Below are 68678 nucleotides of genomic sequence, written 5' to 3'. Positions count from 1 at the left end.
GAATTGTAAGCTGCACTTGCATGAGGATATCGAGGCTATTTAAAGACATTTATTAAGGCTGGTTAGAGTCTGAATGGTAACAATGACCCCGAAATGTTATAAAAAAAAAGATGTAATAAAACCCGAAATGTAATAACAGGTCGGTAATGTTACAAGATGCTGAGCCCAAAACACACCCCTGATGTTCTTGGGTATCTTCTTTCAATATAAATTATATATAGCCTAGTTACCAGAGGACTACTATTTAAAGACATTTATAAAAGGCTTGATCTTCATCATATGACTGCAGATTGGTTGCAGGATTAACAACATTACAGCTGGTGCTCTTTACCCCCTTTTCTCTCTCTGTTTTTCCCGCAGAGACCCGGGGGGGTGACATGGATATGTTCTTTTTAGTTACGCACACACAAGCTTTCTGTTGCACGCACCCGTTTGCACTCGCACTTAGCAGGCCTACTTAAACTACCATATTCCCCATGGCGGCCATGTTGCCGTGACGTCACGCTGGGTGTGACGTCACACCAAATGTTGCTGTCGTGTCATACTGTAGGTACACAGACAATGAATACTAAACAAATGGAGACACAAACAGGCCATATTATAAGTGTAATAACAGATTTTATGACCCCTTTGCTACCGCTAACATTAGCATTCAGCCACTTCCCAGTTAACATTTACATTTGAGAATAACAGAAATGAAAGGCCTCGAAAAGCTGTGTGATACGTTGTAAGCTGGAAATAGATCGATAGATTCAACCTGTCAGATGAGTTTGTGCTTTCTCAGGAGTGCTTCATGCAAATATCAGACTGTTGAGTTCATTGAACAAACAGGATATCAAAGAAATCTGTGTTTCTCTTTTTTTGGGTGAGTGAAAAATAATTGTATTATGTAAAATGTCAGCAGTAATTTTCTCTGTATCAGACTTATTACATCGCATTTGTTCTTGTTCAGTGTTTGTCTGTTATTGTTGTGGTCGTGATGGTGCACCCACGGGAGTCAGGTTTGTTGGATTTAAGCTGCTTATCCCTGCTCAGAGGAATTCTTGATACCAGCAAAAGAAAACAAACTTCTTTCATCCCTCGTGTTCGCTTTAGTTAATAAATAAATATAACAAATAAAGTCAGCTACCACAAGACAGAATCTATCACTCTGTGAAACAATATTATGTAACAAACTCATCGACTAACACTTTAGCCTCGAGCACAGACTGGATTGGTTACTAAGCCTTTGTCTCTTAAAGACAAACAACTTTTCTTGAGATAATGATGTACTTAACTCGACATTGACATGACATGACAGCATACAGAAAGAAATACACGAGCACATGCTCTTGGCTTTGGTCCATTTTAGAGCGAGATGTAGATACTCGTTACTTTTTCACTTGAAATTGTCTAAATAAAAAATATTTGACAAGCAGCTGCAAGGTTGAAGCGCTTGCTCTTGAAAAATAAAAGTGGATGCGGACGTGCAAAACCCTGCAGTTAGTGAGGCTGGCTGCAGGGTACACATACACACCCAGTCAAAAGAGACCAGTATTTACAGCAGAAATTAACATGTTAACAGCCTGGTTAAAAAAGAAAAAAAAAACTCCTGATATTTTCCAGAGGGGCTGTGTGTGTGAACGCAAACAGCTAAATTTTACCCGGAGTTTCTCCCGCCAGACCCCTAGTTTTTTTTTTTCCCGCAGCAAGTGCGAGTGAGCTGATGTGAGAACGCCGCAGGATATTCTCCGGAGAATTCACCTCAAGCCAACGGGAGGGGGAGTGACGCTTCTATACTGTGACTGCTGCACGGTGTAAAGAGTGTCTGCACGCGACCACTACTAGCTCATTTGTGGATGTTGTCATTCTGTTGGATTACACATAGCATTGATATAAAGGCAAATATTCTCATTATAGCGTCTTATAGCGGACTTTGTTGTTTTGTCCGCTACTTCCGTGTTGTTTTTTTTCATCACGTATTACCTCAGGAGACCCCCCTCCCGTCTGACAGGGATAGTCTCCAGCTGTGAGGAGCATACAGTATGTCAACAGCCAGGTCGGGAGAATCTAAAAATTATCCAGATATTTTTCCGAGCCCTAGGATGAGCGTTCACAATAAGGCCCATAGCTGACCTGATTTACAGGTGGTTCAACAGAAAGGTTTCTCAAGAGGCCTAAAACCCACCTCAGCTCCAGCGCTTTTCCTGTCCATAGGTTAAGTGAAAGTTAGGGTAAGACAGCATGACGGCGGTCTATCTTATCTACTTCTTAATCACACCAGTAGGTACTTTTCTTTATTATGATATCTTAAAGGTCTTGCCGCGTTATGGCCCAGCCTAATAACACACACCGCCTAATGTAGGTGGAGATATTAAATTTGTTAGTTTAAATTGCAAAGGCCTGAACAATCCGATAAAACGAAGTAAGGTCCTACATTATCTACATCATCTTAACGCTCATGTAATTTATCTGCAAGAAAACCCATTAAAAAAAATACAGACAGTCTTAGATTAAAACGGAGTTGGGTTGGTCAGATATTTCTCTCCTCTTTCTCCAGTAAAGCAAGAGGTGTGGCGATGCGTTGACATAAAACTATTCCTTTTGTTCATATTAAAACAATATCTGATCCCCCCCCCCCCCCCCCCCCCCCCCAAAAAAAAGACAGCATGACGGCAGCCATCAATGGGACTCCAAAGCCCTCTGCAGTAACAGATGGGTGACGTCACTCAGGCTTTGTATGTATATATATGTATGTATATATATATATATATATATATACTGTATATATTTACAGTCTATATGATCTTGGAGCAGTAATATTTTTAAAAAATGTGTTCTGATCATATATTTCACCCTTTTTCATATCTCAGAAAACTCCTGCTTATTTTCTTGTACAAAATGTGCAGCACTGCTGATGTTAGAAAGAGAAAAACATCCAACCATGAATCTGTGTTTTACGGTTTCTGGCTATAAGGCTGCGCTGCTTGTGCCTAGAAACCGTCTTTGATAACACACTTTCCAAAGCTCTGTTTATCCACAATAAGCAAACTGTGCATGATGCTTCCAGCAGTTCCATACTCGGATTGTTTGCTTCACCTCCAGCGCATGAAGCAAAGACCTGTTTCACTTAGAGAAACAATTTACATTATGAGTTCACAATCTGCTGCTTAATTAGCCCGCGATAAAGCAACTGAGTAAACACGTGTAAACATTTTAATTATCTTTAGGTTACTAATGTTCGGGCCATTTTAATTACAACTGCTTTATCAGCTGCACTAGAAGCTATCAGCGTAATTAATACAGTATAGCTGCTGCAGTGTCAGTACTCCATAAATAACAAGGAAAGAAAAAAAATGCTTACAAAATGATCCTTTTGTCCTGCTCATCCTTAACCAATCACAAGCCACAAAGATGTCCCGTCTTATCAGTCAGACGTGATTGTATTATTATCATTTTGCAGACCATCACTCAAACACACATGAAAGCAGAGCACATGGTTGGTTGTTGTGTAATTGCAAAGACGGCATTCATTTGTCAATGCAAATGTAAGGTGTAAGGTCCGCCTGTTTAAAAATTGCACGCATACATTATCTAAAATGATTGTGTTTGTGGGGCTAATTTACATGAAGTGAAAAGTGCAGCTGTAGCCTTGAGAGTGCACATAATGACACGTCTCATAATAATCATGTTTAAACTGATAGTATTATCTAATACAGACTAATGCTGATTCATTATCAAAACTGTGTGTTGTGCATGTAAACACACAGAATAAAACGCCACCGCCGCATTCATCAGATATTATTGTTGAAAAATCAGCTAACCAAGCATGAAAGTAGAAATGTCAGCAGGCTGGACTCAGTCACTCGTCTGAATTTATATATTCACTTATTCACTTAGACAGAAGTCAAAGCTCTCCACAGAGGATTTATTGCCTTATTTTTCCCTCTAGAGATGTTGTGTAACAGTTCATCTTCCTAAAGCACCCATTAGGCTAATTGACGCCTCCTGATTGAAAGAGAAAACTCTCGCCGGCAGCAGCAGCAGCTTCTATTTTGAGCTCTGTGTGGCTTCTTTTTTTTTTTTCTTCTTCTTCTTCTGTGTTTCAAACATTCTGGCGAGGAAGTTTTTCTCCGAGCTGCATTCTGCGTGTCTTTGAAGTGACGAAGCATCAGGAGTGAGGTGCGTTATCAGACGCTGTTGTTCTCTGAGGCAGATGCTGCTGATACTGCTGCTGTGTGTTGACACACTACTACACTTTGAGGAGTGTCATTGTGTTACTATCAGACTTTACAAGTATACATGAGAACCACACGCACAGAAAACACACCTAACACTCTTCTTTTTCAGAGTGTGTCATGTTTAAACTAACAGGTACCTTGGGGAATACAACACATATGACATGTTGTCTCCATAAGAATATGCTTCTGTATATTAACCAGCATTAAGCGCACTTATACTGAGGTGTTTCCTCCTCTCTACATCCTTGCTTGTGTTGTACTCACTCTGATGTACGTCGCTCTGGACAAAAGCGTCTGCTTAACTGTAGAATTAACTATTTGAATTAAGTTGTGATTTATTATTTATTCCTTGGACAGTATCAATTATGTATTTGATCAGAGATGCAGGGAGGCTGTGAGACTGATTTCAGTCCAGGAGCCTGAGTTTGTTCTCTTTCATAATGTTTTATCTTAATCTTATCTTTTCTTAAGATGACTTGGTGCCTCGATTAATGGTTGAGCTCCTTTTGTGGGTTGTTTTTCAACTAAAATATAAAAAAGGGTTACCGGGGCTCGGTTGTTTACAACTGCAGAGCGACTTTTTTTTTTTTTTTTTTTTACATTTTTTTATTAAAACATTTTCGAGCAAACAAGCTTTCTCTAATCATTCTTGCACAGTGCCAACCCTCACTACATCAAACTCCCCGAGCTGCCTCTGCACAGCTGTGACGGACTCGGGTCAGACTCTAATTGGCTGATTTGGGGGAATCTGGTCACACTACAAAGAAAAGTCATCTCGGATTTATTGCAGTTCACTTAAAAATATTTGGCAAAAACGTAAACATTTCTTTGGGAGGGGAGTTGGGCCTTTTATGCCTTAATATAGAGATTGGACAGTGGATAGTGTCAGAGATTGGACAGTGGATAGTGAGTGGGAAAGGACGGATTCAAACCGATGCCGCGAGTACAATTACAATGTTTGGACACGATGAGTTCATCAGAAAATGAAAGAAAAGGCTGAAATAAAAAAAAGGGAATTTTCTTTTCAGTTACACGTTTTTTTCTGTTTCATTAATGTGCAGTACACAAAACACTGTGAAACCAATATGAAACCATATGTGTCATTGGTAAGAGAAATGACCCTTTCAAGGCAAAAATAAAAGCCACAGTGTCCTCATTGTTGTGCTGATGTAGACTCACAGTTGGTTTAATATAAAAGCTCTAAAAAAAAATGGAATAGTAAGTGAACACAAGTACAAAAAACAGCCCGCTATCACCAAAAGAAGAGTTCAGCAGTAAAAGGACTTTTGTCTCAGGAGGATTTAAAAAAACCAAAAAAAAAAACCTTTTTGAGGTGTAGCTTTCCCTTTGCCTCAACATGGCTGTAGGTGATAGAAGTTGCTGAAAACAGGAAGGTGGATCTCATCAGTGCAGTGCCTCTATACTGTATGTGTCCAATATTTCATTTTAAAATAGAAGGGTTAGTTAATAAAGCACTGAGCGGTTTATAGGCAGAGAAAGGATTTAGAAACAAACACAAAGTTTTAATTATGTAACAATCTTAGAACAACTTAAGGTGCACACAAACTCCAAACAAGGGCATGAAACATTTTTGTTCTCCACTAACTTTAAATTATTTCCAAGTTTATTTTACCCTCAAACACCTCTGTATGAATCTTCTTTAAAATTAACTAAGTTGCGGGACGCTGGTGGCGCAGTGGTTAGAGCGAGCGCCCTGGCCGTGGTCTTCCAAGCTGGCGGCCCGGGCTCAGAATCCAGCCTGTGGCTCCTTTCCCGCAGGTCATTCCCCACTCTCTCTCTCTCCCTGATTTCCCACTCTGTCCACTGTCCTATCTCTCAATTAAAGGCACAAAAAGCCCAAAATAAATCTTAAAAATAAAAAAAAATAAAAAAAATTAACCAAGTTGCAAGTGGAAAAATGAAGCCAATGCTGCATTGCAAAGAAGCAGAGTGTCCACTTGAGGCTGGCTGCAAAAGCCTCGGAAGTCACATACACACCCATTCAAAAAAGCCTATTTACAGCAGAAATAAACATGTTAACTGCCTGGTTAAAAAAAAAAAAAAAAAAAAAAAAAGCCTGAACAGTTCATTTATCTTTCGGCACACACTGTACAGGGGCAGATTTAAAAAAAAATATCTAGTCTGTTTTGATTTTATAAAGCACAAGAGCTCTTCATTATAAGGGGCGTGGCTAATCTATGGGACAGACGTGTGTTGTGTAGCTGTTTGTCAGGAGGCTTATGGCCTATCTTGAGACAGCATTTCCAATATGACGACCGCCCCCGATGTGCTTCAAAAGTCTGCTTTGACGCCTCAAAGACTACGCCCATGTTTTTTTTTTAACAGTCTATATTAACGTGTGCTTCTTGTACAACTTGTCTTAATGTCTTCTTTCTTAATTAGCTTTTTGAGCTTTTCATTTACATGTACCTCGGCCTGCCCTTAGTGTTCCTCCTTCTTCCCTCAGCTGTGTTTTCTGTCAAGAGAATGTAAAGTGTATTGGTAAAAACATTTTATATTATAATCCATATACATTTCAAAAGAAATGAATATATTTATATTCCTGGTGGATGCTGAAAGTTCAGCAGTTTATAAAAGACCATAAACCATCTGAAAGCTGACAGGGTCCTTTGTTATTTTTCTCTTGTTGTAAATATGCTTGAATATCTCGCCACTTGATTGATGTATTCACTTAGTATGGTAAGTTATTCTCCGGCTTCTGGAGTTCTGTACGGCTCTATTATGAAAAATGACTGAAAGCAAAAAATCCAGAAGCTCAAGTTGAAGCTTCAAATCTGCCGTGCAAATCAAAATATGAGAAATCTGTGTGTGTTCATGTGTGGTCCATTAAATCTCAGCTACTTAGCTTCCCATCGTACTTAGTGATCACTTAAGAGAATGTGTGATGAACTGTGAAGACTGACAGATGAAAACTAAATGCTCTTCTCTCTATGGACCCTGACGTAAGGGACAAGAAGGTGTCAGATAGAGAAGTCAGTTTTTATTTACAATATTAACAGGATATCAAAGTCAAGTTTTCATTATCAGAAATGGTATTCTTTTGTTTAGCTTCTTTTGGATCTTAATCTTTTAATCTAATAAACAGGGGCCAACATTTTCTATCAGACATAAAACCAACTCACAGCGGACTGTTGGAAAATAATATAACATGTGAGCCTGTTTTTAAAAGAGGCCTGCTGGATCATCATGGTAGTGACTATATGAACTTTTTGTGTTTAATCTTGAGTTAAACTTGTATGTACAACACCTTTTTTCACAAGTCTTTTCTTGTGTGTGTAACTTACTTATCAGGTAGATTCTTCTGTCTTTTCCTTTGTGGTTTTGTGAAAATGTATTTTCTGTCAATTGATTTGTTCATGAAACAAAACAAAAAAAAAAACAAAGCAGCTTGTTCAAATGATAAAAGTTTACAAAAAGCAATGCAAAAGCACTCAAAGTGAATTTGTTTTCTGAAAAATAATTTATTTCCAGAGTAAAATAAACCATATGTTGCCATACAAAAAGTGTAAGAAAAAAGAGGGGACAATGTCCAAACTGTAACTACAGAGAGCTCAGCAGAGTAACAGGTAGTGTGTGCTTCGCTGCATGAACCGTTCTTCATACAATGTGTAGAAATAAATCCAGTGTGTTGTCGATGGTGTTCACTTTGTTTGACTCTGCACACACACACACACACACACACACACACACACACACACAGAGCTTCCTGTACCACTTCTTGTTACTTGTATCCCAAAAATAACCGGCCTAGTTTGAAGACACCGAATCGGTTTCCTTCTTATAAAACGTACTACTTTCATGTCTATGAATTAAATCCCAAATCTTATGTGACATCAAACACACACATCTCAATAATTAGATTATATATATATATATATCATTTATATTGTACTTTCAAATACAATTTAACAAAACATCCTGGGCCTAATAAAACAAATATATTATTACTCCTTTTTTTTCTTTTACTTGAATTCCAAACACATACAAATATTATTGATTTGTTCTTCCACTATGTGCAAAAGCCAAATGAAAATACAATGAATGAACATTTGTCTTTGAAAAAAAAAAAAAAAATCCCTTATTAAGACATATTAGGCTGAATAAACTCTGTTGATGAAAAACAAAAAAGTACAAATGAAAGAAACGGTTAGAATGAGAAAACAAACCTGCAGTCTGACGCTGAACTAGTAAAGAACACGGACGTGGTATCAGACACAAATTGCACATTTTCACCTATGAGACAAGACTTCACAGTCTAGTCTAAACAGTATCAAAACAGTGCCTGTTATCCAGCAAGAGACTGACAAACTGATGCATCCTGACATTAAAACAAAAAAAAACAAACATCTGCTTTAAAGTGATTTCATTGATGGACATTTTTTCATCTAATAGGCCACTTTTACAACCCGGTCCGGGAAGAAAAAAACCTTCCTGCATTTGAAAAAGGAACTACAGTATTAGTTTGTAAACACTTGGCAACTTTAAAAAAAAAAAAAAAAAAATATGAGTAAAAGAGGGAACCACCCAAACGTTGTTTAATGACCTCACTTCTGAATGAGTGACAGGCAGAATACACAGCACTCTGAAAGGAAACTCATTTTGTCACACAATTCACTGGAATCATGACGGACCTAAAAACAATATGGCAGCTACGGTTGACGTAACATCACGTCCGATGGCTAATAATCAGCTAGGACTTGAGTGAAGCAGTGCTGTAGATGTCGACTACACCCCCCCTCCCTCCCTCCCTCCCCCTCCTGGAGTTCAACAGCCGACACCTCACTGGTACGTAAACGACTTAATGGACCCTTTTCAAAGTTTACCTGAACAAAGTGTTAAATAGATAGATTGCCTTCATATATATATATATAGATAGATTTATATATTTATCTATCTATCTATAGCTAGATATATAAATCTTCCTTTCAAGAGAAGAACAATGACATCATCAAATATTCCCTTGAGAGAGAATAATGTCCACTTTGTCCGTCTTCTGTGTAAAGAACTACAAAACTGACTCCATATTTTCACAGAACTCGTGGTCCTCCAGGTTGTATATAAACTTTGTCCTGTCCACTTGTTTGGGGCCGTCCGTGAGCGACGGGTAAAACTCCGTGCGTGTCATGTGACCCTCGTGGCTCTTGATGTACTTCTTGTAGTTCCTGTGTAAGCAGTACCACGTGGTGGTGTAGAGGAGGAAGGCCACGCCCTTGAGGATGATGGCGAGGCTCACGTACAGGTGCCTGTAGGCCACGTTGTCGTAGAGCAGACAGGCGCCCTTGTCGCCGCAGTCCGAGCTCCAGAAGAGACAGGTGGAGTCGATGCCGGCGCCGAAGATCAGAGGGGGCGGGATGAAGCCTGCGAGACAGCGACACGCGGAAACAAGAGTCAACAACTCTGTTTGCACAAAATAAACTAAACAAAAAAACAGAAGAAAACCTCGACTTGGTGTGAATTCTACGTCAACACTAAATTATCAATGTATTTTTTTTTTACCTGATGTGATGGAGCATTTTGTTTTGTTTAGTTTTGAATGTTCTCTTTGGTTGTGATCTTAATGTATGTTTCTTTTTGTATCTATGGTTTTGATATAATACTTTATTGTATTGTATTTATATGAATGTAAAAGAAATCAGTCTGTCTTTGCTTTAATAACTTAGCTTTTAATAACTATTTCCACAAGTGGAAGTGTACATACCTTGTATTATTCTGTTATTGTATTTTTTTTCTCCCTTTATTTAACTGATGTACATATGTTTGATTTTTTAACTTCTTGTTATTTTTGATAATTACATTCCTGTTTCCTTTCTTCTTTATCTTTATCTTAAGTCATGTTTGTGTTTTTGTATTTCTTTCTATGTGCTTCTGTGATTTCTTGTTAGGTTACTTTGTGCTGCGTTTTTCCTTGTCTCTGTTGCGCTCGTGTCTTTTAACTCACACGTCATAACTCAGTCACCGCCTCGTCAAACGTAGGTGACGTAACTCCTTTACAAGGTCACACATTCACATTGAAAGAATACATGTTTGTAGGTGCACGTTAAACATGAAACAGGATCGGTGCTGATTTTCTCCTCGAGCAAAACAAATAGTCAAGTAGCTGTTGAACTTGAGCTAAAACTCCAAAAGACTGGACACAAGAGGACAACTGTGTGAGGGGTATTGTCATGTGACTTTTTCAGCTCTCATACTATTCCTCCAACAAACACAAAAAGTACAAGATGTACATGTGTCTGTCCTAACACCAAAACAAAGAAAGTAAGCCGAGAATACTTTAGCATGAAGACACAGTAATCACTTTAAATCTTACACAATAGCACAAAAAGCATCTTCCATTGTTCTTATTATTCTCTTATATCTGGTCTTGATGTTATCTTACATCTGATACTGTCTACATGACTAGCAACAAAGGATCATTAAAAAAATACACACTTCCTTACACACTTCCAAAAACACTAATATTTCATAGACAATATAACGTTATGCCTTTTTTTTTAAAGTACAGTATCCCTTTGTGTTTTTAGATTTCTTGATTTGGACTTTGTTCATTGTGTTGCCTCTTCCATACCTGAATGTACACTTCTTTCTTCACTCTTATAAGTTCTGAATGTTTGAGTATTAACACAGAGCCAGAGTCTCTGAAATTAATATGTTGACTGATAAAAAGTTCTCACCCAGGAGTCGCAGCAACAGAAACAACACTCCAAGTGCGTAGGATTTCAGTTCAGGGCTCACAGTCCTTCAAGAGAATCGGAAAAAAAAAAAAAATTACTTTTATTGTTCGTCACTGCACCGCACACACGCTGATATGTTTCTATATTCACAACATGCCTGATCAGGATGATAACGGAGGGAGTCTGGGCCATGGCTCCGACCAGGCTACAGGCACAGATCACACACAGGAAGATGAGGAACGACTCCTGGCAGCCCGGCGTCGGACATTTCCCTGGCACCGCTGTGGCAGATTCACTCTCAGAGGAAACACAGGCACACCCTGTCAGATTCTGTGGAGGGAAAAAAATATGAAGGGGTTCATTTAAGAGCTATATGAGAAGTACACACATGTTGTAGTCGAGGGCTACACTCTGTTAACATCTGGAGGGAAATCTGGCATCAGTGAAGAGGAGTGATTGATCCTTGCACAACATTTCTGGCTAACCTGCTGCAGTGAGAGAGCAGAAATAGAGAGATATTCTGTGCAGCTGAGCAGAGAGAAACAGTCTCTGCATGTGATTTGAATATAGAAGACTCTAATCTGCAGATCAGTGCATCTGATCTAGGAACAACTGCAGTAAAAACATGATTGGCTGATTTGTTGAAGCAGATGAATGAAGTATGAAATGTATGGATTTCTTTCTGCACGACTTTAAAAACAAAGTCATAAACTTCTTTAAATAGAGGAAAAAAAGCTGTTTCCTGTTGTCCAATCACACTGATAATTAACAACCGAGACTTTAATTGTAATTTTTATGATGTGAAATTGCAGTTAGTGAACAGTTTTAAGGTTACAGACCTGAGACATTTTCGACGCGGTCGGAGAGCTTACTGTTCGGGAGCAGCCGGCGAAGCAGGGGGACAGGTAAGTGACCCCGTTTGAGCCGCACACCGGGCTGATGGAGGAGGTGAAGCAGTTGCAGGTACTGATGCACTGGGCTTCTGGTTTCTCGCCCACCTGCAGAGTCCTGAAACGGAGACAGAGACAGAAACCTCAGTGTCCTTGTGCTGCAGGGAAGTAATGACTGCATCCGCACAAACAAAAAAAACGGGAGAAGAACACCTTGCCCTTTTTCTTACTATGCTTCACTTTGAACATCCCCATGGCAACTGCACTGAGTTAAGGGGTTACCAAACCCCAGAGCAGAGAAGACCTGGTGTAAAGCCAGCCATCACCAAAGCAAACCTTTGGTGATGCTGCTTTCAGCTGTTACGCTCCGAGACTGTGGAACAAACCTTCCTGAGAGTCTGAGAGGAGCCCAGAATATTGATATTTTTAAACCCCATCTTAAAACTCATTTATTCAGTCTGGCTTTTATATAAATTCAAATCTTAACATTATTGTTTTGTCTTTTTTATCCTACTACAATTTAAAATATTCTTCTCCTATGTATTAATTTTAATATCTTATTGCTTTTATGTGTCATATTTTATTTTTTCATTTATTATTTATATATATATTTTTTAATTCTTATTGGTGTGCATTAGTCTCTCAATGATTTTATAAACTTTTCTGCACTCTTGTAAAGCACTTTGAACTGCAATTCAATTTGTCTGAAAGGTGCTGTATAAATAAAGTTTGATTGATTGATTGATTGATTTCTTCGGGACCACCATTCAGATAAATAGTGGACTTTTTGTGTGGGGGGGGGATTGTCAAGTTGAGGTGATTTTGGTGACCCCCGTGGACAAAGTGGTACCTCTGATGTCATTGCTAATTTTTTCTTGTATGGGTGTAAGTGCGGTACTTGAAAAATCTCAAGCTGCTTACTTCTACCAGTCAAACATATCACTCATCTTGAATCTCCGCAGTAAACACAGGCTGTTCTGTCAGTGTTCTTTAACTCACTTCATAAACATCTACCCTGCAGCAGACTATAAAGAAATGATCAGTCCTGATACATCAGTATTAATGTCCGATTCTTTAATACAGACATTAACTCATCACAGGAGCTTTAATAAACTTCACAAGTTGTAAGATGTTTTGAGTTTTAGCAGCTAACTTTCCTGTTCCATAATACCTTTGCTCTAAATCTCCTTGATAGGACATGTGACTGATCCATCTTTTTTCTATTTGTATTCAGTGTGTTCAGCCCTGTGAGCACCACAAGGCCACTTTCTGAATTGAAAATCTTTTTATAGACTCGATTAGAAGACACACAGTTGTTTGAATAAAAAGCGAGTTCGTTGTGCCCTACTGACCGCCGGAGCTGATAAGAATTTTTATTTTCACATTTTAGATCCTCGGCTGTTCACCTCTGATAAAGTCCTGTAACCTTGGCAACAGAGTTACTGCTTGTATGTATTTATTAGAATAACTGGGTCCTTAAGATTGGACCAATAACTCTTTTTTTTTTAATACAATCTATGGTACAAAATCTCAACAAAATAATAACAAGAGGTATTCTATGATCTAATAACATGTGATCTGCTGTGCGTTGTTTGAGTTCAATGTCTAGGTTTCTACACTTAATCAAGATCTGGAAGATGTTTTTTGATGATCAGATATATATTCTGGTTTTACATGATGGTTCATTGGTGAGCTGGCAAAAAAACCAGCTTGTCCGCAAAATTGACTCCGAGCTAAAACTGGAAAATCTTGTGGAGGAAAGGCCATCATAAGACCAGTTATCCAGGAAGTTAAACTCTCTGCAGCAAATAACTTTGAGATAATTTTTTTATTTTATTTTAACCATTACAGAATAATAATGGCAAAAGTAGTTGTTTGTACTTTTTTAATAATCTGTTAAAAGAATAGATATGTCTCCTTTTGACCCCTATCCCCTCTATTCAGTGATTCCCCCCTGTCTTGTTTAATTTAAGTCTTGAGTTATTCAGACATAAATGAGAAATACACACTAAATAAATAAATAAATATATTAAGAAAAATAAATAAATAACATGAAGATGTATCTTGTCTTGGCTGCTTAAAACTTGACCTGTGCAGGAAATCAGAAACAAACAGCTGAAATGTATTCAGTCTCTTACCTGTTGGGGTATGTGACGGTCACCCCGGCAACAGGACCCGTGTCACAGCCCAGGAACAAGAAGGAGACATAGCACGCAGTGGAGATCAGGTTGACCAGCATGGCCATGCGGATGGCTCCGAGTGCCGACAGGTTCAGCTTCTTCACCAGCAGACCGCCCATGAAAATCCCCAGACATGCACATGGAATAGCCGTCATACCTTTCAAAAAAAAAAAAAAAAGAACCCTGTTATATTCACTGGTATAACTTGCATTTGTGTGTATGAGCATGTGTGTGTGTGCATGTTTGAAAACAGACCTAGCAGCTGGTTTGCTGAGGTGGTGGTGAGGTTGAACTGCTGCTCGAGGTATTTCCCCAGAAAAGCTGCAAAACCGGCGACCACGGCGATCTCCATACAGGCGGCCAGGATGATGCAGGTGAACACGGGGTTGGACAGGAGGTGCTTGGTCACCTTGGGGATCACTGGACGAATAAGACAGAATCAACATAAATATCTGGGATTGAGATGACTTTTTTAAAACAAATGTTTAACAGATGAATATTAAAGCAAATTATATTTTTTAAACTATTTTCTAATGTTTGCAAACAATTTGTCATAATGTCTGAAACTTATGACTTTTCCAGCTGTGTATAACTCAGAGTTACATTTTTATTCTTATACAGAAATATACATAAAAATATATAAATGTAACAATATCTGTTGTGTATTTAAATGTTTTTATGTGCCTTGAATTCAACAGTGTAGTTCCACAGTGGATCCTGTAAACTCACCCCTGAGTTGCTGACAGCAGGTGGGGCTGTTGGCAGGCTCGTGGTTGCCTACGAGCCCGTTGCTGGATTTAGGAGTCTCATACTCTGAGTTCATAGATGGAGGGAGCATAACCTGCTCGCTCTCAGTCCCTTCCTCCCTCTCCTTGTTCGGCAGCGACTGAGGGAAGCCGAACATCAGGATGGAGGAGCAAAAGAGTAAGGCACCACACAGGAGGAAGCCCGCCCACCAGGCCCCGATCCAACGCGGGTCGTCTGGAGTGATGTTCAGCTTACCTGTGGAGAGAGACAACAGCAAGAGTCAGTACACCACATTACACACAAGAAGACACGTTCAACTAATAATAAAAAAAAAAAAAACATTTGAGGAAACTCACTTGTGTCAATGAAGATGGCATCCACATAGAACTTTGTGCAGACGGAGCCAAGGATGAAGCCACACGCAGGCCCAAACACCAGAGTGGAAAAGAGGATACCTGCACATGACACAGATGTTTAATGTTCTTTTGGTCTGATTCTATTCACCCGACACTTTTAGAAATATATGTATAAAAAGGACAGCTTTGGTTACAACAGACATGAACATGACACTAAAGGTCACAGAAATCCTGAGATGATCTTCTAACCGACTAAAGCAAAAAAAAACACCTCTGGAAAACAAAAAAGATCACTTGCACACAATGTACACACACTTAAGTCAATTATTAAATACCAGTTTTTTTGTTGATTTTTGACACTTGATCCATTTACAATTTGTGTAGTTTAATCCTGAGACCAATATATATATATATATATGTGATTCTTTCTTATTCGACCAGCAAACTCTCAGGATCGGAGTTCTTCCCTCTCCTCCAGAGTTTAGGAATTTGATTTCGAACAACTTTGTTTCAAATTGTAACTGTTTTAAATGATCTCAGTGGTTTCTGTCACAGATTCTGAGTGTTTTTTTTGTGTTTTTGTTTTGTTTTTACTGTGCTTGTAATCTCGACGGCGTTGGAAATGAGGGAAACCTCAAGTGTCTTTTCGAGAATAAATAAAGGTTTGAAATGAAATGAAATATGTTATGCTCTGTTGGTCAGTAAAGCTTAAATTAAAAAAAAAATAAAATGTTAAGTTCAGTGTGGCATTAACTTTTTTTTTCCTTTTTTCAAATTCTGAGCTACAATCAGACTTAAAAATCCACTTTTTGTTCTTTTCAGCTCGGCTTTCTTCTTGCCTTGTCCTGATTGTACTCCTTGAATCAAGACAGCAAACAGGGAAACAGTTTGGGCTGTCATGAAAGATAAAATCAGCCAGTTTGAACCACAAGGCAAGTGCAGCAACACACACAGACACACACACACACACACACACACACACACACACACACATAATGTGACTGCACTCACATGGCTCAGCCTGCTGGCAGGTTAACACAGTGAGCAAAACTGACCCAAACACACACTCCTGTGAGGTAGACACCTGACAACAGAAACCAGTTTGTTTTGTCCCAGTCTGCTGTAGCGTTCAGCGGGAGATATAAAATGTGGTCTAAAAAATCCTCATTAGCGCGCTCTGTCAGCGGGGCAAGAGTCTGACACTGTGACTCAGACTGCAGGCGGATAATGATGAGTCAAAGCTCAATTTGGGGGGACAAATCTCTCTCTGGCTATATGTCGTGTGATGTGAGGTGTTATCACACGGCAGCAGGGAGTGTTCGACTGCATCTAGCACACAGACACAGGCCAGACAGGAATAGTAGCTTCAAATTTGATGTCAGACCAAAATGAAATCTCTGCTGTTCTTCTTCTTCTTCTTCTTCTTTTTTTCAGTCCTGCAGCATCACAATAATCCCTTTTTACTGGCGGCCCGTTGGCCTGAACATCTGCTGATATCAGCACGGTGTCTGCAATAAGATGTTGCTCGGATGCCAGGAGCAGCCACTTAACAAACAAGCATGGAAACTGTGACTAAGCTTCATATGTCTCCACGAGTGCAGATACTGAACGCACGGTCTGCTTCCTGCCTTGACCACCCACGTAGGGAAGGGAGTCAACGCGTTCACACGATTGTAGCCTCATTCACGTTGTAGTTTGTTTTTCACATAAAGGAAATGGCTCACAGACGAGGCTCGCTGCCACAATGTGGACTCGTTTAGGCAGGACAGGGAGAGAAGCACGTGAAAAAAGTAAAGGTTTCATGTGTGGATGGGAGACATCTTATGCGGCTTCACAGAGACACCAGCGCGGAAATTAAGACTGTGAGGTGCCAAAGGTGTACGTGTTTTTATTTTTAGCACTTTCTTCAGCTGTGTCTTCCGTTTTGTTTTGTTTTGTTTCATGGAGAAAAAAAAAAACAGATGTGCTCATCTCCTCATCTCCTCTGCTTCTCAAAAAACAAAATCTAAAATCAGACTTGTACAGAAGGAGGGTCTCACAACCACAACCATAAACAGCACAGACACTCAGGAAGAAGCTGTTGTGGCTATAGACCAATGAAACAGTGCAGTTTAACAGCACTTCTTTTTTTTTTTTTTTAATAAAGTCTGCAGTCGATATGTGAACATTTTGCCTGTGGTGTGTGTTGCAAACGAGGCCTGTGCCACTGTCTCGGTTTCTAAGTGTTTCCTTAGAAACTAAATGTGTTGTTCTCTCATAGCAACAACTTCACAATAGCTTTCACCACAGGAAGCCGAAAAGAGGAAATTCAGCGAGTGAAATCACCTTACAGGGGATGATAGCTCAGCGAGCCCCCGAGTCCACCACCGCTGAGAAGATAAATGTTCCTCTCCTGGTCCATGGCGCTCCCGATGCTTTAAGAAACTCTGTCTCATTGATGATAACACTGTACCACAGCACGAGTCTGGCATGTGGAAAAAGATATGAGGGAGCATGCTTCCTTATCAATCTGCTTGCTTCTGCACATGGAACAGGATGTGATTATCTTCACATGGAAGAATTAAATTGATAAAATGTTGTGGTCTTTTTTTTTTTTGTCTTAAGATTAAAGCCATAATAGAAATAGCACACACCAAGCGGAGGCACAATGGGATGAAGGTCACATCATCACAAACTGGGTCTTGTATTGGAAAGATAACCAAAGTTTTTAAACCAAGCATTGCTTCTGTGAAGTCTTTCCTGATTTTTGTTCTAGCCTTCTGTTCTTAAATCGCTATTCTACAATTCTACAATTCACCTAGCAGACGCTTTCATCCAAAGTGACGTACATCAGAGAGTAAGAACAACACAAGCAAGGATCTAGAAAAAAGGGAACAATGTCAGTAAGAGCAAACGATCAGCTTTGAGTCTGATTGGACACACAGGTGCTGACAGGAAGTGACCAGAGGCAAAGCACAACATTGAGGGCAGTTCTTGAGAGCTCTAATCAGTATAGAAACCATCTTATAAGTCGTCGTTATCAAACAAAAACCATCGTCACAACCATCATCATCATCAATAATATGGAGACCATCATCATTAAGTTAGTAGGTATTCATGAAAGAGCTGGGTCTTTAGCTTTTTCTTTAAGGTGCAGAGGGACTCTGCAGATCACATGGAGTTTGGAAGTTCATTCCACCACCGGGGGGCGACAGAGGAGAAGAGTCTAGTCAGCGTCTTAGGACCCTGTTGTGAAGGTTGGATCAGACGCCTTTCATTGGCAGAGCGTAGTGGGGAGGAGGGAGTGTAGACCTGGATGAGTTAAAGTAAGGAGGAGACGTTTTTGTCGCTGTTTTGTAAGCGAGCAGCAGAGTTTTAAATTTGATGCGAGCAGTAACTGGGAGCCAGTGTAAGGAGATGAACAGCGGAGTGACGTGTGCTCTTTTAGGAAGGTTGAAGACCAGTCGTGCTGCTGCATTTTGTATCATCTGCAGAGGTTTGATAGTGCATGTAGGAAGACCTGCCAGTAGAGAGTTGCAATAATCAATGCTAAAAAAAGACAAACCTCTTGTTGGGCTGCTAACAGTTGAACAGTTGATACAAAAAAAAACCTTGTTAAATTGTCAGATTTGGAAAAAAAGAGTGAAAGTGTTAATTTACATTCTTGCATTACCACAGCACAACAACTGGGTTAGCAGCTAGCAAGGCAATTAGCACATGTTGCTAGCTTTGTTATTTTAATCTGGCAACATTTGCTGTTTTCTAATGTCCAGTCTCTTTAGTAAGCTTGAATAATTATCTAGTGGCTGTTGCTTCATTTTTTACTTTAGCTGAACAATGGTCAACACCATGCTAATGAATATACTGACTTCAGCTAGTTAGCGTAGCTTGGCATGCAGACTAAAAGAGAGGGAGGACACAGCTAGCCTCTTTCAGTCCGTAGTTAAATATCTGCATTGAGGCTCTCTCAAATGTTCCAATTTTTCCATACAAACCTCAGGATGTTAAAAATATCAATTCATGTTAGTATATTTACGTGATGTGCGACGAGACTTTACCCAAAGCTAAGCTAACTAACTTTTCAACACAGCTCTTAACTCAAGATATTAACAGAGAATAAATAAGGATGCTTTTCAAAACCTCAGTGCATAGGCAGACCTATATTCCTCGTCCACTTTAGCGCTATTATGCTCTGTTTTTGATCTTTTATTTTTAACTGACCCACTTGCTTTCAGGTCAATAATAAAAAGGCAAAGGCTTGTACAAGAATTCAAACCAAATATTTATATTTTTTGGTCTGACGGGATTAAAAAGAAGACAAAAAAAAGAACAGAAAACCCCCTAAATAAAGCACATTAAATCTCCATGAAGGACAATTCACGACCACGGCTGTGGGTAATCTTTGTAAAGCTCTACTTCTCCAAACTGCCTCTAAAATCCCTTTTCCCTTCCAGCGGTCCTGTGTGGAGATAAGTATAAAACAAACTAATTTGTTCATGTTCTACTTCTGCTGAGCCTTTTAGTATCCTGTGAATTATACTCTCAGGGGAGCATGTCAAGATGTAATTCAATTACAAAGCTAGACTCTAGTGTTTTTGTCTCCCTCTAATTTGTTTAGAGACTGATAGAAGAGGCAGGAAAAAGCTGGCCATGAGGCTTGTACTTCTTCCGGATATTAATTAAGCCGCAGATGCATCCTAACCCTACGCAGTCCATTCAGAAAGTTGCCTTAAGACGAGTATTACATTTAAAATGTTCACACAAGATCACAGACACCTTAGCTCATCTTGTGTAGATCAGTCAGTTTTTCGCACGTAGTGTTTGTGGTTTTGAAAAAAAAAAAGAAAAGCTTGACGTCCTGCTATCTATCTTCGCACCTTGACAACATTATCACAGAACAGCGTGACTTACTACAAAAAAAAAACTCCATCTTCAAGACTATTTAAATGCTAAGCAAAGATTTAGCCATCCTAGAGGTGATGATAACGGTGACTTTGAATAAAATCACTCCTGATTTTTAAGTGGAACTAGTTTAAACCCAGAGAGAGAGGCAGATTTGAAGCTGTTCAACACAGATAAGAAGATAAGCATTTAAAAAAAACTCCCAGTTGCAAAGTGTAGCTACTTTAGACTTTTCTAAACCCGAAAGATTGAGATTATAAACCCAGCGCTGCTTGAGCTCCAACAGCTCATGCTAATAGAAATGTCAGATATACTACGCCTGCAGCGTCCTCGCTTTCCTTCCCGCTCTAATTTCACAAAAGGAATTTCTTCTCCTTTGCTATTAATCCTGCTCAAGTTGGTGCAGTAATCCCCTGAGCTAAATAAGAGCGGAGTGGGATGTTTGAGGCCAAACAACAGCTTGTGCCACTTTCACAAGAGGCCCAACTGAAACTGAGAGTGAGAGGAAAGATCACTGATGGATAATCCCAGAACTAGCCTCTCCACTCTGCACCTCGTGGGACCCTAAACACAAGTTAAGGTCAAGAGGTCAACTGAAAACGGAAAAAAAAAAAATTCTCCAGGCACAAGTTTTCAAGTTTACATTCATAGGGACTAAAAAGTTTATTACTGTTTGATATTAAGAGCTTCCAGACAAACGTCTTAACATCCTCTGTGTAGAAGAAAAAAGACATTTTGAAGATTGAAGAGACTCAGGAGAGCCGCTTTAACAGGCCACAGACGTCTCACTAAACACTGGCTGGTTTTAAAAAAAAAAAAAAAAAAAAAAATGTCCACTGACGTAAAATGGCGTCACTCAAGCCGACATTTACACAAAAGATCCAGAACACCTTCACACGACACCTAACAACCGTCCGTCTGCTTCCTGGAAACACACTTCCTCTGCTTTCTTCAACTGCACAGAAACAGCAGGCACAACTGTCTACTGTTTTCTGGTTTGTGAAAGATATTTAGTAGAATGCGGAGGTCAAAAGGTCGAATGATTTTCATGTAGAAAAAGCTCTAATGCTTTTTGTTTGTGCCTTAAAGTTATCGGTCAGTTTTGTGACTGAAGGTTCTTTTTTTTTTGTGAAGTGTCTCGAGATAACAGTTTTTATGAATTGGAGTTATACAAATAAAGATTGACTGGTTAATTGATGGATTTTTGGATCCAGTGTGTGCTGGCTATCTTAACATAATGATAGATGGTGGACTGTGTTTAGTAAACGTAAGTTAACAAAGTGTATGATTGAGAAGTTAACCCAGCAAGTGTCAGACTGAAAACGACTAAAAAAACACATTAAAACTCAATACAATGGTTACCATGGGTCAATTAAAAAACCTGATCACAGTTCACTGTACTCATGAGTGTAAATGTTATTAACTGGAGTTGCCTGCTTACTGCTTATTCTTCTGGTTTTATAATCTATGTATTTTGTCTTTGTTGTTTTTTGTCTTTTTTTTTTGTCTTGAGAATAAAGTAAAGGTAAAATGAAAATGAAAAAATGAAATAGAGAATGCTAACTCTAGATTTGTGAGACTCTTGTGCCTTTGTTTTACATCACATACAGTAGAAGTAGAACACCAAAGTCTTCACGGGGAGAAGCTTCTAGGTGGCTGAATGACTTCAGCAAAGGGCATTTACACAAGAGACTGTTTTTTCAACCCTGTGTGTAACCAAAAGTCAACGTTGACTCATTGTTTTAACCACAATCGTTTTGCACCAACACCTAACTAAACCTAACAGTCATTTTGGCAATGACGCAAGCCAGTGTTTCAACATGTAACAGGCAGTTATGTTTTAGCTGTAATTATACTATTTCAGGTTTAGGTTTATGTTTTAAGGCCAAAATGTATTTCAATGTTGACTAATGGTTCTTCATCGTACATGAACAGTTTACTCTTGGTGTTTAGAGAAAGAATAAACCGTGCACATGACCTGAGCAAACAATGCAGCTGTTTTAATGACCAGAAACGTAAGAAATACATTTCTTGTTATCATGAATCATGTGCTTTTGATAATGTAGATGCATATCTTAAAGGTCCAGGAACTCCAGGTTTTAATAACGTCATGGTAGTCTATTTATCACTTAAGTGTTATTAATATGGAGGAAGTTATCAGTAAATGTAAAATCTGTATTAAAGGTCACATATTATGCAAAATACACATTACCATGGTTTATCACATAATAATATGTGTCCCTATGAGAAAAGTCCATACTTTAGATGCTCCACTTTTCAGAAAATGTGTGCTCAACCGGTCAGTTTGATTATTTTACCTTCATGACATCACAAAGGGGAAGTAACCCCTCCCCCAGGTTGGTGACACTCCCACAGCTAGGTGTTTGTTCTGCCTTGAGTCTACCTCTCCTACATGAACAAAAGGGCATAGTGCAAGAAAGCCAGAGCCACATCCTTTTCCAGTGGGGCGTGGAAATAGACGGGCTAAGAGGCATGATAAAATGCAGGATCAGAGTGGATTTTAAGCAAGAAACTTCATTTTTGGACATTTGAGGACTTATTTAAACCTGGTGAAAAGGGTTTAATATGTGACTGTTTTGTAGTTGAATCTTAATATTCAACATGGATAAATCACTCACATACTGTATATGTCGTTGTAATAATGAAAAAGTGCTCGTTCCATTTGTCCCTTTTTAAAAAAAAATAATAAAATGACCATGTTGCCAGAGAATTTGTCAATATTGTAAAAAATAGACTAAGGACACACTGTCCATATTGAGAGATCATATCCTTAGCAAGTGTATGGGTTGGTCCCCTGTGTTAGTGTAACTTTAACCTGTTCTTTTTTTATGAATAATCTCAAAACTCTTTGGTTTTGTTTTAACAGGTCAATCATTTCTGTTTATTAGCACATATACATAAAGGGACTTTTTCACTACCTTCACACAGGTGGTTAAAAAAACCCGCACATCAGTAAGTGCCCAAATGACTTGATTGACAACCTGCAGCACAAACCCCTCAAAGACATTTCATGAGACATCAGGTCCTCAAACGTCACTCACAAGTGAGAGGCTAACCAAGGATGCGATTACATAATCTGTGCTTTCCAAATTACCAGCTGCAACATTTGCTAATATCACAGTGAGACTTTGCTGAATACTTACTGAACCTGCATGATGTAATCTGACATGGCTGGAAAGATCAGTTTCTGTAAACATTCATCAAATATGTATAATATGTGTCAGAGGAAAGAAGAACTGAAAGAAGATTGACAAATCAGGTCATGGATTTCTGAAGTTTCATTTCATTGCTTGTTTTTTTTTTGTGGTTGTTGCTGTCACATCTGATCTCAATCGCAAAGTCGTTTGTCTTCAAGCGCTCTGAGGGAAACTGACAAAATTCTTATCAAACATTTCTCACACAAAAACGAGAAACTCCAACTTCCTCCCCTTAACTGTCGGACGTGACTGCTTGCAGTAATTCTCAAGACTCTCGCTAACTGACTGCCTGACATTTGGTTAACACCTGAAATGTGAACCTGTGAACAACAACAAATACAAACTCACTGCCAGGAAATGAGTCAATTTAAAGGATTGAATCCTCTTAAGAGTGACTGAAGTCAGACGTGGACGTAGTAGTTGTTGTGTAAACTCAGCCGTGCTCATGCAGACAGGATTAGCACACAAAAAAAAAAGAAGAAGTAAAAGGCATGCAAAAGTGGCCTATAAGGTAAAGCAAGTTTGAAGTTGCCAAATCTTCAGTGATCCATAAGTAAGAACGAACCGCATTAGACGGGCAGCTTTGAAGCCTCGGCCCCCCCTGAGTGGCTTTTAGTATCAGCGTCAACATCACCTGTCAAGGAGCGCATCATTCACTATGACGGCAGGAAGTCTTACTTAGGTTTTTTTTATAAAATACTTAAAGAGTCCTGGGGGAGCCATGTGTTTGAAACTTTGCATTTAATTTGATACATAAATTATTTTTGTGTCTCATGAGACTTTCCAAAACGTCTGCTTTCAATTATAAACCACACTGTGTTCCGCTGCAGTATTAACTTTTATTGCATTATCTAAAAGCTTTTAGAGCGGTTTATATGCAGCTTTCTTCATTTCATTTCATAAAAAATACAAATAAAGTAAAACTCAAGATACATGCATGGACACAGATTCTTGCTGACTCTTGAATCTTCAGCCTTTAAAGTGAAAGAACATTTTTGTGAATTACCTGGATTTATTTCTCACAAGCCAAGTGTGTTTATTCCATTTGATCCAGTCATCAACCCATAATATCAAATGCACTTTAACATGCTGTCTTTAAATCTTTAAATAAGAAAAACGTCAAATATTCTAACACAGTTGAAGACAATTCCTTTTTCTGATGATCAACTTTTTGTCACACTTTTCATTTAATGAGCGGAGGGGGGGAGCAGTGAGATGGCTGCTTGGTCACATATACCCTGTAGTAAACCCTGTTGGGTCTAAACAGCCCTGACCTAAATAACAAGCCAAAGCTTAAAGTCGGCTCTCGACTCAGATTCAAATGCCATTACATCAGGATCATCCTGCTTTGACTTCCGCTTGCGTCGAAACATCTCAAAGTTGAAACCAAACCCTCCTCCCGCACAAGTCCGACTCTGATCTGATATTTAAAAAAAAAGTGTCTTGCCGCTTCATTAGCTTCAAACTTACACTCCAGCAGAGGAGTGTTAAGAGCGGTTTCACTGACGCCATATGGTTTGCTTTACAAAGTGTGCGGCTTAAGGGCTCGTTTAAAACTATTAGCATCCTGACCCTGAGGATGAGCAGCGGGGTTACAGCCAGGCGACGGGCCCGGTGGTGCGGCCCTGCAGAGACGCTGGCCTCTCAGCGGGCCCTCTACCCCTCTACAACCTGTCACTTCAAGCCCAGCCGGGGCTCCATCTAAGCCCCTGAGAGGTCAAGGCCTAAACGTGCGGTAAGTCTGGGCCTCATCCACTGCCTCATGCCAAACGCCCGATTGAACACAGGCCTGTTACTGTATGAGTCTACACTGCTGATAATAAGATTATTGTTATGAAGCTGGATGAGCGGGAACCTACTGTACGCACAGTTTGAGTTTTATGACATCATCAGCTGCAACTAACAAAAACAACATTGATTTTCTCTATACTCTTTGGTTTGCTTATGTCAGATACAACAGGATTGCTACGACAATAAAATCAGGAAATGTAACATCCGATGCACTCAAATATTTTAATTTCAACACTACTATCAACAGTTTAACACAAACATATAAGAAAACTGGTAAATTATTTATTTTCATAAATTCCACTTATAAGCAGTTCTATAAGTACTAGTCACATAAATATGTAATGATTTGTTTATTAAGATTTTCTTGTATTTATTTTAACAAATTGCAAAACATTTGTCAAGGGTGATGATTCCCTGATTCTCTCAGTTTAATAACATTATTTGAATATTCTTTGGTTTTGACGTTTATCCAGGAAAACACGATACTTTTATTGATATATATATTTTTACTCTGAAGCACTTTGAGATTTTTTTTTCAAAAATGTAAAGTGCGTTACAAATAAAATATACTATAATTATATATATCTTTTTGACACTAATGCAATTATGAAGTCATAACTCCAGTATCCTGATTGTACTGTAGTTTTGATTTGATAATATGAATACATACAGAGTGTTATATCAGAGGGAAAAAAAAGAGTTCATGCTGAATAAAGATCTTTTTGTCCCCAACAGATCCCTGAACTATTTCATTATTCAGCAGCTGAGAGAAGTGAGCTGCCACATCCCATGACTCTTTGGACGACAATACAGAAGGAAAAAAAAAAAAATCACTTAAGTAAAACACACTGCAGAGGGATGGAAGGAGATACATGGAAGTCCTGTCATTGAAATAAATGCTTTTTTAATCCGCTTAAAAAAAATGGACAGTCAGTCCTCTTATATAAAATAAGATGAAGTGAGGCCTTTATATGACATTTGGGGTCAAGTCTCTATGTATGAGTTTGTAACCGGTTTCTCCGTATGAATACATTTCAGAAGGTAACACATGAATAGATTATAGAAGCAAGCAAACAAACAGGCATGAGGGAAATTTGAATGAGATCTAAATAAACAAATACGATTTTAGATGGATTTTACAAAACAATATATCAATAATATAAATCTGACAAAACTCAAGCTTCTGCCACAGTCCATTAGATCTTTAAAGAGTTTTATATTGTAAGAGTTTAATGAAAATAGTATTTTTTGGAAGTCTTCCTGCCACCGTCTCTGTCACTAACCCTCTCTGTGATATTTTTTCACTTTCACCTCTTCACCACACTCCCCTTGTTTGCCTCTCTCCACACCTGAGCCAGTGTCTCATTAGCCTGACCTCGACCGCCCACCTGCTCACATGTCTCCCCTTCATAAGTCTCACTCCATGCCTCACAGTTTCCTTTCTTTGCCGATCATCCTACCTGTGTTTGGTGATCGTCTTTTTTTTTTTCCCTTGACATTTTTTGCAGCTCAAACTTTGTCCTTTCTGCTGGTACCTCGCCGCCTGTTTATGAAGGGTCTTAGAGTGAAGAGGCGATGAGTATAAACTTAACTGAATAAGTTCTGACGTAACAAACATCGAACTCACATTAGTTATCAGCTGGCCTTTTAAAGCTTGAATCAGACTATTTGAATCATTATTCTTTGTTTCTGGGCAGCATACATCGTGGCAAGTGTGAGAATTACAACCGTATGTACAATTTCCCTTACCTGAAAGTAAGCTTAGTAGTGAGCCCAGTAAAATGTCTTAATAAGGTGATGGAAACTCATTCACATTACTTTTTTTCAGCATTTAAAAGTTCAATTCAAACGTCTTGACATTCGAATAGAACACAACTATTCATCTTTAAAGATCTACCTGGGTCAGCCAAAATTGTTGCGTAACAGATGGGTAGGAATCTCAAAATCCAGAAGTACTTATGTTCATGTTTGTATCACGTTAAAGTCATGGCAATCGTCATATATTCAGTTGTGTATTTGATATTAGTTGGAAGAAGGGCACAGCTTTAATGGAGTTATAAGATTGACCAAGTCTCCAAGGACCAACACTGATAAGTGTGACGTTTGTCTCGATGAAAAAGGTGCAACAGGAGAGCGATCGGGCTGTCAGTCAGGCATTAGAGGAGACATTTTAAATGTGTCAGTAGAATAATAACATGTGCAAAAATAAAATGAGTGCTTCTGTTAGAGGCTCCTGGTTTCTATGTGCTGCAGCCACAGCCTGCAAAAATATAACAGAACAGAGCTGATGGTGAATGTTATCATGAAATCCTGAGTGTTTTAGAAATCAAAGTATCTGCAAAAGAGAAAAAATATTCAAATCACATGTTTTTGTTTGACTATTGATGGATTAATTGATTTTGTTTGTTTAGTTTGTGTGTTAAGTTGAATCCTTAATGTATAAATCTCTTCTTATTCTTATTTTTTTATATTTGAAGTGCTTATTTACTATGTATCTATTCTTATATTGTTTTATTTGCTCTGATAACCTGCTGCTGTAACACCACAATTTCCCAGTTTGGGATCAATAAAGTAATTCTATTCTATTCTATTCTATTTAATATTTTTGTCTGCTGGATAATAAATATAAATGTTACTTACTATCCAACTATGAAGTCAGAGGTTAATTATAGAGATAGAAACTGTAACCTACCAGGAGGAAAAAACATGTCAGCCTAAATGTGTCCAACGTATGCATCAAGGACAGAGGTTTACCATCGTGTTCGGCTGTAGGAAACCAAATGAACCAAATAAATACTATGATAACTGAGAATGTTGTGGTAAAACCATAATGTTTTAGAAATAAATGATTTAAAATGTCGTGTTACCCGTTTTTCTTTTGGTCAAATTAAAAGCGGCTGCATGCTGTGGTATTGAACCTTTACTTGTCTTCCTGCACCGGGCTCTTCCTCCAACCTTCTAGGTCAATGGCATTAGGCTACTTTAACCTGACACGCAGTCACTTAATCTTTGAGTCCAATTAACCCGTGTGATCACACTCCAACCATTCCAGGAAGTAGTAAAAGCCCTCATTAACCTAAATGGCATCAGTATTAGGAAGCTCTAGCGAAGGTCCATTTGTTTTTCTGTCATGTCATACAAATTCAAATCCATACTCCTAATTAATGAACTGATCTTTATTGTTAGTAACCAGACAGCAGAAAGCTTTTTTTTTATCCACGCTGTCAGGTCTTTTCTGTGCAAGGCTAGCATTTTATATATTACAGTAATGCAAGCTTTCACAACAAGAAAAAAACTGTACTTTTTGGTACCGGTACGTGATTGGCCAGTAGTGAGAGTAGCATTAAGCTCATGGGCAAACAGTGCTCTTATTGGTATTTATGTTAAGTCTCTCTTATTTAATGCTTTCCATAAGTGCTGGAAGTTGCAGCTCGCTTTTAACTGCACATTTTTAGACTCCATTTCAAATCAATATCAATAAACGAGCATGAAAAGTGTGTCGACCCCGCCCCTCTGTGTGTCTGTGTGCGATAAATATGAGCAAAATCATTGATGGAAAGAAAAAGAAAAGTAACTTACTGCACAGAGATATTCAGCATGACTGTGGTCCGCTTCAGAAAACACCAGAAACACCGTTAGCTACGACGTGACACATGCACAGTAAACATTATAAAGTTTTTTCTCATGCGCTACACGGGCATGTATGTGCCCGATGATGAATCAACAAATTGTGAATTATCCTGATTCTTAGCGTCACATTTGTCTGGGTAAAATGATCAGGGCATGATTCTGACAATTCTCGCTCCTGATAATATCGGGTCTCTTGAGTCTGCGGACAATCATTCATATGTGACAGGCGTCAATCCCTTCTGTCACTGTTAACAGAGATGCTGCATCTTCAGTGAATCATCTGAGGGTTGTTTGGTCTCAGTATAAAAATAATCTTACTTTAACATATCAACGTTTAACTGTGATGAAAAAAAAGCTCTGACGTACCGGGGGAAGCATCCACCAAACACTGCAGACTATTACACAATAAAGGCTTTATATGCAATTTTTTGATCCAGCAGATGTCGCCCTTGAGCACCAGCATGAAACCAAAACAACTCGCGCTGCATTGTTGTGTTAGCATGCTAATGCCAGCGATCTTTATTACGCTCGTATCTTCACACTGCATGTAAATTTACCTGAAATGAGCGTGATCTAGAAACACAGTTAAGCAGTGAGTACAGTATGTTATTCTTCTTTTCTCTAGTCCCTCAATTAAACAGCTTTTATACGCGAGGGGAGGAGTCAGCCGGCCGTCCCGGCGATGTAAACAAATTGAAGATAGGACTCTGAAAACTCTGAAAACATCACAGACAGTGGGACTCGGGTGTTACACCCATTGTAGACAGTCATGACTCACAGAGTTATTGTTATATATATATATATTCTGTACATATATTCTAGTTTCATTTAAACTTTTGGTTCTTAATTGCACTGTACGTTGTTACTCTTTTTACTCTATCTTCTATACTATTTTCTATTTTTGCATCGTTAAGGAGAGCTTGGAACACAAAAATGTAATTGCCAGCTATGACCGCTTTGCCTGTTATGTTGTGCATTTGACTAATAAAGATAACTTGAACTGAGTTATTTTCAGAGGATATAAAGCCTTTAATGACCTTAATTGAATGGTAAAAAAAAAGAAAGTATAACCATAAGAGTTCATAGGCTACAGTCAGAGTTTATTAGTTTACTTAAACTGTCTGGGGAGTGTATTGACAATGGCATGTGCTATACTATATTTCTGTATAGTAAATGCCTTATAATAGTAAATACAATTACATTCCCTTATTGTGTTGAGAAGTATTTTACATTTAGACATCTTTCATGTCATGTGTGTAGTTTTGCACCAAATAATGAAGAGTAGTGTTCGATAAGAATATCCATAAGTATCAGTATCGAGTACAGGAATCGATAAAATCCTAACGATACACATTCCGAGTCATAAGATTACATTAACAGTATGGGGAAGCTGTCAAACAGGGTATTGTTGTGTTTCTGGAAATCCATAGGGCTAGGCAAGACTCGGTGTAGGATCAACACAGGAGGGAGAGGGGAAAGAAGAAGCAACAGATAGACCGGGGGGGGGTTACTTTAACAGAGCAAAGCCTTGTCTTTCCGCTCTACCACAGTGATCTGTTTGTAATCCTGCTTCAGATGTTTTCTTGGAGAAGAGACGGAGCTGCCCACGCGCTCCATTGTTGGCCAGTTGGGTGGTATAATGAAGGCATGGAGGAGAAAGGGCAAGAGACTCGAGCGATGTGTGTGTCTCTTGCTCGAGAGCCACAGCTGCTCTATTGAAGACTAGAAGCGCCAGAGAGGTCCGGGACTCTCAGTCAGCAGCTGCTACCAGCTTCTTCAGCAGGTGGCTTGGCCCTAATTATCAGGATGGGAGATGCCAAAAGTCTGCCTGAACCCCTCTTACACGGGAGTTTGTGACAATTATATTGACAATTGTGCACCATGTCTTCCAACAATTATACACAAAGTGTGCCGCATCCTGAGGAAGAGGGGGGGGGATCAAAAGGGGGGAAGGCCAGATGTGGGAAGTTTGGAGGAGAGATATGGTTGACTGAGAAGTAATGAGTCAAAAGACACAGTATGAAACAGTACATTTTGCTCCTGTTATTTCCATTTCCATCTATATTAAAAAGGAAATAATCTTCAGAAAAGGTAAAGGGGTAATAATGGATTTGAAGTGTCAAAAAAATGTAAATTCTGGTCGGCGTTTTTTGTTTTGGATTTTGAACATTTCAAAAACTCAGAGAATCGAAGTACTTTGAGTTTTCTGTTGTATCTTTCATCACAAGAAGTTCACTGATTTACACAAGTAACATACATGTGGTACATATATACAGTTTATATATGTACCACAATCTGAGACGAAAAGGCATCTTAACTTTAATGTTATAGGTCAAATTCATGTAATGAACGTCTGGTTAAGAGGCTAACTGACTAGCCGCTTCATAGCACAAGTGCCGTAAAGGGCTATGTACTTCTCGCAAGATAAACTGCGAGCCGCGGTCTGAAGTTACATGAGTGGGTTTCAGGCGAACGGACATTGGGAGAGATACCGATCTCCGCGTTGAAAAAGATTGCACTTTTTGACCGACATGGAAACTTCTATTTTAAAAGGTGGTTACACACAAACAAAAGTTTCATATTGTTGCTTTAAGAAAAACAACTACCCTTAACCAAAGAGTGTCTGATTGGTGGAACTCGCTGTTACCATGGCAATGTTTCCCGCCCTTTGGACGCAAAATGCGAACGGATAGTTTCGCTAGCAGGCCACCTAGTTAGCTAGCTAACATGAAATGTACTAATTAACATTGTTATTTATATATTATACAACGCAAACTATAACACACAATACTTTTGTATTAACAGTATAAACACTATCACAACTATTAAAGTTACATTTAGGAAGAAGCGATATCATTCGCAATGGATTGTGGGAAAGGTAGTTCCTTGACTGAGGATGAAAGTAATGTACGCAGTCTTATACCTTTGCCCTTTTCTGAATATTTTTAATGCCGCTTTGGCGTTGAATCAAATGCACTATAGACACAATGTAGGGGTAGCGCCAATCTCTTTATATAAGGATTTTGTGAAATGTCAATGGAGGATTTAAATGGGAGAATTTACTTCAGTAACTAGAGCCTCCAAAAAGGTATAGGCGGTCACTGTTGAGCTCTATTGACGTAATTTATGTATCGGATATCAGACTGATGGTGTCGATCGACGTCATCATCAATCAAGAAAAGATCTTTAAGCATTCTAAACATTCTCAGTTTGCACAGTCTCACTTTGAAGACAATTAGACTAAACTGCCAGTGAACCACAAATAGCCTCCATCAAGACGTTCAGACGAGTTGGAACAGCTCCTTCTGTCTGATCAAATTTGAAATAGAAATGTTTTGTGTAGAGGTTTGTGTAGCCTTTCACATAATACCAACAACGACAACAATATTATTTATGATAAGACAAAATATTTGATTCAGTATCGGTATCAGTAAATAATATGTATCGGAATAGGATCAGAACTACAAAAAAAAAAAAAAGTATCGATGCATCTCTACAAAACAAGGCCAATTATAATCTTGTCAGAAACACTACATATTACACCACCTGAAAAACACAGCGTGCATGGCACACAAACAACGAGAGACAGTGAGAAAACACACTGTAGGTTTTTTTTTTATTGAACACCTTATGTTTGAATTTCATTGTGACAAGAAGCTGTGTGAAGCCGCACTAAATGGCGCCTTTGTATTTTTTTTCACAAGTCAAAAAATGTGGCGAGGTTTGACAAATAGTTGTTTCTATTTCAGTGCAAATAAAGACATTTGTGAGAGAGAAAGTCTTTGGCCTCAAATTGTACCAAAGTAAGCAGAAAAGTCTCGCAATGGAGTGAAGCCAGAGAGAGAAAAAAAACATCTACTTCTGCTTGCACATCGAGGAAATGAAGGTTGACTGAATGAAATAGTTAATTATAATGACTGCCCACCTATTGATCAGAGTCCATTTAATTAGGCTCTTTTATCCCTCCCTCTCTGCCATCAGTGATATGAGGATTAAGTGCTGAACATGCTTCTGAGTAATCCTAGGAGCACAGAGAGCAACCACTTACACACCACTCAATCAATGAGGCTTGTGGATTTGTGGTAAAGCCCACAAGCACAGCGTGAATCTGTATTTCCTGAGCCAAGACCTTGTCCCAAGGTTAGGCCTCACCGTTCACTTAACAGATAATATTGTTTAAAAGAGCAAGTGCAAAATAAGCACAGTACGGGAGCTGACCAGTAGTCTGCATGTCCGCCCCTGCAATGTGTTGTAGTTTGAAAGTGAGGCGGAGAAGAGCAAGCAGCTGCATGGAACAAACTGAGCATCTCAATCCAATAGTTAAAAAAAAAAATAGCCTAACAAACCAGCCGTTTCTGTGGCAACGGCCTGCTGATGTTGCCATGTTTATGATCTGTCTCCTCCCATCTCTTATCCCCTCGCTCCTCCCCCAGTGGATGACACAAAAAATCCCCTTTTTAATCAGCAGTGACAGAGCCTGACCCAGATTGCCGAAAGGAGGCTGCATGGTGGCGTTGGGAGGTTTTACTGAGGCCACAGGGAGTCATGATGATGGAGGAGGAAAAAAAAAGAAAAGAAAAGGTGCAACAGGCATGTTTAGGGGCCGAAAGAAAAGACACAATGCAGCCACACGGAGCACCTCTCAAGCTAGTGCAAGATGGTGACCTGGCAGAAAAAGTGCTTGTGGCTAAAGGGAGAGGCTTCAACATACGTCTCTTCAGGCTCTGGTGAGATTGCCTGAGGGGTCTCAGTTCAGTTTTCCAACACTTATCCATGTCCTGCAGAGGTCTGACCCATTTCCTCGCATCCAAAATTGTATCACTTTATCAGATCCTTTACAGTCCAGCTAAAGGATGGAGATTCTTTAGGCAGCAGAGGCCTGTTAAACCAGCTCTGAAAAATGGTTCAAATTCGCCATGTCAGCAGTAACTGGGGCCAGTTTAACAACAACATTTTAAACCGGTTGATTTCTCTCTTTGAATGTTCTGAAAAGCAAGCTGGCACACCTCCAAATAACACAGAGGACAGTAATTACAACAACAACACACACAGCATTAGAATTCCTACTGATGAGTGATAATATCCAGGTTTTATGAGAACTCTTAAACCCTTAAAAGTCATTATATACTGTGTGTGTTTTATGAGTTGCATAGCACATACGCTATCAGTTGAGAGATTGAAAATGGACACTCAAATTGTTCCCTAACTGCAGGCTGATATTGACTGCCTGTCATCAAACAATATGGATCACAATTGTGGTTGTTGTTGTTTTGAAAAGCCTGGCCTCATCCATCAACATGAGTTAGAATAAATCTAAAAATGACAGAATTTTAGCTTCTGTGGGCAACCCTAAACTCAGAATGTCAGTTTTTCTTAGTTCTACAATGTAGTACATGTCATTTAGTTTCTTTGCTTTTTTGGTACAATTAAAAATGGATTTGCATCATAAATGTTTAGCTGCTCCCCTCTTTACGTGTAAAAGCTTTTAAAACCAGGACAAATTGAGGGCATTTAGAGAGACCTTAGGATCTTCTTCACTTGCCAGACCATCCAACACGCAGGACTGTACATCTAGCAAAAACATGCAGCGCCATAATAAGAGTGTGAATGCATTATACTATTCCACAAAAACAGCAGATTGACGGGGGGTGGGGGGGGGGGTGGGGGGTGGATTCATTACTGACGAGCAGCCAGATGATGCAGCTACTACACAATCTGACACTCCAACAGAAATGTGATAATGTAAAATACATCAAGTCTCCACCTATCTGAGGTTCATTTGATTGAATCCCATCTGATTCAAATCACAACTAAGAGGCAGCTTCTATAAGACTTGAAATTATTAACTTGTATTAATTGGCATCATTTGTTTCGATCCATTATCAAGCAGGAAGACAACACATTGGAGTCATGTTTCTTCTTCTGGTGGAGTTTTCTTTTAAACTTGAACTCGTGCAGTCGCTAATCAATCACAGTGACTTTCCGTCTTCCAAACCCGAGGGCCTTGCTGAAGTGTGCAGCCTCCTTCTGCTCAGCATTATGCCAGCTCAGTTCCTTTTCTGACTCCTCTACATGAAACTCAGAGTATTGGGGATAATTAGTGATTAGCTTTGAGACAGCAGCTGCATGCTGTTGACCAGTTGGACACCAGATAATCTCATGTTTGCTGCCTTCTCTCCCCTCCAGGACCGGGCCCCAGTGTAATCGAGCGGAGTCCAGCCCTGCAGCTTAAAGTACAGTGAACGTCTGTGGGTCAGAGGGCTCGCAGCACAGCAGACTGTTGAGCTTCCTGTCACACAGCTCATTACAGTGATGCAGAAGAGCAGTGGCTGGCTGGTGAACATTAACTGCACTGGCCCCTTCATCATCTTGAGGTAAAACAAACTGGTGTTGCTAGGCAAACCCGGCGTGCAGCTTATAGGCGGGGACAGAAAAACCCATTTAGAATCTAATCCTTCAAGATGACATTAACATGCGCCGAGTTTAAGTAGCTTATATAAACGCCCTACTGCAGCAAGTGTTTGGAGTCGGAGCATTTTAGCAGGAATGTTGACAAGCCTCTCGAGGATCCCTCAGAGACATCTTCACTGCGACTTTTGCAATCAGTTTTTCCGAACAAACCTGAAACTTAATTCTTCCTTGCAGAGGCTGGAGTGAACACAAGAAAAATTTAATTTGCTGGAATATGTACGTTTTTAGAAACATAGGTTGCTTAAGTGAAAGACACAGCTTACTAAAAAACTGAATTACTAAAAACAAACCAGTGGTTAGCAGAAACACACAGAGATATGAAAGTCATTTTTCTTGTACGTATTCGCTCCTCAGGTAGAAGCAGTTATATTGTCTAAGGTCTCAACAGGGAAAAGAGGCCTTTGTGTTTTCCCCACAGCTAGTCTGTCATTCCTAGTTTGCAGTTTGGCTGCAAGAGAGAGAGAGAGAGAGAGCGAGCGAGCGAGCGTGTCTGGTACATACTCTCACAGGCTTGTGTTTGCTATTAAACTCACATACTTCGCACTGCTGCATACTATCATTGCACGTCTGTTTTTGTTTCATTCCCTCATAAAGTCCAATCGAAAACACAAGGCAGCCCTTTCTGAACCCAAAAAGCATTTTAAATGTTACTTGTAATAATTATTTAGTAGTAAAACACAAAATGGCTCTTTTGGAATATCATGAATGCTCCGATAGTGTAATAGTGGATGGGTGGTGGGATGTACACTTTGATGACAGCAAAGTCAGCAGGGCACTGAGACACAATGTCAACTAACTGGAGTTCACAAGTCAAAGATGATACTGAAATGTAAGGACACATTAAAGGTCACATATTATACATAATACACTTTACCGTGTTTTTCCAACACTCATTTGTGTCCCTATAGCTTGTCAACGACCTGCTCCACTTTTCAGAAAATGTGTGCTTAGACAGGCCGGTTGGAGATTCTCCCCTCTGTGACATCATAAAGAGCAACCTTCCCTTCCAGGTGGGGGACACTCCCACAGCTAGCGAGTCCGCCTTTCCATCGTAAACATTAGGGCATGTTGCAAGAAAGATACACGATACACCCAAGCCTTTCTAAAAGAGCCACCATTAGCAGGTAGCCACATGGACACTATGTGCTTTTTTCAAAGTGAATGATTTGTTTTGGTAGTTTGTAAAGGAAGCAGAATTATAACAAAAAGCAACATGCCTTTGTTTCTTAAAAGCTAAATGACACAAGTGAACTCTTCTGTACTATGAAAATGTCCGCTATCTGACAGTCAGAGACAGAGCTCTGACATGACTGCTTAATGCAAATACAGTTTAAAACAAGCACATTTAATCAGGTTTATGCAAAGACTGTCTTTAACTTTGTAGGAGAAAATCGAAATTGCCTGAACAGCTGATGACATCCCCTTTATTATCACCTTTATATTTGTGTTTGGTGCTAATTAGAATCTGTTTCATTACCCTCTCTGTAAGCATGCTGACGATGGCATTTAACTTAAAGCACCACAGTGCCTATGTTTAGTCACAGAAGGGCTAATATGGCTGTTAGTGAGCACAGAACATGTAGCTTACATAACAGATACAGTTTGACTACTTAAGCAGTAAACAGATCTTTTAGATTCGGATTGAGGAAATTGAACTTTAAGCATCTTCTCGATCGGGGCCTTAGAATCAGATAGATGCATACATTAGAAAATGTCCACACATGAAGAGGCATGAAATTGCTGAATTAATAAATGCCATCTTTCCAGCTGCCCCCATACATTACAGTTTAATGAAAAAACATTCCCGGCTGTTTAAGAGCTTTTTGAAACCCAGCAAAGCAGCTGGGTGGAGTTTGCCGAGTACAGCAGTGACAGCAGCTCTAAAACATTCTGTGTGTGTCTTGTACAGTATATTTATGCAGGCGGGGGTCCTATGGGAAGAGCCAGAATTAGCAGTGGATAGTGAAAGGTCATAGAGCAGTGGGAATAGAGATCCTGTTGACGCAATCTGTCCAATCATATTTATTTCCGCTGGCCAGAGCCCAGTGCCTACGTCTAGACTTGAAAAAGCAAAATAACTAACAAGTTGCAGGTGTTTGTGTTTAACTCTGCGTTAAAGTTTGTCAGCGGTAGTGGCGGCTTTCAAGTTCTTTCTTTTTGAGAAGAGAATTAAGTACAAGCTCCCCAACAATCTTGATATTGACAGTGAACATATGTTTTCTAGAAACGGACCAAGAGCACTTAAAAAGCGTTACACAGCAGACTTCGACCTGAGTGTTTTACAGCTGTTTAAACAGCAGTAAGCCGTGTCTGCTGCAGTACACACAGTGAAAGCAGGCAGTCAGAGTCTCTGGAGGAGTTGTTTTTCACAGGCCTGTGTGGTATGCATGTACGGCCCGGCCCACTCTGACCCACCTCATGGCTGGCTGGTTGGCATTCCTGCCTCACTCTGTAATTATGGCTCGTCTCCAGACCTCTCGGCTCTGCTCTCCCTACACCGCAGTGCTCTCTTCAGGGCGGGACTTTCCTCCATCAAAAGGCGCACAGTTTTCACCTGGCCATTTAGCTCGGGCTCTAATCTTGACAATGACACACCAACGGGTGTAAAGCTTAAGACTGGGTGTCATTTTTTTGAGATACAATACATAGATTTCGCCGCCAGGGGGCTCTCAATCAATACTACAATAACAAAAGTTGACTTGCAGGCTAGCGGGGAATCATGGGAGTTCTCTCTGCTACCCGGTGAAATTAACTCTCTTCCAGTGGAAGACAATATGTTTACGGACGATGTATCCAAGTATCATGTACATGACGTTTTTAACATAGCAGCCCCTACAGCAACAGTACTGCAGCTTTAGGTAGCAATTCCCCCTTCCTTATGTAGCGGCCTTTGACGTAACATCTGGTGTTTCCATGGCAACGATAAACATTCTGTCTGTCATGGGGGCACGTCCCGTTACAACTATAAAATCACAGTTTTCTCTTGCTTCGTTACCTGTTGGAAATATTTCAGGTAAGTACTCAACAAAAACATGTATAGGCAGGATGTATCATCATCAATTTAGATATTTAACATTGTCATAAAATTCTACATATTGTATGTTTAACGAATCAGGGTCAATAATTTCTTTGTTTTAAACCGTGTTTCACAAGTATTTAAAAAAAGTTTCTGTGGTTACAGCTGTGAAAGAGTCTACATGCCAAACAGCACATTGACACACTTGTAATCTGTTGGTGTGAAAATGAGCGCGCAGAATCAGCACAGGCAGTATTAGATCATAGCTGTGTATAGCAGAGGCTTTATGAAAGATGGCTGTTAGGTTTGAGTTTCCTCTCTAGTTTCTCTCTTCTTCAAAATGCTACTAAATTCTGCCTGAAACATTCGGCAAAACCCAACACACACACACACTCACAAACACACACACAGACGCACACAAACATGAGTGAGGAAATGGATTGACTATCTCAAGTGTTTTTGAAAATCTTGCATGGTAGGTTTGTATCTCAAGTACATTTGTATGATTATTAGATAACCTTGTGTTGTTGTGACTCCAGAGGTTGTACACCACTTTCTCACTTTCGGTCATTCTGACAGACTGGGTCGTGAAAATCATCACAATGGCTAATTACCAGCCATTTTTTATTACATTTACTTTAATGAGGCGATCACTGGATCAGCATTTCAAGAAATAATGAAATCACATCTCTTATTCAGTTGAAATGACCAGCTGAAAAAAACCCGACAGCACTTGTTTCTGTGGAGCTACAGGAAGAGTTAAGTTTGGCTAACGTTAGCATTCGCTAGCTCATGCTAATCAAACTACTTAGTGACTGTTGGACGTATGCAAGTGTGGTAGCTTAGCTCCCGAAGAATTGTTGGCTTATAATGGGTCTCTGTGTTATTCTCTGTGACTTACATAGGAGTTATACCACTATGTAAGTCACAGAGAATAACACACAGACCCATTATAAGCCAACATGAATTCGGGAGCTAAGCTACCACACTTGCGCACTTAGCATACGTGCAACAGTCACTAAGTAATTTGATGTCCTGCTTAAGATAAAATGTATTTACATCATTGAAGATATACCCTATAGAAAACAACATGACATATTTAGCATACACGCTTGTTTGGCAACAAGCAAAACTTTCTGTCCCAGCTGGAACAATGTTAACTTGTTGACATAGACTGGTGAATAATCAAAATACATTATCAGTATGTGAAAGGAAATCTCACAGAGTTTCACACAATCTGCTCCATTCATGCAGCTGGGGGCGCATGACAGGCCTGCAGCAGACGGATTAGAACGATCAGCTGAGTGCGACTCAATACCACATTGTTCCTCGCTGCTCACCGCTTGTTTTTCCTCCAACTCTCCTTACAGCTTATCAGAGGAGGACAGAACCAAATCTCCCTACCTACACCTGCCAACATTTTTTTACAGTCCACTTACCGCCCCTCAAACTGCTAACAAACCACTATGTCAGTGCCAAGTCTTTTGTGGCCCTTCATTGTTTCAAACAATACTGTGGCTGTTTTTAAAAAAAACAAAACAAAAAAAAACACTCATGTTCAGGAAAAAGAAACACAAACAAACGACCATTAAGGAAATCAGCTTTGGGTCTGAGATTACAGAGCACACTGCTGCCTTTGTTGACAGGTCACATCTGTATTTGAGTGACAAAAGACAGCCACACAGCATGCTGCAGAGAGAGAGAGAGAGAGAGAGAGAGAGAGAGAGAGAGAAAGAGAAAGCGAAAGAGAGAGAGAGAGGGGGGTGTGTGTCAGCCTGAACCCATCCTCTATTCACACCCTCATTGTCTCTGCTCCACGCTGATAACAAACAGCACGCAACAAGCAGACACATCTCATCCACTCCATCAAACGCTGATGTTGCGGCCTGCTGAGCAAACAGCCAGGTCGACATAAAAACGCGGAAACGCACCAAAACATTGATTTGTAGTGATAAGCACATAACATCTCTGCTGCTATAACAACTAATCCATAACGTTTTGCTGTACACAGAAAACACCATATTTAGCTTCACAGGAAAAGATTAACGTTTACCCCAATCGCCAAATCAAGACTGCTTCCCTTTTATATTTCAGAATATGTAGCCTGTTAGTCTAGCTTTTTAAAAAGCCCTGCTCCCACCCGATAAGTACTATTCTGAAGCAGTCGTTTTCCGTTTTGCACAGATTTAGCACACAAGATCAAAAAGTGTTTATCAGTTAGCTTAGAGGTGCCCTTCATGCTAAGCTAACCCAACCTACCCATAGCTACTGCTACTTCATACCACACTGACATGAGAACCATATTCATCATTCATCTCAATATCGGCAAGTAAAAGAATACATGTTCTACTATTTATGAAATATCGTATTTTTTATTTATTTATGTGTATTAGAACATTAAAGGCTTTATTTGTGATTTTTTGATCCAGCAGATGTCGCCCTTGAGCACCAGCATGAAACCAAAACAACTCGCGCTGCATTGTTGTGTTAGCATGCTAATGCTAGCGATCTTTATTATGCTCGTATCTTCACACTGCATGTAAATTTACCTGAAATGAGCGTGATCTAGAAACACAGTTAAGCAGTGAGTACAGTATTTTATTCTTCTTTTCTCTAGTCCCTCAATTAAACAACTTTTATTCGCGAGGGGAGGAGTCAGCCGGCCGTCCGGGCGATGTAAACAAACTGAAGATAGGACTCTGAAAACTCTGAAAACATCACAGACAGTGGGACTCGGGTGTTACACCCATTGTAGACAGTCATGACTCACAGAGTTATTTTCAGAGGATATACTTGATTTATATTATATTTAAGTGTGAAAAATCACATATAAAGCCTTTAACATCACTGGTCGGTTCACAGGAAAAGCTCCACCTAAATGAAAATCCAGCACATCATAATGAGCCTATTATTGAACTACCTTTTGTATACCAAAACAGCTAAATATACGTATCGCAGCAAAAACATATCCCTAAACAGCCATTGTGCATTCAGATATTTGCACAGAAAGCACTTTGAATGTACCTTTAAACCTCAAAGAGCCGCATCAGCAGCATCTCGCCTTTGAGAGGGGGATTGAGCAAAGCAGAGACGTTTAACCCTTAGCTGGCCTGAGAGCGTGGTAATGGAGATTAAAAAGCTGAAGATCTGCTCACCTGGCACTCTTGTGAACGGGCCTGTGCTTGGAACAAAGACGGACATGTGTGCAGCAGACGAGCACACACACACACACATCATGTGTTGACTCAACCTATCTAAACATCATACCTGATGCTGGTGCACAAACATTGGTTGACTTTCTGCTGTACCAGCTTCAGCTGCCTTAGGAAATTAGTGTGCAGCAGGAAAGACATTTTTAATTTTCCAGGCTGATAATCAGGTTTCTTTGTGAACACGGTTTATATTTAAGTCTTTTTTAATTTATCTAAAGATCCTTAAATTGTTCCAAAGTGGATGCCCTTTAAAACAGAAACTGGCTTTTTTTTCATATAGTTTGATGTGACTCACCTATGTAAAGAGAAGAGTCTTTCTTCTTCACATGATCATCGATGTAGGAAACACCCAAGGGCTGCACCGGCGTGGCTCCGATCCCCAGCAGGACCTGCGCCCCGATGAGCAACAGGTACATCATGTTAGTGTTGGCCTTTTTGGCGCACACAGCATCCTCGCCCGACTGAGCGTCCTTGCTGCTGGTGTTCGAGCAAATATCCCGACCCACGTCAGTCCTCCACGTCTCCCCGATCTCGTACTGCTTGGTGAGAAACTCGGGCAGCGCCGAGAGAAGAGCCCCGAGCGCCATGACGATCCCACCGCAGCCGATCAGACGCGGCCGGTGTGCTTTGGCCCCGAAGTAGCTGACGAACAGGATGAGGGCCAGATTGCCGATCTCGAAGCTGCTGGCTATCACTCCCACGTCGGCGCTCTGCAGGTTGAACCGCCGCTCCAGGGTGGTCAGCACGCTCACCTGGAACAAGAAGTAAAAGTCAAGAACAAACACAAAACAAGCGTGTTGGAAGGTGGAAGTTGAACAGAGGGGCTAGTATCGTCACAGTATGGTTCATGCAGTCATATCAGAATCAGATTTATTGACCAGGTATTCTTACACACACAAGGAATTTAACTTTGGTGAACTGTGCTCTCTTATGTACAGGTACAACATTAAATAACAATAAACATAATAAGAAAAGACTAATATTTACATGACTAAACATGAAACAGTGCAGTGGTGAATAGTGCAAAAGATGCTGAAGTAACATGATAATAAGTAAAATGCAGTTATGTGACAGATGGGTCAATTAAGATGTCAATTACAGCATTTACATAAATAAGTGTGCGTAGATTGATTATTTAAATTAAAAAAATTATATATACATATATGTATATTCACATATAACAAATACCTCTGAGTGATGAAAAAACTAAGCAGTCACACATGGCAGCGGCCACACCCCCAGTACAGGTTGTGTTAATGCTCACAGTAGTCTGCTATTAATCAACAGACGAAGAAGAAGAAGAAGAAGCAGCCGCAACAAAACAAAACAGAAGAAGAAAAAGTAATATCCAGTGGTGACATGACAAAGCGGAACTAGAAAACCCTCCTCACTTCTTTGAATCCATGTGTTGTGGAGAAACTTCAGGTTCTCAGAGCGATACTTCATTAGAAACACTCATAGAATATTAGGACGGCGACATCACCAAGAAGTTGTAGACCACCAGAGCTAGGCGAAAGAAAAACAGGTGTCCAACAACTTATCCTGCTGTTTTGAGCGTGAAGGCAAATTCCCCCAGCTCCTGCAGCCACATGTCTGAAATGTCCCTAGGCAAGAGATACCCATAATTGCTCCGGCTGTAAAAGCGCTTTGAGCTATGCAAGCTCAAGTTCATTAAACGCATTTACCATACTGTTACACCTCTATATATATATGTAGAATCTGTGAACAGAGATTCAAAACAACCCCAGCTAGCAAGGACCTCCAACTTTATGATATTATTTGATTTGACTGTGCAAGATAACTAATTTGTATATTTACATTTGACAAAAAATAGAACACAGTGCTAACGCTTAGTAATGTTAGGTGTGTATTTTAGAGCACTTGGATCAGATAAATTTTTTTTTTTACAGACGATGCATCTAGACAACAAAAAAAACAGGTATAACATGGCCTTCATTTTTTTCTTTTATATTCCCTTTCATTCTTTTCGAGTTCTGCGTGTTTCCAGCGTCACTCATGCTTTGCCTTTTCATCGGAATATCCTGAATAACAAGCTCTTCAGAAGTCCCCCGCACTGAGGCTCCGCCCTGGAAACAGGCCTCTGTTTCTGATTAGCCAGGCACCAGCAACATTTGCTTCCATGGTGTGTATCACAAAAATGGTTCATCTCTCACATCTCTCTCTCTCTCTCTCTCTCACCAGCTGTGAAGCCACCAGTAAATTCTACACACGCCAACATAGTTGTCAAGGTTATTGTTTAACTGTCAGTGGTCAGAGATTAAACAATGGTAGAGCACAAGTTCAACAAGTTCATTTTGAGGAAAAAGGTTTTTAATTGAATCTGTTGTGAAGCAGAACATGGCTGTGTTTAATTTTGCGGGAACTGTGCGCCATGAGAACCACACTTGTCACATTTAAAACTGTAATAGAAGATATTTTCAGATGTATCCAAAACTGTCCTTGAAAGGGCATCACAATTTTTCCATTCCCCGGCTATAGCTCTGTTTAAAAGTTTTGATGGAGCTCTGAAAAAAATAAAACAGATCCTGCCAACACAAACATCCCTTTAAAGAAGAGAGAGAGAGCGAGAGAGAGAGAGAGAGAGAGAGAGAGAGAGAGAGAGAGAGAGAGACTTCACGTCAACAAGAATGAGCTTGTGGAAAAAATCTCCCATCCAATGTTTAAACATTCCAATTTAATGTACGCAGTGGTGTATGTTTTAACAGGGAAACAGTTACGCTTAGTGCTCTAGGGCCAAATGTGGACGTGATCACAATGATTCTTTGTTTCTAAGTAACTGCACAGGAGGTTTACATTAAGTATGGTTTGCCACGCTGCACATCGAATCTTGTCGAGATACTCGCGCTTAAAACTCAAGTTCAATGTAGTGTTGAAAAGGATGCTTTGCAGTTTCCTCCTCCTCACTTTTTGTTGCTTTAAGGGTGCTTTAACCCCCTCCACTTTGTTGTCGGTGCAATCTGAATGTGATAACTGCTTTTAATGAGTACTGTAAGGGAAAGGGAAGTGAGGTTTTGTAGATTTCAGTTTTTGTTTATTTACATTATTCCGTAATACTATCTGATCACACCATTGGATCTGCAGAGTCCCTCTGCACCTTTAAGAAAAAGCTAAAGACCCAGCTCTTTCATGAATACCTACTAACTTAATGATGATGGTCTCCATATTATTGATGATGATGATGATGGTTTTTGTTTGATAACGACGACTTATAAGATGGTTTCTATACTGATTAGAGCTCTCAAGAACTGCCCTCAATGTTGTGCTTTGCCTCTGGTCACTTCCTGTCAGCACCTGTGTGTCCAATCAGACTCAAAGCTGATCGTTTGCTCTTACTGACATTGTTCCCTTTTTTTTCTAGATCCTTGCTTGTGTTGTTCTTACTCTCTGATGTACGTCGCTTTGGATAAAAGCGTCTGCTAAGTGAATTGTAGAATTGTAGGATTGACCTGAGAAAGGGAGAGGCCATGTAGCCTCTTTATTTTTGTTTTTTCTTCACAGTCTTTTTATATTCTGTCCCCTTATGAGGAGGAGAATTTGAGCACATCAGGCAAGATGCCATTGTCCACCAGAACAGACACTGAACAAGTCTCTTTTCTCTGTCATTACAGCTGGACAGAGTCTGTCCCTCTGTTGACTTTTAGGGAGCAGATGTGACAGCAGGTTTTTCATGCTGCATGCTCTGAACACATCTGCAGTGACTCCTTCACTCCACATCAAAGCGTGGGGAGGATGATTGTCGGGAGCAGTTTGTGCTGAAGAGCTAGGCAAAAGTTGAGAGGATAGAGCACTCCAGGATGAGTCATGACGTCTCAGCCCTTTGGCCGGCTCCTTCTCACAAACTGGACGGCTGGCTGGCTCCGCCCAGCTGGGATGTGATTTGCAGTGTGGTCTCATCCAGTTATTAGAAACAACGGCCAACCTCACGACGCTGTAGTTTCAGTTCTTAACAGACAGCAACACTCGACCACATCCTGTCGTGTTCCAGAAGGACTGACAGCCTCCTGCTCTAAACTCAGCAGTGGGGAAAAGAAAGTCACTGCAGGAGTTAAACCCCTTGTCTCAATGATCAATGTGTTGCCCACTTCCACAAACAGGCCGTCCACCAAGAGGATTACACCCAGAAAAAAAAAGTACATAGGAAAAATTGAGTTGCTTGCCGCAGCCACATTTTCTCAAACTGTGGAAATGTTTAATCTGTTGCACGGCAACAAAACAAACCTCGTCATGCAGTGTGACATCCAATCAGCTAACAGAAGAAGCAGCAGCAGCGTTGTGTGAGCACGAGGAATCCAAACTTTCACAGACTTTCTCTCATAAAAAAAGAGTGTCTGTCTGTGTTCTAGGCGAGCAGAGAAAAGCAGCTCAGTGCTGAAACTTCAGCACATTAAGGTTCAGCCACGGCGTGAAAGTGCTGAAACGGCACAGCAGCTGTTCATACTTGAAAACCTCGACTACTTAGAAACATTTAAAATCAGATTTATGAAGTGTTACCAGCTGAAGGTTGACTGAAGGTTAGCTGAGAGTTCTTTATCAGCTCTGAAAAAGAATTTTTAAATGGCAATACCTTTTCATTTCTTTTTCTACTTTGTTATTTTCAAGCACATAGACAAACTTTATACATTCATGTCCTTCTGTTTACTCCAAGCCGGTGTGTGTTTAAAAAAATGCTTCACATACCTCAACACCCAAGCTGACTGGAAGTCAAAGCGCACGTCTTATTATAGAGTTTTAAACTTGAATCAGTGTTCTAAAAGGTTAAATGATGTCAGGTACCCGCTTAATGGAAACATCTGAATGTCACTTCAACATACAGGCCGGAGGTTGACACACTAAAGGGTAAATTCCCCCGGTTGATGCATGTGAACTATTTATGAGTTACCCCGAAATGAAACAGAATCATTTTCAATCACGACAAAAATTCTAATTAATGACCTGAAGAATATATCCAGCCCGCTCCGGTCGTCTGGGACAGGTCTGCTTTCTGTCCCCAGAGTCAGAACCAAACATGGAGAAGCAGCGTTCAGTTTTTTTTATGCTCCACATGTCTGGAACAAAGTCGCAGAAAACTGCAGGTCTGCTGAAACTCTGTTTTTAAATCGAGGGTGACGACTCACCTGTTTACTGTAACTATACATTTACTTTCATTTAACTCTTTTTTAGTTTAGCTTCTGTTTTACCTGTTTTTTTTCTTCAAGGTTTTGTGTGAATTATTATTTTTTTTAAATGTCCTCTATTCACGGGTTTTCTGCCCTTCGTCGTGATGTCTTGTGTGTTGCACTTTGAATTGCCTTGTTGCTGAAATGTGCTATATAAATAACTTTGCCTTGCCTTGCCTTAAACTAACACAGCTTAGACCCTCAGGTGCTGCATTTAACAAAGTTACAAAAACAGCTCAAAGGGCCTTAAAATAAAGAAGAAGTGGTACAATAAAAAACCTGATGGGAGTTCTGCAGTGCAGTGGATGACAGGAAGCTCATAAGTTCAGCCTTTGTGCACATTGAAGGTTAAAAGACAAAAATGTTAACAGAGGGGAATACATAGCTTTGTGATTGTTCAAATAAAAGACATCTAAACCTGTAGACATCAACCTAAACACACATTTGCTCTGGGATCAGCAAACATCTATAACTGCCTGATAGAAATGTACTTCAGGTTTGTTGCGTCTCGATTTGGGCTCAAAACAAGAATTATTGATATTCTTCGTTTGGTCAAGTTAAAATAAGTAAGACATTGGTGGACCCAGAAATGATTTGTTGTTTTTGGTTTTAAGTGACTGATAAAAGTAAAAAAAAAAAAGATCTTAGGTTAGAGCTTTCTGAGGGTTTGTTTATTTTTCATTTTGTCACGTATCACTGTATTTTGGGTTTCAGACATTTGGCTGGTCTAAACTGACATCAGATTCACACATTTGTGAATAAGTAACTCTGGCTATATTTCCTTTTTTAAATAGATAAATGATTTACCAGTGATAGGAACAATCACAACTTCATAAGATCAATCAATGATGAAATGAATCATTAGTTGGAGCTTTAATGTTTATAAGAGCAAGTCACAGACTGTTAAAAGATTCATCATTCATTTCAAAGAATTTCTTTCTACCATACAAATTCACTAGATTTAAAACAAATGTTTCCTTTATTATCAATGAGCTATTAATAATATCAATCTGTTATCTGTGGTTTCTGTGCAATGCCGACTGCCTGTCTGCTCGCCTGCTAAATCAGGACAATGTGGCTAAGTGTCCTGTGCTGTGAGCGGCTCACCCGAAGCGCGGCGGCCATGACAGGTGAGTTTTGTCCCTTCGCTGCCAGCAAACACTCTTTAAGCCCCATCATCCAATCAGAGAGGTATCGCAGCGGCTCATGTAGGTGGAGCAGATTGTCGCTGCAGCGGGTACCTAATGAGCTGCCCCCGTGGAAATGAGCTGTGTCGAGGAAGGGCAGCGGCTCAGAAAGCCTTGTGTGTGAGTAAATTATTCCTGAGGTATATAGTGTTCAAACTGTTTAAAAAGCAGAACCAATAATGCCTGTTGTAGGAGAATAAAAAAAATGAGGAAGAAAGCTCTCATCCTCCTAACAGACTGTTAACTAACGGAGGGGTGCTTGATGCTCAGCAGGTCCACTAACAAGAGGAGATAAGATGTTCCACTCCTAATATGGCCAAGGCATTCAGGGGGTTTAGTGTCTTTATTTGTGAGTGAGCCGTGTGATTCCTGGAGAATAAACATCGCTAACAGGGAAACTAAACTTGGATGCCAGAGGCTGTGCGGAGCTCCTCTGGGAGACACTTACTTTGAGGACAGTTTCAGATCACTTCAGGACACTTTTGTCCCTAAGACGCCTTCATCAGATCAAATGCAGGGGTTGAGAGTTCTCTGAGACACCCTATTTGAAACCCTCTTTGTTTCATGGATCTGTTTGGTTAAGACTGTGAGTAATAGTAAAAGTGAAAGGATGAGTAAAACTTCCACACAGGGAAGATTTTCAGGGGCTTGACCTTGAATGACATCTTGAGTAAAACCAGCTCATTACTGCCCCCTTTTCACATAATAAGACTATTATTATTAATGCTGAGCGGCGCTTAAAGGTCCTACTTTGGGGTCACTGCTGCATGGTTGATGTACATAATGGGCACAGTCTGATAAATGACAGACACAATGAAACACACAGTTACAGGATACACTGTCACAACTAGGCAAAGAGAAGACAGGGATATGAAACACGTCCTGCAGGCTGAGCTTTACTGTGCACAGATGTTTGTATGTCCTCTCCTGTCATGTGTCTGTTGTTGTTGTTGTTGTTGTTGTTGTTGTTGTTGTGTATTACTTGTTTCCAAAGCGTCAACACAGCAGCACAAAACCCCATAAAACAAAACAAAGAACCGGATAACACAAGCCCCAGTACCTGACACCCCCCGGTAACAGCAGGGTCAGTGCAGGCAGTATGTGAGTGCTGCATGAGTTCGGCGTGTGTACGCACTCACCAGGTATGCTCCGACGGTCCCCTGTGCCAACATGAGGGCGCATTCCGATATCAAGAATATCTTGATATTCGAGAAGCAGGAGGACTTTTTGCGGAGGCCGCCGTCTCCCTCCAGCATGTCCCCCCCGCTGCTCCGGTCCGAATCCCGGTGCTTCTTCACCTGCATCCTCCCTTTACTTTAGCCACACAGACACACACACACGGCGAGTAACAGAAACACACACACACACACGAGGATGACCGCAGGAAGACACTGACTGGTACTACAGTGTTTCGCTTTTCCGCTTTAAAGACTACATTCGCGGCGCTCCGTTTGTGGCTGCTTTCCCTCCCGCTTCTTGAATTATGTCTTCTTACATCGGGACTAGGAAACACACATCCAAACTCCAAGCTCTGCCACTCGTCTGCGTCTAAACATGACCTCCTCCTCCTCCTCGTGGACGCGCGTTAACATGTGAACTCCCTGAAGGTGTCTGCGAAGGCACAAGTGAACCTATAACGTCGCATGTTTCCGTGGCGGAGGTTTGTTTGGTTTTTCAGCTGCAGGTATAAAGAGGAGTCTGGTAGGTAACAGCCCTCTTCCTCTTCCCCTCCTCTAACTCCTGCCGCTCCGGACTGTCACGGTCCTTTACGCACAATGACTGCTCACTGTCTCTGCTCCCACCTCTCTCTCTCTCTCTCTCTCTCTCTCTCTCTCTCTGCGACTCTCCTCCCCTGTGAGCACATGCACGGCCCAGGAGGCGCTGTGCAGCAACTGCACAAGTCTGTACAACTCGCATCTGACTTGAGGAATCACTACAGTAGTCCTGTGGGGCCCCTCGTGTATACGTATGTGTGTGTGTGTGTGTGTGTGTGTGTGTGTGTGTGTGTGTGTGTGTGTGTGTGTGTGTGTGGTGTTTAAGTGACTCACTGCCAATTTTCAGAGGCATATAATTTCTCCACGATAAACCTACAGGGATTATCGACCCGGTATGTTTGTAATAGAACTGCTGTGTCTCAGAGCAGCAAGTAGAGCTAAACTAGCTGAGACTAGTAGCCTAATACATCCAGATGTCAATCAACTGCATAAAATTTGATGCTTATAACATTAAAAAAAATGCAAGTTGAATATGGGAACATAGTAAAAAAAATTATATTATTGGATTCTTGGATCCAATCTTCACTATATATTATCTTCCAGTCTTCTACTTGTGTCCAGATGAACTGTTTCAAAAATACGATTAGACATGATCACCTTTTAAAGATTTGTTCAGCCGGTGTAAAGATTATCACAACATCTTGGTATGACAGTTTGGAGACGACAAAAGATTTACCTTCAAGACCAAAACTATCTTCTAACTGTATGGTTTGAGTTCTTAAAGTCTTTATATGTGATTGTTCACACTTAAATATAATATAAATCAAGTATATCCTCTGAAAATAACTCTGTGAGTCATGACTGTCTACAATGGGTGTAACACCCGAGTCCCACTGTCTGTGATGTTTTCAGAGTTTTCAGAGTCCTATCTTCAGTTTGTTTACATCGCCCGGACGGCCGGCTGACTCCTCCCCTCGAGTATAAAAGTTGTTTAATTGAGGGACTAGAGAAAAGAAGAATAACATACTGTACTCACTGCTTAACTGTGTTTCTAGATCACGCTCATTTCAGGTAAATTTACATGCAGTGTGAAGATACGAGCATAATAAAGATCGCTAGCATTAGCATGCTAACACAACAATGCAGCGCGAGTTGTTTTGGTTTCATGCTGGTGCTCCAGGGCGACATCTGCTGGATCAAAAAAAATCGCATATAAAGCCTTTAACCCACTTCGAGTATAAGCCATTTGACAACATCCTCTAACAGGTCAGGCATCCACGTTAAAAAAATCTTATGGATTACATAAAATAAGTCTGATGTATGACATTTATAGCATTTAGACTTAAAACTTAATTTCCTATAGGTGAGTCCTGTGTTTGGTTTTCTATAGTGAATGAGAAATATAATAATCAATGAGTATTTTATTGTCGATCTTGGTTGGTGTCATCATGGTCTCTATAGAATGTGAGAAAAGGGGAGAATCTGAAATGAATCATGGTGCCTAAGAGGACTTTTATTGTAGGCTAGATGGTAAAAAAAGTTTTATTTTGAAAGGCCGGGTGGCTGAATTCAGCTTGACAAATCACAACTACTGATTTATTCTTGATGAAGTATTTATTTAATTGACTTATTGTCTCAGTTCTATTATTATCTTTTACAGTTCGACCTTTAAAACATTACATAACTGTTAAAAAATGTTCTCCTCAACGCCTCATGCTCAGGCTGATTCCTTGTCAAGAGAAATATGAGCAGTAGGTTAAGACACGAATGAGGAGGAATAGGCTCCATCAGAAGTATCCACCAAGCCAATAAATCGTCCAAACAATCAATTTTACGACTCATCCTGTCAGCTCTATCTCTTCAGTGTGCTCATGTGAAGTAATGGAAGGTTATGGGATGTTTGCACAACGTGTTTCCAACATTTACTGGATTTTCATGCTGTCAGCACGTCTGGGATGAGGTATTGCAGTGGCTGTGATGTAATGGAACCACATAATTTGATAATGATGGCTTTGGAAATAAACAGGATGACAAACAAATGTTGTGTAAAAGCTGCAAAAAGGTTTTTCTGCAGCAGCAGCAGCAGCAGCAGCAAGGAGACTTTTAAAGGTCAGTGAGATGAGCTGGTAATTCATGAACTGTGAAATGTGTTTTTGAACCAAACGCAACATTTCGATGGAGGTGAACACACCACACTGACATGCAAGATGGTTTAAAGATTTATTTTTATTTTTATTGCATGTTGTCTTTAGTGCTGATGTAATTCTAGTGAGGGGCAAGTGAGTGCTATTTTCTCCTGCTCTGATTTCTGTAAACCAACTAAAGAAATAAAGAAGGGTTTGTGATGGTCAGAGGAAACAACACAAGTTGATACTGAAACTGATGTTTAAAATAAACGACTCTTCCATTGTCTTGGCTCACATGTTCATTGAGGTTCTTAAGATTCTTAAATATAACAAAAAAACCTTTTTTAAATAATACATATTTCAAGAAAAAAGGCTATTTGTGTCTCTTTGAAATTGTTTAAAGATATAGTTTAAGTTCCCATAAGCTCAGAGTTGAGCTTTTGGGAAATGATAGCATTTCTCTCCACATTTTTCAAACACTTGAGTGAACAAATGGATGAATTGAAACCTGTGATACATGCAGACCCGAGGGCCTAGTTATGAAATGTCACGAGTATAAAGACCCTCAGTCTGTGCACCTGAAAGCGTCTGTCTTTCACTTCCTCAAAGCCACAGATGATGTGAGCCATAGTGACAGGTATAAACGATGCACTGCATGATTTGAACAGTGGTCTGTGGTTCAAGACAGCCCCCCCCCCCCTCCTTCTCAGACTGGGGTTTGGCAGCTGTCCAATGCAAAGTGATCATCAATCGTAGACTCTCCCTCTGGACCTGCACACTCCAAATCACAAAAACTTCTGCAGGGAATAAAATAGCAAAACGTAAAAAAAAACAAAACAACAAAAACAAACATCAAACTGACAGTTTCAGAGTCACAAGCTTGAGTCAGAGTATAGAGTGCTAAAATCCCACTCAGTGCTGATGTGTCACATCTGAGAGAGGTATGTAAATACTGGAAGCTGACAGAACAGCACTATGAGAAATGTAAATGTAGTTCTGTTCTGGACTGAGAATCGTCCAAAGATCCCCGAAACCTTACAAGCTGCACAGCAATCCATGTGTGAGTTTGTGTTCAGGACATTTACTGAAGTCGATTATGAACTAAGAGATTATTCAGTCAGAGTGACGTCATCACTTCACTTCACTCCATTCATTCCTAAATAATAAACCAACAACCCTACAACTTCTGTGCTTTGTAGCCCTTGAGGGGATTGCAGTTATGCTTTGACCAAAGTGCTTGTTAGAAGAGTTGAGAAAATTGTACATTTTCTTTACTTAAAAAAATACTCTGTTAAAGTCTTTATATGTAATTTTTCACACTTAAATGTAGAAATCAAGTATATTCTCTGAAAATAACTCTGTGAGTCATGACTGTCTACAATGGGTGTAACACCCGAGTCCCACTGTCTGTGATGTTTTCCGAGTCCTATCTTCAGTTTGTTTACATCGCCCGGACGGCCGGCTGACTCCTCCCCTCGCGAATAAAAGTTGTTTAATTGAGGGACTAGAGAAAAGAAGAATAACATACTGTACTCACTGCTTAACTGTGTTTCTAGATCACGCTCATTTCAGGTAAATTTACATGCAGTGTGAAGATACGAGCATAATAAAGAGCACTAGCATTAGCATGCTAACACAACAATGCAGCGCGAGTTGTTTTGGTTTCATGCTGGTGCTCAAGGGCGACATCTGCTGGATCAAAAAAATCGCATATAAATCCTTTAAAGTAGAAGAAAATTCAGCATCTTGTAATGTCTTTTCCACATTGTTTCGCTTATGTTGATCGCGCTTGGAGCTTTGATAGATAGATAATCAAATTAATTAAGACATTAAGACAGATTTTAACCAAGATAATAGCAAAAGGCAAGACGCTTTTTGCTATTATCTTGGTTAAAATCTGTCTTAATGTAGGGCAGGTGGCCATTCGTTCATTTTGCTATAGTTGTTGTTGTTCTGTAAGTCTCCATCTATCTATTTCTTTCTGCATCTCCCTCTATCTCACTTTTCAAGCCCAACACAGTTTTTCAGCAGATGTCTGTTCAACATGAGTCTGGTTCTGCTCGAGGGTTCTGCCTTTCAGAAGGCCGTTTGCCGTTTGTTTCTTTTGCCACTGTAAATGTGCTAAATGTTGCTTAGTGTTGTGTTCATGGCAGATTAATGTTGAGTCTTTGTAGGTCTCAACCTGCTCGTTTTGTAAAGTGTCTTGATAACATTTGTTGTGAATTGGCGCTGTACAAATTGAATTAAATATGTAGCATGCAGATGTGTGTTGTGTGACAAATAGTAGTACAGATACCTTAAAAAAACATGATTCTCATAAAGTATTTGCACTTTGTAGTCAACGACATCCCCTTAAGTGACTTTCTGAAACTGACAATATGACGCATACGCCCAACGCCCAACTGTCTGAAAATGACCATATCATTTTTTTAACAGGGAAGTCAGGCATTCAACTGATAAGCACCCAGAGAAGTCAAAATTCTTACTTAGAAAAGTGAAAGTAACTTATCAACCCTGACCTGAAAATCCCTGAAAAGCTCATACATACATCAACAGTGTCAAACGCTGTAAATCCTTTTATCAGCAATTCTGCCTTCTATGCGTCTCTTTAATCATTTATGAACACTGTAGAAGTGATGCAGCTCCATTTGTTTCCCTCAAATACCACATAATACGTAGTTACCAAAGGGTATAACTAAGAAAAGCCAACCTGGTTAGAGCAAATCCCCATTTCTCTAACTCCTGTCATCATGGTTTTCTGAGTTGTGAAGTCATTTTCTGATATAAAGGGACTTTATATAGAGACCTGTTTTAACAACCACATCACAGGAACTGTCATTTCAACGATTATTTTAATAGAAATGTTGTTTAATCATCTGGTAACCAAACAGATTTATCTTTGCACATACGTCCAGGACTGTGCTGGCTGACTCCCACACATTTATTCCTCTAACCTTTGGACATCAATCATCGTTTTCTTTATCTGTGTTTCAGCTGAATGAGGAAGAAGAACAATGTGTTTTATTTTTAAAAATCTGTCTCTTACAAGAACTGTTTCAAAGCAATATAGATATTATGTTAAAGACAGTTAGGTATATTATGGTTTTGTTATAGTATTAAAAAAGTATAAAGTTACTCAGATCAGTTAATCACATTCAGAGCAGTTACTGTAAATGACAATTGTTCATTTAAAAAAGTGCCAGTTTGTGTGTATTTGTGTGTGTGTGTGTGTGTGTGTGTGTGTGTGTGTGTGTGTGTGTACACACCACTGTTTACATACAGTAGCCTTGCTGGGACATGAGTCAGGTAGTAACAGGCAGTGGGTGGAGATGGCTCGGACTGAAGCCAGGAATGTATGAATGGAAAAGGATGCAGACTATTGTTCTGCCCTCTGAAACAGCTGCTATTTATAGCTTTATTGGAAAAGGGTGGAGTGTGGAAAAGAAAGCCCAGCCCGTCTGCTGGGAGATACTGGGAAATGGGAGAATTATGAGGAATTACTTCGGAAGAACAAACAATGTTGCAGCTGCGTAATAACTTTTCCTGTTAAACCTTTTAGGAATTAAAAAAGGAAAAGTAAATATTTGCTGAAACTGAATTACCATGTGACCCGACGGGATCATACGTTTGGTGAGTTAAGTTACTGCACGCATATGCTTCAACTCACTTTTTCATCCCACTTGATCAATCAGTCTGAAATGTTTGCGCACATTATTGCCAAGATGCTTTAAAGCCTCTCATGCTCTCATAGAGACAACATACTGGGATAACATTGAGTATGGACTTGATGTGTTCTGATGTTAGTATTTCATGTCAGATTTGCAACCGAAATAAATACTTTTTTTGGTTTAGTAATCGATTGATCAAACATTAAGAAGAGGTATTTTAAATTATTCTGTCTATGTTCACCAAAAGATCGTTTTTCAATTAACTTGTTTTTTTTATCATGGTGATACAATGCCAACTTTTAGGCCAACAGGAAAGGGGCAACATGCTTGCACAAATTAAAGTCTACTAAAAATTGTCCCCATGTAAAGACGTTTAATTAAATTTTGAATTTGAGATACAGAAATGAATTCTGTACCAAGGCATACTAAGAGTTCAACATGTCCCTGTTTGGGTAATGCTCATCACTATCTTGACTGTAGGGGAGACTGGAGACATTAGTGAATTTCAACTCTTCCATGTTTGGAATTGGAGAAGGACGTATCGGGGGTTGGTGTTCCCCGCCCACATGCCCAGAGACACACCCGATGGACATCTGAACTCCACTGAGTGCACTCTCTTGTTGATGACGTAATGCATGAGCCCTCTCAGTGAGGCACATGGAAAAAGACTTGATGTTTGCAGCCCAGGTTAGAAACATGGGGTTTCATCTTTATTGTGTCATCATTTTCCTTACGCACAGTGTTTTTCCTTTCCACGTCTTCCAGTGTGAAGAGAAATAAAACCAACTGCTTTCACAGACTGCCTTCTCTCTGACTGTTCATGGTTCACCGCTGATTTGGTCCCAACAGTATTCCCATCCAGTTAAAAGAGCTTGAGACAGTCATTCGCTGTGTCTGTCCGTTACCTGCAGCTGTCCAGAGTCGTTTTTTTTTTGTTTCTGTTTGACTGCTAAACCTCAAACGCTGATTCAGACACGGCCTACAAAAAAAAAATAAGCAGCTGGTTCAGTCACTTTGGATGCCTCCGCTGTAAAAAAAAAAAAGCTGGCGGTGTTTATAGAAGCCAAATGATCATCCCACAGCTAATCTCATCTGTCGTTATAGATCTCAGCATACATCTGCAGCCTATCTCTTACGCCACGGTGGTTGCCATGGAGATAGTTCAGAGAAATTTTGGGCGGCAGGCTCTGTGGAGAAGAACTTTCTGATGTTGTAAACTTATCATCAGATTAATTTGGATATTACACCGGCCATTCCACTGTCAAAAAAAACGAAGTGGTTATATCAATTCTCTTCAGTGTTCGATCAACGTATTTAATCCATTTACAATTTTTAACTTCATAGTCAATTACTTTACTGGATTTGTCAAATTAATGACATTAATGACACGCTCGGTGACGACGGCACTCATCCAGGCAGTTTCACACTCTGGTCTAAAAAAACGACCTATGGTTCTCGACAGAGATCAATGTTTGTGGGAGCAAACATCACCACATCATCTGCAAAAAAAGAAGAGATCTAATGCTGATGTTAAAAAATGTTCCTCAAACCACATTTAGAGGGTAATGCTAAGAAGTTGGACCTTAATGTCTGACGCATAAAAATCCTGTACCTGGGACTGCCATTTTCAAAACCAACTTGTACAGTCAAGGATAGCTTTAAAACATGGACAAAGAGGAATAAAGTCCTTTCTTCAACCAGTCCAGAAGCCTTTGGATCAAGCTTTGAATAAAGTCCAAATTTGCAGATCTTTATTCTGTTCTTATCAGGAATACATGACACAGAAAAATGCACCTTTAAACGCAATGATCTTCACTTTTTATTTCATTTTAACCTCGTCAAACCAATGCCAGCTGGCCTACATCAATTCAAGGAAAGTATTGGGGGTGGAAATGCAAACAAACTACAATATAATTTCTCCATGCCACGTGTTTATTAGGAGGCCTGCCCAGAACTGTAGAACTGTGCAACGTACAAAATAACTCAAATTCCCTCATTCCTAGCAGAGTCAGGCTGAAACCAGTAACCATGAATTTCTGTGCATGTTCAGACAGTGACAGCTCCCTAGTTCATTCTGAGCCCAGAGCTGTCTCCTTCAGACCGATGATCAGCTGGTCTCGCCTCAGGCGCTGCATCACTCAGCTGTGCAGTACTGCTGAGCCTGAATTTCACCTGGAGGGAGCGGCCTCTGCAGAGGACAGAGCTTACTTAAAAACTCATAGATACTGGGAGAATATTTTTAGTGGGGGCCGGGAAAAAAAAAAAAGTCAAAACATGTGCTATGTCTCCGGATCGCCATTTATAACCACGAGCACAAGAGCTTCAGCCACGTTCACTTTCAAGCTATGCCAGACCAAAGAACAAACAAGGCAGTTTTTAGACACTATTTCAGCTGCTGCATTGAATCCATGTAATTACAAGTCAACTGTGTTAAATGTTTGATTTCATTTAACTCCATTCATGTTGTTGGAACTTCACAGAATTTATAACCGAATGTGACTGTTTGGAGTTTTCAACTATAATTTCTTACAACGCCGACAAGAGGAAGTTTAATTAAGAGGTCGGACTCGCACGGTACAGACTCGCCCTCCAATATTTACTGCCACGTTCAATTTGCTCAAAAGTTTAAGGAGCAACCTAGATTACACCTCATACTCAACATTTCCTTCAGGCATCAGCAAAGATCTTCGGGACTCATAAATGCTGCATCGATGTGAGGACATGGCATTTGCAGCTTCAATGGGGGAGTTGCTAAAGTGTCACGAGGCACTTTTTGTGATTGTGTCCTGTCTAAATATAGCATGCCGCTGTCTGTTCTACATTTAAACCATTTTCATGCCATCGCTCCGCTGTCTATTTTTACACTTATATCAATAGAGAGGGCAGAGTGTGGTTTTAAAATAGAGTAATATCCGTCTGTGCTGCTGCTGCTGCTGGTGAGAGGCTTTCAGACATAGAGTGGTCCATCCCCGCCCCAAAGCCCCCCCCCCCCCCCTCCCCCTCCCTCCCTCCCCCACCCGGGGTAAATCAAGCTGAGGGATACGTGTGCTCATTCTGAGATGCAACCAATGCCCTAATGAAGCTGAAAACCCGGCTATGATCTTTCCTGGAAGAAGTGATGATAAACCATTAAATTCAAAAGGAAGACTTCCTCACACCTGAGACGGCGTTCTCTTTTAAAAGACAAGTGCATATTTGTGTGCATCTGTGTGATGATATTTCCAACACCAGTCCAACCTGCCGCATGGGAATGACCCAGAAACACTGAGGAAGAAATGCAAATGTGCTAAAACCTGAAAGACAAGTTGGGTTGCATCAACACAAAGAGTCAGCAAAGGAGGAGAAGAAGAAGAAGAAGAAGGACTTTAGGCCAGCTGAGCATGGGAACAAAATGTGCACAAAAAAGTTTTGAGTTACAAGATGGGTGAGATGGAGACAATTGAAGGACAGAATAGATCGCCTCGAGGAGCACAAAGAGAGGACGTTTTCAGCGCGATGTCGACTGGTCACACCGGCCTCACATTTGTCTGTCAAAACAATATTTGCAAACATGAACAACATGCTCCCAAACGGAGAAAACACAGTTGAAGCAACATGATGTGAAAGGGACAAAGAGGACTAAATGCACTTTGTTTTAACTCACATTTAAGCTTTCATGACCTTTTTCATCATTTTACTTTTTCAGCCGAAGAATGATGTCAACTAGAAAGATACAAATGTCTGCTGAAAATAACCAAAAGTACTCGTTTACTTTACCTGGATAATCCCATGTTTACTTTAAACAACATCACACATTTAAATGTACGGGCTGAAGGCAAACTGTTCAAACACTCTTAAGCTCAGAGAAAGCTTCAGAGACTTACTGTGTGCTTTGTATCTTGTGTTAAGAAATGGAAGAAAATAAAACCCGAGTATAACCTTAGGCTACAGTCACATGCCTCTGTATCATTTTGTTTTCACCCCACTTTGCTACAGTTCAGACCAAACTTAACCCTTGAGAGACCCTCGTGCGGATGTTGATATGTTTTAATGTGATTTGTTTTTTTATAATGCTAGATTCATATTCACACAACCATGTCACTATTTGAGAGTTTTAAAAAAGTAAAGTGCATACACTGACACCAGAGATCTTTCAATCAAAACTAAAAAATGAAGTGATGACGTCATGAAGTAGTGCGGGGTGCGAGATGTTCTTCTCACTGACATAAAAAATTTTTTATCTGTTGTGACTGCTGCATAAATCATGTAGACAGATGAGATAATGTATACAAGTTTAAAGAGAATTCAAATGTATTCCTGAGGTCATCCGATATCATCTGAGTCAGTCTGCAGCTCCCCTCGGCTAACAAAGCTTTTCAACAAGTTTCACCTCATTGTTTGCCTGAAACTTTGGAGTCTGGTTCCCTCCCACTTTTCTCAAAGAGTTTTGTTCAGACAAAGCTATGGGCAGCTTTTTGAGAGAGAGAGAGAGAGAGAGAGAGAGAGAGAGAGAGAGAGAGAGAGAGAGAGAGAGAGAGAGAGAGAGAGAGAGAGAGAGAGAGAGAGAGAGCTCTAAAACCTCACTAACAAACATCATGAACATACAATTAGCAACTAACATGCTGAATCTAAAGAAGGATTTAGCAGCTATAGAGCCATGCATTTAGGCAATAGGCAGACAGTAGGAAAAAAAAAATAACCTTAAAAGGAGAATATTAAACCAGTATGGAAACAAACAACTCCACTTGATGTTGCTCTGTAACTCATGGGCGTGTAATTAAACAACTATTTCACAGCATTGTGTTCATAAGGCAAGGCAAGTTTATTTATACAGCACATTTCAACAACAAGGTAATTCAAAGTGCTTCACACAAGACATCAAAAGCATCATGACAGATTAAAATAGAACATTTAAAAATCACTGAAATTCTTAAATCTGAAAATACGCTCAAATAAAAATTATTAAAATGAAATTAATTTAAATAAATAAAAAAAAGTAAAGAAATTAAAAGAGTTAAAAATAATAATAATAATTACAGTGCAGAGTAAAAGTTTAAAATCTTATTAAAGCTGTTTAATGAATTCCTGCTGCAACCAAAAGGGTTAAGAATTATGCTATCGCAGCTTTAAAGTAACCTGACTGGAAAGGTATTAAACACCTGGAGGAAAATCACCAGCTAGTGAAAAGCAGAGCGCTAAGGGGGTAGAGAGTATACCACCACAGGCCTATAATCCCTTTAATTAAAGCCTTGGTGCTATGGTTCAGCTACAAAAGGCGGCTATAGAAGGAAAGGCTTGTAAATCAACCGTCGCCACTGTGGACTGAGAGAGGGGAAGTCACAGCAAAGCTTTGTTTAGGATGGGTGGGGTCATCCACACGTTGGGATCTTGCCAGCCGGCCTTATGACGAAAAACAGCAACTATAGCGCTATATACCTCTGCAGCAACAGACCAACGGCAGAGCAAAGCAGTTTTGTGGTCTTTGTCCGTTTCACTCAGCAGATTCCATCGCTCCTCTTGCAGGGGGAGATATTTTAGTCGTTGACATTTTGATTGTCAGTGTTTGGCATGTGGTGGGCTGATAATTCACGTTGAAAAGCTGACTAATTGGACGCCACATCCAAAAGGCTCTCTGTCACTGGAGGCTGTCCACAGTTAAGATGATTTCATGCAGTGAAGGAGATAATTCACTCGCAAATTCTGCTCAGCACAGCACAAGATATTCATGTGGCTCCTCATGGTCTCAGTTGTTATTCCTGTAGTCTGAGTGAAGATCAGTTAAGACAACCTTACTTTATTTGATATTATTGACACAATAAACCTATCACAACAAGATTACTGAGCAACGCTTCCACACTGCTTTTATGACTTTAAGTATTTACTACACTTACATTTTTGCAATCCTGTTTAAAATCATCGACCAGAATGATGCAGAGAGTCGTTTATGATCTCTCTATATCTCTCTCCTTACAGTCAGGGAGTTTTGATTGAACTTGGGCAGTATTATTGCCCCACTGTGTCTTCAAATACATTTCCATTGGCTTGTTGAATGTGAATAAAAATGATTTTTTGAATAAGCACTACAGAACAAAAGAATACCATAACCAAATACAGAATAGCTTTATTGGAAGCCTCTAAATCCCAAAATGCTTAAACAGCAAAAAACGAGAAAAAATAAAACGAGAGAGCGTGGAGAGTAAGCCAAAACAACTTGCTTATTGCTTGCTGTAGCCTGTATTGACTGGTCAATAATGACCGGAATCTATATTATTAAAGCTATGTTTATCTTAGTTTTAACAACCCCTTTGGTATTTTTAGTTGGTATATTCTTATCATAAAAACATTGTAATGCAGGGTAAAAGTTCTTGTTTGTGCGTGCTGTTTTGCATGGGGTTGGGGGGGCGTTTAACATGATTTCTAACAGGAATCGGTTGCAAGATACTTTAAATCTTCGGGAGCTGGTTTCCTTGAATGTTTTTAAAGGTTGTCTTAATGATCTGGAGGCAGAAATATCTGACTGTAGATGTTTTTAGCTAACTCGTATTGCCCCTTTTTGATCGCCTTGTTAGTGATGACTTATGAGAGATTCTGATGAATGCTTCTTTTTGTGATTCCTGTATTTATGTTCATTGTTGTTAAGTGTTTTATGTTTGAAACCCTGTAAGTGTGCTGCTGCCTGTCTTGGCCAGGATGCTTCTTCTAAAAGAGATTTTTAATCTCAATGAGACTTTTTCCTGGTTAAATAATTTTTTTTTTTAAAACTGACGGGTGTTTAGCTAAAGAGTAGTTCTGGGCTAAAAAGAGGTTAAAGTGGCTAAGTTGGGACAATAGCGGGTTTGACTGAGAGAAGGAAATGAAACACAGTTTACTTTATAACGTTAGAGAATCAGTTGGTTATCCACCAGCTCTTGTTGTTTGATACGGGACTCAACCAACCGGGTTAGTTACAAATAAATCTCGGCTCAGTTGACTTAATCAAACACACCTCATCACCTCTCTGTTGTTCCTCCATCTGCTTGCCTCAAATCTTTAACACCACAATGTCAGTAACGGCCGCTTTAAACCCACGTTTATGTATTTTTTGGGCGACATCACATCATCAAATTGTAACGTAATTTTGACAAACTCCTTTTAAAGATGCTTTCTATTTACAATTAATACAATTATTTGATCATTTACACAATTTCCTCTCAACTCTGTTTTGGTTTCCACCAACTCCAACAAAGAAATATTTGTCTCTTTAGCGACTAAACGTTCCACCATGCTCTCCAGCTTATTCCTAAGTGTGTCTTTTAGTTATGAAATGTATTTGGAATAAAGAGTTTAACAGACTTTTGGTTCTTACTTGAGTAAATCCAAATCTATTTTCCCCTAAAGGAATAATCGTCTGCTAATCATTTGAGCTTTGTCGGTATACCGTGACGTTAAAAAAAGGTCAATGCTTTTAGCTAAACATTGTGGCCCTTCAATCTATATTAATCCATTAAAAAGTACCCTAGGTGTTGAAATCATTCAGTGTCTCTCCGGCCCTGGGGCACAAACTGAGAGGGAACTTGGGAGTGATGGAGAGGACATTATGTGAAATTTCTGAGGAGTCTTCAGGGACCATTACATACCACTTACTATATTTATACCATGAAATATTCAGGCCGCACTTTTCCCTGTGAGCACAGAATCTTTCTTGAAGTCAAATGCTACCAAACGGAGAGCAACATGTGAACACATGGCCTGACAATCTCAACGGGCTGGAAAAGATGTTTTTACATTGAAGACGTTGGCAATATGAAATCAGTATGTGTAATAATATAGAGGAATAACTATCAACAAGGAACAGCGTACTTCTTTTTTTCAATCAGATGCCAGCTAAAAACAGACTGATAAAGGTTTTAGATTGTTTAGAGAGCAACGCTACATATTTGCTCGATTTTGTTTGGAGAGGCCTCTTTACTTCTCCGATGCCGGCAGCGAAAGAGGGGCAATTATTTTGGTCTCTGAATAGTCTCACTGATATAAAAAAAATGGTGTGTCCCGGTCTCTTTTCCCTCATCCTATAATTCTGACGGAGCAAGCCTGAAAGCTTCCTTCCTGTCTGGGAAATGACATGCTAATGGCCTGCTCTTCCCCCCTTTCTCCAGTCCTGTATCGCAGCTGTCTAATGAGAGCATTAGAGTATAAGTGGTCGCTGATGATGGATGCCTTTGGTTTGATCAGCTGCAAGCAACTGATTAGCGCTGAAGAAGAGATGCTTTTGCTTTTGGACTCTGAAGGTGTCTTTGTCTGCAGTTTTCCAGATCATCAAGTATGAATCTACAGATGTGTAAATATTCTAATTTAAAATGTCAATGTTTGACAAAAAATCAAACCATAATGCACTCCTAGTCTAAACAGAGCTGCTTAGATGGCACTCTTATTTAAAGCTAATCAGTGTTTCAAGGCATGCTATGGTGTCTGGCTCTAGTGATGTCAACATACTGTAGGCTGGTTAGACACTAAGGGCCAGTACGTAGATTATTTAAAGGCTTTCTGTGTGATTTTTCACACTTAAATATAATATAAATCAAGTATATCCTCTGAAAATAACTCTGTGAGTCATGACTGTCTACAATGGGTGTAACACCCGAGTCCCACTGTCTGTGATGTTTTCAGAGTTTTCAGAGTCCTATCTTCAGTTTGTTTACATCGCCCGGACGGCCGGCTGACTCCTCCCCTCGCGTATAAAAGTTGTTTAATTGAGGGACTAGAGAAAAGAAGAATAACATACTGTACTCACTGCTTAACTGTGTTTCTAGATCACGCTCATTTCAGGTAAATTTACATGCAGTGTGAAGATACGAGCATAATAAAGATCGCTAGCATTAGCATGCTAACCCAACAATGCAGCGCGAGTTGTTTTGGTTTCATGCTAGTGCTCCAGGGCGACATCTGCTGGATCAAAAAAATCGCATATAAAGCCTTTAAATACCATCAACTGTTCGTTGTGTGCCTGGAAAAAAACTTCTGTGAATCACTTTTTGAAGCATGTTTGTTTTGTTCATGACTTGCTTCTGTCACCTGTTTTGTACCATCTGAGGACCAAACTGAAAATGTTGGTTAAAAAAATATTAGAAATTGGGAAGATCCATGTTTTTGCACAAAACACACAGTTTATGCAATTTTGTGGTAAAAGGTGCGAAGGATTGTGCACATGTCTTAGCCTAGTGGTTCGTGCCACACGTCCCATGAACAGAGGCTGGAGTCGTCCAAGCGTACAGTACAAGCGGCACAGGTTCGAATCCAAACGATGGCGTTCCCTACTCTCGCTAACCAGATTTCTGACTCTATCTACTGTGCTGTCTCTCTAACAAAAAAAAAGGCATCAAAAAGCTCCAAAGTAAATGTTATGATAATGCGTTAGGAGGATTCACTTCAGGGTCACGGTCGGCGTGGTTGGTAGGAGGAGAAGCAGGGTCAGTACTGATGACACACCTGAGGGGGGGGGGGGGGGTGTGGTGGCTCTGTCTCTGTAACCTTCATTAGCATCACCTGCGGAGGAGCCGGCGGAAATTGGTTTTCGAGTCGAAGAGACGCCACGAGGAAGACGCGAGGACGCAAGACACCTGAGAGACTGAATCTGAAGTAACGTTTGTTTTTGTGTTTCAACACTTCACGGGTTCTTTTTGCACATGAACTAATCGTAAAGGAGATCGTACCCGAGTGGCGGCGCGGATCGGGCTGTCCGAGTGAGCTGGTCGCGGCACGTACGAGGATCTTTGGGGTGAGTCACCCACACGCACCCCTCAAACAGACAGGACAGTTGCACACACATTCAGGTAAGGCAGGATACACATTCACGTTTACGCAACACGTAAGGAGAGGCATTTAAGTTACGGGCTCACGGGCCTTAGCGTCAGGCGCAAGGATAGCATTTAGCTGTGGGGCTGCGTGGCGGCGTAACAGTAAACAATAAAATAAAAGATATTTTAGAAATTTGGGTCACAATTTTCTAATGGAAAAGTTGGCGGTTGGTCCTACGGTTAGAAGAGTTGAAAACCGCTGGTATAAATTGCTGTTGAATTTACGAGTATGATGATTGATGAGGAGAAATAACCAATGAAAGTCCAGTTGTAGTAAGAAGTTGTTGTTCTTTGTGTTTAGAGCTAATTAGATAAAGTTTAGCATGCTAACATACTGTAGCGACCCCAAAATGGACAGTCGCTCTGAGATAGGACAGTTTGTGGAGCAAAGGCTCATGGGAATGTTAATGTCCAGTTAGAACGTGTGTTAAAGTTTCAGTCAGTGTGACACTTGCATCATCGTGTGAATCCAGTGACCACCTGTAATAGTTTCATTTTCTCCCTCTTCAGACACAAATGAACACAAAGCCTCATTGGCCTTCATTAGACTTAAAAAAAAAAACCATTAAATGTTGATAACAAACCATCATGCAGACACACTGCATGAGCAGCAGAGCAGAGCGCGTGAACTGAAATGATAATGTTACATATATATATATAAAACTTTATTTGTTTATTCAGATCGTGGTGTTCAGTTTTCAACGTTTCAGTTCTGTGGTTTGTCGTTCATTTGAAACGACCACACAGCAGACTGAAGTTTCTGTTCGGGGTGAAAATTAACAACATTAACACAAGATCTGCATTTTGTCTTCTATCTGTGCGGCATTATTATAAACTCCGATCAATTTTATCCTGAGGGTGCAGGAGGTGCGTTTATACCCGAGGCTGTCCACTTGTGATCCGATCACGCAGGAGGGGATGTTGATGCTGAATGTAAACAGGGCCATAGATAGATTATTCACACGCTGGATGCAGCCTTAAGCGCAGAACATCTAATTCATATACAGCATTGCAAAGCTGAGTCTGTAATCTGACAGTTTCTCTGCTCTGTGTGTGTTGTTTCTCACTGATTTCTATCATGCAGACAAGGCGTGTCATTACAGAGGAACACATTTGAAATAAGCAATAAAGACTTCATGCATTAGTTGTCTGTTGAGGTGAGCTTCAGGTATAGCTCACTCAATGTTTTATATGTGGCCTTGTGTAATTTGTATGTGTTTATTGCATATAGTGTTACATGTTGTCTTGTTGTGTGCACGTTACATTTACTTTAGTAGGTTATTGGATATGTGCTTTTACTAATACTTTTTTTTTGGTACATTGTTGTGTCTGCTCAATGCTGCTCCATGTCTGTCCATACATTTTTCATATTAACCAAATGCTGCTTTATGTGTATCCTGCATGGTTTATGTTTTTTCTCCTGTGGCTGCTTACCTGTCTGCTTAATTACTGTCATGATGTTTCTATTTTTGTAGCTTTTAGCGATGTTTGAATTTTTTTTTTTTTTTTTTTTAGGGAGCCTTTTATAAAATCCAGCCAACGACAACAGATGAAAATTTGCCTTTTGGCTAACTCTGGCATATTTACCGAAATGTTTATCAATATGCAATGTCCCTGTACAATAATAATACAAATATATATATATAACCAAATGGTCAGGGTGGAAGGATTTGTCATCAAAACTCCTTCAACACAGGACACTGCTGTCTTTGTTTAGTGACAAATCAAAAGTAAGGTAGTTAGACCTACCACTGTGACTTAACTGATGTAAGTTACATTTGTATTTCTCAAACATCTTGTTAAATCTAACCATAAGTCATTTCTTGTGGCTCATTTAACCATCGTTATTACTCCCTTACTTTATCAAGAGTCGTCACCTGTGCAGAGAGCGATGGAGTGGTGCTTGACTTGGCACATTCAGCCCTTCATTTCTCTTTTTGGAAAAACATCAGGGCCCTCAGATTCTCTTTTATGCTGCTGTGCAAAAAGAACTATCCACATTCTCCATCTTGCCCATATGTGCACCGATTTTTGTGATATGAAATGGAACTAATGGAAAGAAATTGGTGGTTGACTGGGTGAAAAAAACATTTTCAGTGTTAGTATGTGTTAGTTGCAGAGATGAAATACATGCAGCAAAATTCTGTGGAAGCTATTGCAGGTTAGAGACTCGGAGCATTAATGTCTTCTTCATCTTCTCGGTGAGGTGAAAATATTTCCTGAGGCTATAAATGATGGCAGAAACTTCAGCCCAGACAATGATATACCTATTTATTCCCTTGCATCTCATTTTATATTTTTTCATTAGTTTCAAAATGAGCCTATAATTAACGTGAAAGTAGTGAGTACACATCTCTGGACGGCTGAGTATCCATCGCTGCCTCACTGTACTTCAGTGTTCTCTGTTAACTGGCACATTTCAAATAGAATTGCAAATCAACAGTCAATTTAAATAAGACCTGCCATCACACTCCTTTCATCTAGAGGACAGTTTTTATTTTATTTTATTTCCTTATCCCAGACCTGGAAACAGGGGAAAGAGGAATTATCACACTCAGAGCGAATGTGAGTTAAGTATGTAAGAAGATTTATTTGCATAAGCACACACAGCCGGAGCAGCTTCCTGTGTGGAACAGCTTTTGATGAAAGGCCTTGTTGAGAGAATATGAAAAGACTGCACCTCTGAATGTTGCATCTCTTCTCCCTTAAATTATTATATGAAAATATGAATCCCAATGTTCTCATAAATTTGTTTAGTATTAACCTAAATACCTTCAGTAATACCTGCTACTGTACCAAATGCATCTCTTTTCAAAGTCCTGCTTGGCTTTAAAACTCTGAGGGATACAAATAAATGATCAAACATGAGAATAATGATAATGAAATCCTCGAGGCTGAAGTTTATTTGCTTGAAATGGTCAGACGGGAAATACAGTTTGACAGTTTAGGTGGAGTTAAGGTTGAATTTTCTTTTTCATCAATTACACAGCACAACCTGTGACAGATGAACACCACCAGCACTGAAGCACATTTGCGTTGGTTCTGTTGCTTGTGACTAAATCAAATTGGCAGTGAAGTTCAACATAATTTTCTCCCTCTGGCATTTATTATCTTGACTGAGGTGCAGCGTTCAGCGCGTCAATTAGAACAAACGAGGTCTTATTGGGACACAGGAAATTATTCACAGGTTTTTATGAGGCATGATAGCTCTGAAATGCAATGTAATGAAATACATCTACAAAAAAAAAAAATGGAAATGATTCTCCGAGCACTGTAAAAGAGTGGAGATAAACGACTTGAGGATTGTAAGCGTTTGTATGTTTTTTGTCGCATAATTTGTTTGCTTTGGGATTGTTTCCTTCTCAACTGTCTGCCTTGGGGATCAGAAACATTTCTCACCACTGCAGTATCTCTGCAGCTGCTGCTACAGTATGAATTTTCATGAATGTGGCACCTTCACTTGCCAGGAAACTTAATGTGCCTCGGACGTGTGTGATGAATTTCACACTGGAGTGTAGTGATGATAAAGGTCAGTGCTGCTGACAGCCTGGGAAATGTGACAACTGGTTAATTTATATCACTGAAAAGCTCTGTGACTTGATGACAAACATTCATACTCTCAACTGTTAACAGCTTTATACACATTCATTATTAGATTTTTCATTCTAGGGTTATTAAGATCATGTTGT

General features: G+C 39.9%; 1 protein-coding gene and 1 long non-coding RNA gene across 3 annotated transcripts; both read right to left on the bottom strand.

The window, feature by feature from the left end:
- Positions 1-8996: 8996 nt before the first annotated feature.
- slco3a1a (solute carrier organic anion transporter family member 3A1a) lies at positions 8997-49327 on the bottom strand. Of its 2 annotated transcripts, none has more exons than XM_061035229.1 (10): positions 48808-49327; positions 41600-42056; positions 15086-15184; positions 14712-14984; positions 14238-14402; positions 13941-14139; positions 11752-11920; positions 11070-11242; positions 10913-10977; positions 8997-9599 (listed from the first exon to the last, which is right to left on the bottom strand). In XM_061035229.1, exons 1-10 carry the CDS (start codon positions 48970-48972, stop codon positions 9247-9249), a joined length of 2118 nt encoding a protein of 705 aa, XP_060891212.1. In that variant the 5' UTR covers positions 48973-49327; the 3' UTR covers positions 8997-9246. The 2 variants fall into 2 exon arrangements, with proteins under 2 accessions (XP_060891212.1, XP_060891213.1); XM_061035230.1 differs by having other exon boundaries at positions 11785-11920.
- LOC132972425 (uncharacterized) lies at positions 10105-10892 on the bottom strand. Its single transcript, XR_009672911.1, has 2 exons — positions 10385-10892; positions 10105-10346 (listed from the first exon to the last, which is right to left on the bottom strand). It is a non-coding gene; the product is annotated as an uncharacterized LOC132972425 (long non-coding RNA).
- Positions 49328-68678: the final 19351 nt, after the last annotated feature.

The sequence above is a fragment of the Labrus mixtus genome, chromosome 4 (assembly GCF_963584025.1).
Source record: "Labrus mixtus chromosome 4, fLabMix1.1, whole genome shotgun sequence".
NCBI lineage: Eukaryota > Metazoa > Chordata > Actinopteri > Labriformes > Labridae > Labrus > Labrus mixtus.
This window is presented reverse-complemented; position numbering and strand designations above follow the sequence as displayed.

Coding starts and splice junctions, on each gene's coding strand:
- slco3a1a (XM_061035229.1), bottom strand. CDS start 48,972: ATGCAGGTGAAGAAGCACCGGGATTCGGACCGGAGCAGCGGGGGGGAC. Junction 42,057..48,807: donor GGACCGTCGGAGCATACCTG/GTGAGTGCGTAC, acceptor TTCTTGTTCCAG/GTGAGCGTGCTGACCACCCT. Junction 15,185..41,599: donor AGACTCTTCTCTTTACATAG/GTGAGTCACATC, acceptor TGTCATGTGCAG/GTATCCTCTTTTCCACTCTG.